General features: G+C 38.1%; 3 protein-coding genes, 1 non-coding gene and 2 pseudogenes across 4 annotated transcripts; 3 read left to right on the plus strand and 3 right to left on the minus strand.

Moving 5' to 3' along the window:
* Positions 1-6,603: 6,603 nt before the first annotated feature.
* On the minus strand, positions 6,604-7,416 carry LOC136222622 (protein CDC73 homolog; annotated as a pseudogene).
* A 7,975-nt stretch (positions 7,417-15,391) lies between these two features.
* On the plus strand, positions 15,392-20,023 carry LOC136223834 (uncharacterized). The gene is made up of 8 exons (XM_066012003.1): positions 15,392-15,698; positions 17,283-17,780; positions 18,051-18,210; positions 18,479-18,779; positions 18,878-18,950; positions 19,027-19,117; positions 19,342-19,421; positions 19,535-20,023. Exons 1-8 carry the CDS (start codon positions 15,645-15,647, stop codon positions 19,778-19,780), a joined length of 1,503 nt encoding a protein of 500 aa, XP_065868075.1. The 5' UTR covers positions 15,392-15,644; the 3' UTR covers positions 19,781-20,023.
* Positions 20,024-20,451: 428 nt separating this feature from the next.
* LOC136223160 (large ribosomal subunit protein eL30) lies at positions 20,452-22,402 on the minus strand. The gene is made up of 5 exons (XM_066011026.1): positions 22,251-22,402; positions 22,014-22,119; positions 21,268-21,369; positions 20,719-20,787; positions 20,452-20,632 (listed from the first exon to the last, which is right to left on the minus strand). The coding sequence occupies exons 1-5, from the start codon at positions 22,269-22,271 to the stop codon at positions 20,592-20,594; spliced, it is 339 nt and encodes a 112-aa protein (XP_065867098.1). The 5' UTR covers positions 22,272-22,402; the 3' UTR covers positions 20,452-20,591.
* Positions 22,403-33,969: 11,567 nt separating this feature from the next.
* LOC136225182 (small nucleolar RNA R71) lies at positions 33,970-34,076 on the plus strand. Its single transcript, XR_010686912.1, has one exon. It is a non-coding gene; the product is annotated as a small nucleolar RNA R71 (small nucleolar RNA).
* A 12,247-nt stretch (positions 34,077-46,323) lies between these two features.
* Positions 46,324-48,455, minus strand: LOC136223161 (large ribosomal subunit protein eL30). The gene is made up of 5 exons (XM_066011027.1): positions 48,290-48,455; positions 48,068-48,173; positions 47,286-47,387; positions 46,654-46,722; positions 46,324-46,567 (listed from the first exon to the last, which is right to left on the minus strand). The coding sequence occupies exons 1-5, from the start codon at positions 48,308-48,310 to the stop codon at positions 46,527-46,529; spliced, it is 339 nt and encodes a 112-aa protein (XP_065867099.1). The 5' UTR covers positions 48,311-48,455; the 3' UTR covers positions 46,324-46,526.
* A 19,947-nt stretch (positions 48,456-68,402) lies between these two features.
* Positions 68,403-72,089, plus strand: part of LOC136222623 (uncharacterized) — a 4,266-nt pseudogene continuing 579 nt past the window's right edge.

Genomic DNA, 72,089 nt, shown 5'->3' on the forward strand with positions numbered 1-72,089 from the left:
TGGCGACCTAATTGGGCCACTTGCTGTCCCAAGTCCCTGCAAAATGCTTCGTTGTTAGCAAGACGGGAAGATATTTCTTTAAGAAGATCAATTACCATTGCGTCTTGCGCATTGCAAGGAGGATGTGAATTTTTTTCTTCTTGGTCAAGAGGAGATTGGCCCAACCCTTGTCCCACAAATTTACCAAGGGGTTCGGACGGGGGCTTCAACACGTTCCGCCCGTTATCGTAAGATGACATGTGTTGAAGCCTCCTTCCGTTATTGTTATTGTTATGGTGGTGAAAAGCGTGCGTGTTAGAATAAGAGTTATGATGAGAATTATACCTTTGTTGCCCCCCTACATAACTTACGCTTTCGAAGTCACCGGCAAAAGGGCTACCGGCTTGACAATCCTTACCTTGGTGGCCACCACCACAGTGAGAGCACATTAAGATTTGTGCTGAGTTTTGGAGGCTCATTTGCGCCATTAAGGTGTCCAGTTTTTTGTTCATTTTGATCATGAAGGTGGTGGGAGCTTCGTCTTCTACGGTAAAGGTTTGGTGTTGCGAGGATCCGGCAAGCCGATCTTCTTGCCATTGGACGCTTTTCCTAGCTAATTCGTGAATGAGATCATATGCCTCGCTTGCCGATTTGCGAAACAAATCCCCACCTGCGGCGGAATCAACAGTTGCACGATTAGTCGGTGTTAGACCATGATAAAAAGTACTTACTAAATCATGCTTAGGGATGTCGTGATGGGGACAGTTTCGGAGCAGTTTTCGGAACCTAGCCCAAGCTGAGTGAAGGGCCTCGTATCTAAGTTGCCAAAAGGAAGTGATATCTTTTCTCAATTTAACCGTTTTAGAGGGTGGGAAATAGTAAGATAGGAATTCCTTTTCGAGTTCCTTCCATGATGTGATCGATCCCGCCTCTAATGAGCGCAACCATTCCAACGCTTGTCCTGTCAAGGAAAAAGGAAAAAGTTTTAGTTGGACGTCCTCTACCGGAACATTATTTTGCCGTGAAGTTTCGGCACACATAAGAAATTTATCAAGGTGTTCGTTAGGGTTTTCATGGGGTTCCCCTCCGAATTGACCGAATTGTTGGATTAATTGGATCATGCTAGGCTTTATTTCAAATGTGTCGGCCGGAATGGTGGGGGCAACGATTCCGTGGCGGATTTGAGGACGATGTGGAGCAAGAATCTCCAACATCGAACGCGTGTCGTTGCCTTCACCATTACGGTCGTTATTCACGGGTTGTTCCGGCCCCCGTTGGTTGAGCTCGGGCTGGTTAGCTTCATCGTTGAGATTTTCCATTCTCTCTCTACGTAACCTACAAAGAGTACGTTCAATTTCGAGATCAATAGGTACGAGAGAATCACTTTTAGATCGGGTGTGCATAAAGTAAACAAAAAGAATTATCAACAAAAAGAATAATGTTAGCAAACGTATATATAAACAATTTATACAAAAAGAATGCTTAAACTAACAATAAAACGTTTTTGTCCAATATTGTAGGAGATTATAAATCCCCGGCAACGGCGCCAAAAACTTGATGCGCGTAAAGTCTAGATGTAGAGCTTTTCTAATGACGATTAAATGTGTATTGCGGTGAATGTGCTATGTCTATGGATTTGGTCTTTATAAATTGCTCTTAACTCTACTAGACGCTGCGACTACTTAGGGGCAACTGTACCCCGTCGTATCAAGTAATAATCCGGTTAAGACCGGGTATCGAATCCACAGGATTTATAATTACAAGTATTAGACGACTCGGTTTCGTATGTTATTTAAGCGGTGATTACTTTGAGGTAAAGTAAGACACAATTACACACTATTCCTAACTATTGGCGACACAGATTTATGTAACTAAAACTCTATGAAGCGGGGCGTGTATGATAAGTTATAACCACGATAGATAACGACTCTAAATGTATACGGATAATGGTTTATTCTTGCAAAGATGACCAAATGTAGTAGGACCGACCCGTGAAGTACTTAGACTACGTGATTCCTAGTCAAGATGTGTCTAATGCGGGGGAACTAGAAATTAGGGCCCGTAAGTTCCGTGGCTTGTCAATTCCTACGGTTTCCGGTTTGTCACTTCCGGTACGGCAACACCTATATAATTCCCTAAAGATAGCCCGGATGGCGGCGGTAATCGCGTGCTCCTACACAATAGTCAATTATCAATATCAAAACAAGTAATAAACATTAATACGTAAAGGGAAATAGAGATTATGAATCATAAATTATAAATATGGAAAGTGTATAGATGAAATACAACCAAGCCTAGTACATAGGAAGAGTACAAGCTAATTAGCAAGTAAAAAGGGAGAATCCGCCCTTGGAACTAGCTAACCAGACTCAAAGCCGTCTCCTAGGTCGTGGAGGTGGAACTCTCGAGCTTGGTGATGAATGATGGAGCGGAACTTTGATGGAACGCCGGAACAACCGAACAAGCTCTCGAGGGGGAGAGTTTAGCTACAAAAATCTGAATCTAAAAGAAAAGAAAAGAGTATAGTATAGCTCTCTAGTATGCAATTCGTGTCTAATGAAGTTCAAAAGCTATCTATTTATAGACATCAAGCAAGGGCAAGTTGGTAATTTTACAAAGCACAAGCATGGAGCAACATTATTTGGTGCAGAAATCCCGTGATACGCCCCGCGTAAGGTGGTTTACGCCCCGCGTAGGTGCCCATTCCGTCAGAAATCTCCTGCATGTGGACCAATTCCGTGTCTAATTGTTCCCAAACACGCCCTGCGTAGCTGAAGTACGCCCCGCGTGTTTGAGTCTCTGAAGTTTTATTGCTAGAATTGGAGTATTTACGCCGTGCGTAGATGAAGTACGCCCCGCGCAAATGTGTCTCTGATCTTTTTACATTGAAGAACTGCCTTATACGCCCCGCGTATATAATGATACGCCCCGCGTATGGATAGTTGACTCTGAGAGACAATGCAGTCTGACTTTCAGGATTAGGCCGATTATTGCCGACATGTGTCATACGCCCCGCGTAAAATGGCATACGCCCCACGTATGCTGAGTCAGTTCCACATGGTGCCTGCGGATAGGGCAATTATTTCTGGCATCATGTTTCACGCCCCGCGTAAGGGTTACTACGCCCCGCGTATGAAGTGGGTTTTTGCTCCTTTCTTGTACCTGAAATACAACACTTGAGAGCCGAGTTAGCTTGACGTTTTTATTTCCTAAACTAATAAAAAACGAGGGAATTAAACTAAAAGTACGAGATTTATTTTTATTTCTTTATTTATTCAAAATACTTTATTTTTGCAATTAAACTTACTTATTTTATCCAAAATCATCCCGTAAATCACGCTAAAAGATAGGGGTAAAATACCCCTATCAGATGCAATAAGACCCGTATAGATGGGATTAATAGTATTAGAGTGATGAAACAGATAAGATTGAGGAGGTATATGGTTAGATTAGAATTAAGTAGGATGGATGGATAGAGGATTACTAACTGTATTTGAGAAAAAAGATGGTGGTGGACCAAAATTAGGTTTAACCTAATTGGGAAAGACAAATGGAGATGAGTTGGCGATAAAATAGGAAGCTGCGGCTGGTAAAGGGTGTTGATCTGCCCTATGGAATTGATGGTTGGTAAAGAGAAAGACTAAGCTAATTCCACGGTGGATAGTGGCATGATGTGCAGCCTAATATGCTCCATGCGCCACCCGAACAGAGGCAGCAAGCGACGACTCCTGCGGCTGCACTCGGGGATCAATCGCAGGTTGCGATTGAACCTGTTGGTCATCGGCAATTGTTTCAGGTTAGACTTACTGGTACGTGATAGGTCTGTTTTTGGACTAGATGGTTGTGGCTTACCGATCAGACTGGAGGATGTCAGGTTTGTTGTTGATGTTTGGATCGAAAGGAGAAGTAAATCGCCATCCAAAACTCGGTTGGAAGGAGGTTGTGGAGTCTGTGACATAAGTAACTGAAGGTGGTGCGATGGTGAAGGGAGGAGCAATTGATTGCAGATGATAAGAGGTGGACGTTGGTAAATTGGTTGATTCGGATGACGAGACTACTGATACCATATGGAATATGTGATAAGTATATGATAAGAATATGTGTATAGTGGAGATAAAGAGAGATGTATAGAAATATAATGAATTTCCTTGATTAGGGTTAGGCATAAAGCCTTCTATAAATAGTGGTAGATAGGAGAGTTAGTGTAGGACTATGATAAACAATAAATAGTATGGACAATTATAAACACTAACTAGATAAGAATCTAATTAAGAGATAATGTGTAATATTATCTCTAACAATTGGGCTATGATATATGATAAGTAGAGTGTTATGTATTTGATTAAGGACCAATTTTTGAAGTGCCACTTTATTTGAGATATTATTTTCGAAAGAAATATTGGTCTTAATAAAATTGGAATTCTCGAAAATTCAGCCGACATAATGATGAAGCCTCTTCTGGGTAAATTACATATGTGGTTGATAAGTGCATAATTCAACAATAAATAACCCCGCTTTTGTGCTTTATTATTGTCGTGTTTTGTTATTTTTGCGGGTTTTATTGTTTGTTTTTGGTATTTTCATCTCTACAGGCCAATGATGACTAAAGGGAGATAAATTGGGCTTAATTTGAGCCAAGCTGATGTCGGGTCGTGATCCGGAGCTGATCGGGCGAATATTGGTCTGAGTCAGAGTTAGTCTTGCACAAGACTAAGGCAGTTACGGGCTGACAGTTTTCTGGTTCGAATAGGATTGCTTTCCTGATCAGGATTGAACAATTTGAGAACAAGATTTCCACCAGAAGCACGAAATTGTAGGAGACAAATGAGGAAGCAATTAATTTCAAATTTAAAAAGAAGATTCTGAAGCAAAATTGAAGGGGATTTAGTTCCCTATTTTGAGGAGCGGTAATAGATATAAGAACGGCAGATTTTCCAAGCCCTGAACATCAGTTTTTTACATTTTCATTATTATTTCAGCAGAATTACACACACTTTTGATGGCTATTGATAGCTAACTTTTTAATTTCGGTTAAGGGATAGTTCAAGGGATTCTTCTCCGTTATCGTGAGATCGTTGTATTTCACTCTTCTCATTTATTAAGTCGTTTATTTGTTCATTGTGTTCAAAGTATTATTCTTAATTGATTATTTGTTCCATGAATGGTTACTGCAGGATCGTTTATTAGATTGAATAATCATAAGGCTGATTCGGTTTATTAGAGTTTCACCTAGGACAACCGAACTAAGTAGCTACTGACTATTTGAACCAAGCTGGGTTCGTGTTTGGAAAAACGGATCCAAGTCTGACAAACCAGAATTCGTATTCCACGTGACATTAACACGAATCAAGTTAGGCTTATCTAAGTCGAATGAACAGATAAGTTAGTTTACAATCGCCGACGCTGAGAGACGATTAACTAAGATCAGGTTCTTCTGTTTCTTAAAGCTGTCAGTAAATTAAATCCTAGGCGCTGAGATAGGACTGTTTATTGATTAGGAACAAGTTATTTGCAGTGCTTAATTAGTTCATTATTAAGGAAGAACGCTCAAACTGACCCGGCAAAAACATGAGAACATAACCTTGTCTACCAATGATCGTTAACGAATGAATTATCCTGCGATTCCCCTTAACCGAACTCGCCCAAATATTATTCACAAACCATTATAGATTCCTGTTTTTCTTTATTTGATCTTTTACTTGCTATCTTTAATTTAATAAACTCAACAATTTTAAACCCCATTTAATTATTTTGTTAGGTCGCTAGAAGCTTTAAATCAATATTATTCCCTTGGGTTCGACCTCTACTTGCTCTATTACAAATTATTCGTTTAGGGAAGTTGGGATTATTTTTGGTGGAATCGGCACTCATCAGTGGTGTACAACCTTTACCCCAAATCCCACTTCGGTGTACAACTAAAATTTTGTCACACTAAACTATACAAGCTTCAGGTGACCTCCCACTAAAGTGTACAACCGTTTTTTTAGACCAGTCAATGCTGGTCAACTATGCCACGTCAGTATTTTTCATTGTAAAATTAGAAAAAGTGGGACCCACTCTTTATGGAATGACTAATATAACCTCATTCCTTATAAAATTACTAAAATACCCTCATTTTCTTCCTCCAACCCCTATCTCCCATTTCTCTCCCTACATCTTCTCTCTCACTCCTCTCTCTACCATTTCTCTCTCTACAACTTCGGTTTAGAATCAACCGATGGGAATTTCCCAAATTTTGATCGAAAATTGGGGGGCAGGAATTGAGGTCCTTGGATGGTTTTTCTCCGAGTACAGAGCTTTGCTTATGGTTTCTATTTCCTTTAACAGTTTCTTATTGCCTGAATCCTCCTCAACCTTTTTCCTACCTTCAACTTTGGACATCATCACCTTTCATATACTCAAAAACTAAAACAAGAGAAGAAAACAAAACAGAAAGAATCAGCTTTTAGACACTAGAAATTCACAACTAAAAAAAACTAAAATTCATTTGCTCATATGATCAACCAAGTCACAAGCATTGTTTCATCGGGCAATTCGCAATATATCACAAAATTCACACCCATCACCAAATTAAAATAAACAAACAAAAAAAAACCAAAACAAAAAATGCAAAACATATTAAAGAAAAAACTGAATCCTTAAATTCGTTAGATGAAGCTTAAAAGAGCTTACCTGCAATAAAAAAAAAAAACCCTTTTCAACGCTAACCCTAAATCACTGCATCAAATACACCTCTCGCAATAAAAAAATTCCAATTTTCATATCAAACGATCGAGAAATTTAAGCGAGATAATCAATATCGTATTATTGAGAAAAAGAGTTACGGCGGCTGAACCTATTTATCACTCTATTTCTATCAGTACTGAACTTCTTATGCACAGTGACACAATCTGGCCTCGTCCCTTTCATCTGTTTGACCTTCACATCAGTTGGTATATAAATTCCATCCTCCAAAAACTGCTTAACGTTATAAATAGTAATCAATGTCTGAAATGCACTAGGCACTAAAAGTATGGGCACTCCCTCCCCAAATTTGCCTCCTTTCAAATGCAATTTGGGCTTAGAAGCCGCATCATAACCCATTTCATCACCATACCCAATCCCTCTCTCGTCACTACCCATCAATCTACTCTTAGCAACCAGCCCATCTTTCCACTACTGAGATTCAATTCTCTTTCTTTCCTCTTCACGGCGAGTAGATGCGACCATCACGGTATAAAAATCTTGATTTTTGCATTCCAACAACGATTCTCTATCCTTGAGAGGCCTTTCCAAAGAAGAAATGCATATAAATGGTAGAGAGAGGGGAGTGAGAGAGAAATGGTAGAGAGATGAGTGAGAGAGAAGATGTAGAGAGAGAAATCCGAGAGAGGGATTGAAGGAAGAAGACGAGGGTATTTTAGTAATTTTTATAAGGAATGAGGTTATATTAGTCATTCCATAAAGAGTGGGTCCCACTTTTTCTAATTCTACAATGAAAAATGCTGATGTGGTATAGCCAGCGTTGACCGGTCACAAAAACCGGCTGTACACTTTAATGGGAGGTCACTTGAAGCTTGTACAGTTTAGTGTGATAAAATTTTGGTTGTACACCAAAGTGTGATTTAGGGTAAAGGTTGTACACCACGTATGTAATTTACCCAGCCTCTTATAGTAAGTAAATTCAAGCATTTTTTGAACTTGATTGGTATTTTCCATGAGTGGATTATGGCGAAGGATTTTTTTTATTCTATTTCAAATCAAGGTTAAGATTTGTAATATGTGATTTACATTTAAAAAATCGATCATCACAATTGAAATTATTCTTTTTATCCATTTCTATTTTTTTTTCTTTTGTTCACATACAATTTTTTACTCTAACATCTAGCATTCACATAGAAAATTAAGCATTCTTCTTCCTATAAATTTCATACATTTTCATGCAGCGGCGAAACGAAAGGGAACTAGCCGTTGGAATATGGTTTGAGCCTACTATCAGAGAGTGAAAGAGAGGAAGGTTGTTACTAGTAAAAGGTGGAGGAATGGTAGGTAGAATTAAGGTTTGAAGTGTTAGCTATGCTAATTAAATCACTATTTAATAGGCTTAAAACATTTTTTTTTATTGGAACTAGGTGTGGAGATTCCAGAACAGAGAATCCCAACTAGGTTGGCACCCCCTACGACTCTGAGAACCTCAAACCTGCTTTATTAAAAAAGAAAAGAAAGAGTAAAACCGTATAAAGAGGAGTGAACAAGCAATTAGACAAACCGATAAACAGCACGGTCGTTTACATTCTCACAAGTAAATTCTAAACAAGCCGGGGGGGCAAGATCCCACCAATGAGCCTCTTAACTAACTCTACCCATATTTTCCAAACAGTCTGCCACCTTGTTTCCTTCACGAAAGATATGCGACACAACCACCTGCATTCGGTTCAAATTGTCCAAACAGTCCTCCCAATCTTCTCTTAGAATCCAAGGAACCGACTTAGCTCGATTTTGGAAAAGCATTACAATATATGTGGAGCCGCTTTCGAGCCAAAGATGACCAAATATTTTTTTCATCGCGAATTTGATGTCATGCGTTGCTGCTTTCAACTCCGCGAGGTGCGTAAAAAGGTAGATCTACCGGAGCAGCAAATGCACCGATCGGGTAGCCCGTGTCATTTCTGAAAATTCCGCCATATCCCGTTGTTCCATTCGCAACAGATGCGTCTGTGTTCGCCTTAGTCCATCCCGCAGGAGGGCGTTGCCATCTGACCGGTAATACTTTCGGAGCTCGAGGGGGTCTAGGTGTGATTGTCAGATTTGCTAAAATTGTGAGCTCAACATCGGAGTTCCAGACCGTACCTTTATTCAGCCCATTCGCTTGCTTGATGTGCGCCCAAAGGAACCTGGGAGCCATAAAAATTGACGGAGCTATGCCATCATGAATAATTGTGTTGCGCATTTTCTAGACCGTCCACACTACATGAATCACCGCACTCTGCCAAAGCGCCTTAACTTGGGAGCTCAAATTAATTTGCAATGCGTGAAGCAGCCGGTCCTCAATATTATCCGTATCCGGTAGTCGTCGGTCGAATAAACTTTCAATTGCCTGCCAAAGGGACCTAACAAAATCACAAGTGACAAATAAATGATTAGTTGTTTCGGTATTAGCAAAACAAAGACCACAACGCGAGGCCAACGTAACGCCCCTCCTCTGCATTACTTGTCCCTTAGCCTATATAAAATATTGGTGTTTGCACCGTGACGTATGATTTAGTAACATTTACCCCATCGCCTATCAATATCAATATATAGTGAACTAATTTAGACATCATCATCATAAAAAGTAAATTAAGCTTTTGATTATATACACTCAAGGTCGTAAAAACTCTAGGTAGTCAGACGGATAGGGGCCTCGGGGATTAATCGAGTTACTCGAGGATTAGTCAGATTTGTATTTTCTTGTTTGTGAATAAACAAATTATTATATAAATATAATTAAAATATGTATTATATTATCTAAAAATAATAATATAAAATCATTTAATAAAAAAAATATGTATATTTATAACATATATCCTTAACAATGTAACAGAAACAATATTTCAATAACAATATTATTGAGTGTCTTGTCTCCATGACAAGTTGAGTTTTGTCTTAGCTCTTTGATAAGTTTTGATTTTTGTCTTGTGTCTTCGTTTTTGTCTTAATTCCAAATGGCTTCTTCTAGTGATTTGAAATTCTCTTATGATAATCTAAGTATTGAAGATGAGAAAGGAGGTGGCGCTATGGTGGAGGATGCAAATCTGAGTAAGGTAGATGTGATGTCTTGTTGGAAGATTTTTAGCAGATAAGTCTGTGGATTTCCAGGTGATGAAGGATCTCCTTGCTTCATTGTGGAAACCAGGGAAGAGGGTCTATATTCGTTCGCTCAATTCCAATCTTTTCCTTTTTTCAAAATTTTCATGAGATTGACATTAGGATAACTATTGAGCGTGGCCCCTTGGAGTTTTGATAATAAGATTTTGATTGTTAAAAGGTTATCTGCAAATGATTTACCGGCACAAGTTCCTTTATTCCATATAGATATATGGATCCAGGCTTTCAATTTGCCTAGTGGATTCATGTCTGAGAAGGTGGCCTAAGCTATTAGCAACCCCATGAGGAAGTTCATCGACTCTGATCCCAATAATTATCAGGGAATATGGAGAGAATACATGAATACATGCGTATTCAAGTTTTTATGAATGTCAGGTGGCTATTAATGAGGAGAATGAAGCTTAAAAGACCCAATGGGGATTACTTCTGGGTTGATTTTAAATTTAAATATAAGCACATAAAGCGTTTTTGCTTTGTCTGTGGGATGCTTAATCACACGGAGATTGGTTGTGCTAAGATCTACGAGGCTATGAATGTAGAAGTGGTGAGACCCTGTGTAATTAGAATAATTGCTCAGACCGGCATGAAACAATTAGCGAAGGGTGCTCCTTGGTTGGTTAATGATGCTGGTGGAAGGAGCGGCGACGGAATCAGGCCAATGACAATGGATTCTCCGATCAGCCAATTAGTGATTCCAAAATTAGGAAATAGCAATGATGGGGGAGTGAATTCTGGTAATCAATGAGTAATTAGTGAGATTACCAATATGGTAGTTGGCGTTGAAAGTGGAGGGAATTTTGAAAATGTTATGGAATGTGAAAAAAGAAAGTCAACTGATTCTGTTTCCACTAATGAGGTGGTTCTTGTTGACTTTAAACGTAGAAGAATGGAAGACAATAATGAAGGAGGGCTAGTTTCAGAAGTTTCAATGGAAAATGCAGTGGGCTCAAAAAATGGGTCACATGCGGGTTCTGCTAGATAGGTCTGTCCATCATCATGAGTATCATGGCTTGGAACTGTCGTGGGCTGGGCAACCCATGGTCAGTTCGGGTTCTCTTGGATCTTGTCTGTATCAACAAACAAAGTATAATTTTTCTTTGCTTTAAAGATTGGTTGGAATATTCATTCTTGCAAATTTTAGTGCTAAGAGTTGATATTTGTGCGCTATGGTTGTGTGGAATATGTGGCTGAATGGAACCAATTATATTTGGAATAATTCAAGGAATTTTGCAGATGTTTGTTTTCGTATAGCGTGCATTGGGTTGAAGAAGTGACAGGATGCTCAATCAAATGGGATGAATGTTTGTGCCCAGGTGTTCCAGGTGGGGCAGGGTCTGCTCGGGGTGCGATTCGCTGGTTATGACCTCCTCCAGTTCGCTTTAAACTGAATGTAGATGCCTCTATTATCTCAAAGTCAGATCTGTTGGGTTTAGGGGCGGTGCTACTAGACTGCAACATCAAGTTTTGTGGAGCTTTTTCCAAACTTGTGCGGGGTGATTTCATGCATCGTGTAAGGGAAGCCATGGGTATTCAGAAAGCTCTAAGTTGGCTCAACAGAAAGGGTATGGACAGTTATCTTGTTAAAACCGATGCAGATGTGGTGGTTTTAGATCTTAATCAACATGCCTTCAGGTCTTATTACAGCCTTGTTCTTGATGACTGTAATATGTTGATTCATTCGTTTAATGATGTTAGTATCATTTTTTATAGTCGTTCTGCGAATAGTGTTGCTCATGAACTTGCAAGGGCATCCTATTCTATGCCAGAATTGATGGAGTGTCATACTAGTCCCCCAGATTTCATTGTTCAAGTCTTGTATTATGATTCTATTTAATGCATGGTTTTTTCTTTTAAAAAAAATAAAAATAAAAAATAACAATATTATTGAAACAACTAAAATAAGTAAAAAAAATAATATTCATAAATAATATAATTCATCGAAAACTATGAAATAATGTCTTTAAAATCTTAAATCATATTATGGAAACAAGTACATAACGCAATTAAACAAAAATATATAAAAGTAATGAACACGATTCATCACTAAGCATACCACAATATTCAAAAATGAATAATAATAAAATAAAGAAAATCAAAATAATAATAATAATATATCTTTTGTTCTGACTGTGGCCCAAGCAGTCCCTAGGACGCTTATAGGCAGCCAAAAAAATGCAAACAGAACCTCGATGAAAAATATCAGAATAGATCCTCGTTCGAAAGCCTAAACAATCCAAACGGCTTTGGGTTTAAACACCGTACGTATACAATAGAACTAAAAATTACAAAACAAGTGGAAAATAAAATTCGGATGTGTACAAACTAAGTTACAAATAAAATCTAAAATATGTGATAATTTCATGCACTAGTTAATATACAAGTGTTGTGAGTTTTTATAATTCTCAGTTTCACTTTATATATAATTAGTTGCGTTTAAATATGTTCACATGCTATTAATTTTAATAATAATGGGTAAATATTACCAAATCATAAGTGAGAGTATAAATACCAAATTAAAAAGTCAAATAATGTTTTAAGTATCATTTAATATAATTGATTGTTGTTATCCATTAAGGATATTTTCTTAATTACAGTACGAAGAGAATTTAAAGGAGGATGTTGATTGGGAATTTGAGATGAGAATAGGCTGCTAATTTGTGGTTTTGGAATGATGTCTAAAATTGATTCATCAATATATTAAGAGGTAAATTTGCTCTTGATTGTCAACAATAGGAATAAAATTGCACAATTTTAGAATAATTTTGGTATTGTTGTGGCTAACAAAACATGTTGTAGGAGAAGTGCGGTGAGAAAAGTGTTATGGAAAAACGATAATGAGTGTTTTATAAAAACACAATAAAAGTTATAAAAGCAAGAGATAAAAAAAATAAAAAATATATAATATTAAGTCATATTAGAGCATCTCTAATAATAAGGGGTGTTTGGAAGGTGCTTGATAAGGTGGATGGTATTTAGAAGGATGTATACCATTGGAGTAGCTAAGGTTGCTTAATTTTTTATAGCAATGTTGCAATTTTTTAGCACTCATTTTGCACGTCTACTTTATCAATTTTTAATGTAAAGAAATGAATAAGTTGTCTACTATTTGTGCATTTTTATGACTATATTTATAATTAAAATAAATTATACATAAAATAATGAACCATAGTGACAACTTTTGAAATTGCTTAGCATTGAGCATTTCTAAAAAAAAGTTGCCAAAACTGATGTGAATGAGAGATAAAATAAAATAATATATTTTAAGATGATGGGTTAAGTTTTGACAACTTTTGAAGTTTTTTGTATTGGAGATACTCTTACAAGTTTTGACTATTTTTGTCAACCAAAAGAGAATGGAGGACTGGGAATCAGACAAACAGAGGATCAGAATAGAGCCTTACTGATGAAAATAATTTGGAGAATTATTCGAGAACCAGATTCACTGTGGGTCAGAGTTTTAAAAGGAAAACACTACCCAAATTCAGATTTCTTCTCCTCCATGTAGTTGTCAAAATGGTGCTCTTATGTTTGGCGAAGCCTTCGAGCGGTAGCTGAAAACTTTCAGATGGGAACAAGCTGGAGCATAGGAAATGGAAAGCACGTCTCATTTTGGAATGACAAGTGGCTAGGAGATGTGGTACTGAAGGATCATTGCTCGAACATTCCGATCGATCAGTTGATGTTGCGAGTAGCTGACTATGTCAACGAAGAAGGTAACTGGGTTTGGAAAAAATTTGAAAACCTCATCCCTCTAGAAATGTGTCTGTATATTGCAGCTATCAAGGTAGATATATCAGGCAGCCAGACTGATGAATTAATGGGAACCCACTTCTGATGGGAAATTCTCTACGAAAACTGCATATTCAATTGTTGCAGGGGCGAACTGGCAGAGGAATACTTGGGCCTGGACCTTTATATGGAAAATCGATGTCCCCTATCGAATAAAATGCTTTCTATGGCTAGTGGTACACAATCGATTACTTACCCAATTGGAAAGACATAGAAGACATCTCAGCGATTCAGCGACTTGTAGTTGCTGTAAGCAGTGCGAGGAATCAACTCTTCATCTTTTTCGAGACTGCCCAAAGACTTATTCCTACTGGATAGCCATCAGCAGGTCTAATAGAAACCCAACATTCTTTAATCAAAACTGGTCAGATTGGTTACATACAAATTTGAGAAATTCAGATTCCCTCTTTTGGGAATCCAATTGGAACTCCATTTTTGCAGTGAGTCTTTGGAGTATCTGGAGGTGGAGAAACAAGTTGATATTTGGAAACGAGAGTGACATCCCACGAGACAAGGTGAATTTCATCAAAAATTATGTTATTAACTGTGTGAAGGCGAGGGTGGATAATGCCGATGTATCTAGAGCACCTAATCAAGAAATATGGGTTTGTTGGCAAAAACCAAACAATCCCTGGGTGAAATTAAACACGGATGGGTCGTGCAATTCGGGATCGAAAGCAATTGGAGCAGGGGGTCTACTAAGGGACTCAAACGGAAGGTGGATAATCGGGTTTACACACAACATAGGGAAATGAGACAGTTTTATAGCTGAGCTTTGGGGAATATACAGTGGCCTGAAGATCTCAGTCGAGCAAGGGTATGACTTTATAATTGTGGAATTAGATTGTCTAGAGGTTATACAATTTCTCAATGGCCGCTTTCAACAACACCAACTCCACCCACAAAGAGTTCTTATCCAGGACATCCTCTCTTTCAAGAGTAAGTGCACTGTTAATTTCAACCACATTTACAGGGAAGCGAACAAATGTGCAGATTGGCTTGCCAAATCGGCTCTAGATGCTAGCAAAGGAGTAACTTCCTTCAGATGCCCTCCAAGCGGGATTCAACAATTACTACAATTAGATTATAGGAGTTTAGGGGATTGCAGATTGATTTCTATAAATCCGCATTGATTTTTTGTTGTTTGCTTTTAGTAGCTTTCAATTCAAACCAAAAAAAAAAAAGACTATTTTTGTCTGAAAAAATTTAATATCAACTTTCTTGATAAGTTGTGACAACTACTTTCTCAAAAAGTTTCAAATTTTTGGTGAAGACAATTTTTCAAACTTTTAAAGAAGACCGTTTTCTATTTATCAAACGTAGTTTTTAATTGGAAAAACTGACAAATTGCTTCTAAGTTCGGGAAAGCAATATCAAATATCAAATGCGCCCAGAGATAAAATTGTTTACGACGGTTAAGGTTAGGTTTTACTTTATCACATTTATTTTGGGTGTGAAGGGTTAAATTGAACTTTAACCAAAAAAAAAGTTGGAAACAAATTTACACCTCAATCCTAATTGTTTTGTCACTAGATTGAGTGAAGTTAGAAATAGAAAAGGTTAAATTGAAAACAAAGCATATAGTTAAATGAAAAGGTAGTAAGATTTGGACAGAGCATCAAAGTATAAAATTCAAATTTTGATTTTGATTTTATGGAGGTGGATGATGATACTTAGGAAAAGAAAAAGTAAAGAACAAGTGTCAAAGTGTTTGAAGAATAAAAAAATAAAGCACACGACTTTCTACTACTGTTATAGACGGAGTGGCACTGCCAGTAGTAGTATAGCCCCACCACTTCTTCTCTCCTTTCTCACCTTCTTTTCTTTTAGCCATTAATGGGACGAATTCATAACACAATACCATCTCTCTCTCATTATTATTCCCTCCCTCCTCCCATCTTTCCCCCACACTTCTCAATAAATTAACCCCTTCCACCATTACTCTTTCTCTTCCTTTTCTTCACTCTTTCTTTCTTGAAAGCTCCTTCCTTTACACCTGGCTTTCTTCTTCTTCTTTCTGTTATGCTTCAATGGAGAACAAGGCTTTGAATACTCATGTGGGTTCACCCCAAATTTCACTTCAGGTATTCTTTCTTCCTCATCTTTCTACTCATCAAATATTCATACAAGTATTGGATTGGATTGCCTTCAAATTTTGCTTCTTTAGACTCCAAATTTAGTTTTTTGCTCTTTCTTCTTCTCAAATGTTACTAATTACAGTGACCTGCTCATTCATAATTCATTCGATTGCTATGATTAGGCATGATTTATAAGATTAAGTAGTTTTATATAGCATGCCTTGTTCTGTGCTCATGTCATGTGCCATCTTGATATGAGATTGATACAGTAGGCAGTATATTTTTTATTATCTGCAATTATGAGTTTCTGCTCCGAATTTAAAAAGCTATCTTTCTAATGATGAACTTGATGCATGATGAAAATCCTAAAGTTTATGCCTTTCTCTCAACATTTTTAACTTCTGACACAAGAGTGAGATGATTAATTTCATGTGTATGTGCACTCAATTCCTCATATGATGGCTTTTTGCGTGCTAAAAGGATGATTGTGAAATTCTGCACTAAATCAATGGATTAAGTTAGAATTTAGCCAATGAAACACTCTTTCATCATCATTTTCCACAACTGCTGGTCAACTGTAAAATATTATTAAATTAATATAGAAGAATTGGACCTAGGTTTAAATATTACCAATTTTGAGGGTTTCAATGAAGTATTTGTTAATAGCTGGGAAAAAACTTGCTCATCTTAATGAAATTGAATTGAGATGAATAAACAGAATCTTTGTCAAGGGAAGGGAAGGGAAAGCAGCATAATGTTTGCTAGGGGTGTCGAATTGGACTATCCTAATATAATCGTGTTACATGATCTATATATTTCACATGATTCTATATGATATAAATGACACAAAAGTGATAATCATGTCAAATAGTTTGTCCCTCTAAATCATGTTTCATGTCAGAAATTGTCAGTCCTTTGTTTCGCTAAATGACTTTCTATTTCTTTTATGATCAGTGATTCCGATATGAAGTGTGGATTTATTTCAATGATATAGAGAAAAGTGATTTGAGGGCGAGCCTTGGCGCAACGGTAAACATTGTTTTCATGTGGGGTTCGAGTCTTAGGAGCAGCCTCTTGCCACAAAATTGGTAGGGGAAGGCTTGCCTAGTACACCCTTGTGGTGGGACCCCTCCCTGGATCCTCGCTTAGGGGGGACGCATTGTGCATCGGGCCGCCCTTATATAGAGAAAAGTGATTTGTTCATTTATATGTAATTGAGGTTCAATCTCTCTTGAGTCTTTTCTTAGCCTTACTTTTATATGATGCAGTTGCAGATTTTTCACTTCCATTTTAGTTTATTTATATAAACGTTGTTGTCGTGTGACTGAGAGGTCACAAGTTCGAGTCTTAGGAGCGGCCTCTTGCCAAAAAATTGGCAGGGGAAGGCTCGCTCCCAGTACACCCTTATGGTGGGACCCCTCCCTAGACCCTCGCTTAAGCGGGGACGCGTAGTGCACCGGGCCGCCCTTTATATGAATGAAAACTAATAGTCTTCCTGACTCGTCTGATTACGAGAATAAAATGAAGTATATTGTCTGACTAATTTGCTTATTCTGCAACTCAATATCCTATCCCCATTCTCTTTTCCAGGTTGATGAGCTGACAGGAACAGTTGAAGAAGCTAATCAATCTCAACAATGGAAGAAGACGAATCTCTTTCTCGAGATACCCTCAAGAAAATTAGAAGATTCTTCAGAGGAATGTGTTGTAATAAAGATGCCTCCAACACCTAGTCCCACTCCAAGAAAAGTAAATTTTCTCTTGACACCTACTTCTAGTGATGCAAAAGCTTGTACATCCCCAGGCCCTTCCTCATCTAGAGGCAAATCGTCCCTAAGAAGCCTTTTACCGAAACTAAGCTTGAAGTCTCGGACGTCTTCATTAGATGTCGAGAAGGCTGGCAATCCGGCTACAGATTCTTCGTCTTCTGCACCAAAAGAGAAACCCTCCATCTCAAGGTCATTATCGCTTTCGAAGTTATTCACCCCTAGAATCAAGAGAACATCATCCCTGCCTGTAACTCCAATTTCACATTCTAATCCAGAATCTCTGCGTGGCGGAAGCATCAGTGGTGCACTGAATTCAAATGTGAGTTGATTTTTAGCACACGGATAATCTGATGATCTAGCTGAATATCTAAAAAAATCTATGTAAATAAACGTTTTTGAAAATGTTTTTTGCTATATTAATAGTTTTGTTCCTTCACACCTCGGACATTAGTTAATTTCTTTCGTAAGCCATAGCACACTGGTCACATCAACTTTTCTACTCTATCAACCTTGGGTTTTAATGCTATTCAATTTTTTGGGAAGTTTTCAATTATGATCTACTGTTTGAAACCTCATAGTGCTTTTCCAGGTAAAAGGAGCTCAGAAACCGATAGCTCGGTCTCTTTCAGTCCCTGTCCACAACAAGGATGGAAGTATAAGGAGGATGGATTCCTTTTTCCGTGTCATTCCTTCAACGCCTCGAGTGAAGGAAGATGTAACTGTAACTGCTTCTCCAGGGATAGATACTGGTATTATTTGTTGTCTTAATTGTTTTTCATTACTTTTTCATTGGTAAAACACATTTCACAGTTCACTTGGCTCTTGAAAAGTTGAGACTGAGAAAGTTATTTATTTATGCAACTGGCCTTCAAAATTCTTGAGTATCATTACTTGTTAGAGTTCCCCTTATAAATTCTTTGGTTTCTTAAAAACAAAATGGAGACTTCTGTTTGCTTTTCTAGTTTATGAATAACCTGCTGCTTGCTGTTACCAACTAAACTCAGTGAAATGTTTCAGATTCTGATGATAGTGATGATGGTGAAGACATACCTGAAGAAGAGGCAGTTTGTAGAATTTGTCTAGTTGAACTGTGTGAAGGAGGCGAGACACTGAAGATGGAATGCAGCTGCAAAGGCGAACTTGCTTTGGCCCATCAAGAATGCGCTATAAAATGGTTTAGCATCAAAGGTAACAAGACGTGTGATGTGTGCAAGCAAGAGGTTACAAACCTGCCTGTCACTCTGCTAAGAATCCAGAGCATACGTACTCGGAGTAATGCAGTGAGTAGAGCTTTTCAGATGGATGCTACTGGAAACAGGCAAGTATTGCAACTCTTGTATCTTTAAGAATTGAATTTTGCTACTCTTGATATGGTGAAACGCAAACAAGACTTACTGGTCCGTCCTTATTTAACAGGGTTTGGCAGGAACTTCCGATATTAGTCATCATTAGCATGCTGGCCTACTTTTGTTTTCTTGAGCAGCTCCTGGTAAGATAACATATTGCCAAATCCAAATTCCCGGGATTTGAAATCTTGGTTCTTCTTAACATCTTTGTTTGTGCAGGTTGGAAATATGGGTACAGGTGCAATTGCTATATCACTTCCCTTTTCTTGTGTACTGGGTCTCCTCTCATCCATGATTTCATCAACCATGGGTAAGGAAACCACTTGCACATGACATGAAGCAAACTTAATTTCAAAATTAAAATTTGGATCGGCAGGTTGAACTTCGCCATAAACAATTGCATTTATAAGTCGGATCAATAAAAAGATTTATGTCAGAGAGTAACTATTGTCTACAAATTATTCTGAAACACAATAAATGTTCATGTTCATCTTGTAGTTTTGATTTTCTTACGTTTGAAAGTTTTGTGTGCAGTGAAGAGAAGATTTGTCTGGGTTTATGCATCAATTCAATTTGCTTTGCTAGTTATGTTTGCACATATTTTTTACTCATTGGTAAGTAGAACTGCACTTGTTTTAGTACCCAAAACCTTGTATAAATTTGAAGTTCAATGGTCCTATAGGTGCTTTCAACATTTCTGATCCTAAAATTGCTGGATGGTGTGCAGATAAACTTGCAGCCGGTTCTATCGATCCTGCTAGCGACATTTGCAGGGTTTGGTGTAGCAATGAGTGGGAGTTCTATATTGGTTGAGATTTTAAGATGGAGAAGAGTATGGATATCTCAATCAGAGCAGCAGAATGATTCGTATGTGATGACAGGACCTGGTCAATTTCCAAGAACTACTGTAAATTCATCTCAAACAGGATCACGGCACCGACACGGAAATGAAGTGGAAAACCCACCAAACTAAAGTTTGAAGTTAGATTTTGTTTATGATATAGTAGGTTATTGCAATGACAAGAATTGGCTTTGTAATATAGGTAAAATAGGATAATGTTTTGAAGCTAGAAACCAATCCTCAATCATCAGAGGATGTAATAGCAAATATATGTGTTGTTTTAGTGAGATTTGGGCATGGTTTAGAATAACATTGATTGGATTTTAACAGGAATGGATAAAGATTAAGAATGAATACGTTTGGTTGTGTTAGCAATGTCCTTTCCTATATTATCTTACTGTTATACTCCACCGGTCTAGGTGCCCTTAGTATTTACTTTTTTATTTGCTTCTTTTCTTGCTTCAAATCATTTGATAAATCATTTGATAAACATTTGGAATTGGAAATTGATATTGCACCGCTAAATTAATTCAAAAATAAGCTAAATTAACTCAAACATCTACTCTATTGGATCATTAACTGTGTTGCCAAAAACCACAAGTAAAATTTTGTTACGAAAAAATTTCAGTCTTCAAAGGGTTAAAGTACGAAACAACGAAAGCAATTCTATAACCAAATAATGTAGTGTTCTTATCCAATTCTATGTGTTTGATTTAAAGTCGATGACATATACTGCTATTCACCACTTGCAGTACCCAACAAATGGTAAAAGCCATTTAGAATCAGGAAACTCTGGAATAAAATAGTCTTACAATTTAACTTCATTCATTACTTGAACACAAAAATGTCTAACAATATTAAAGGTCCATAAACAAGACCCTATTCTAGCAAGCAAAATAAAACATCCAAAACTTGAGGAGAAATGCTATTCCTTTTGGCCAAATCAATGGTCACCTGGTATGCTCTTGATGATATCAGAATCACCTGTAGACAAATCAATAAATAACATCAAGAAAATCGAAAGAAATTAGAAAATAAGAACCAAATTCTATAATCAAATCCTTAATTACCTGCATCAATAATGCTGAGGCAACACACTCTGAAATATTTCCCACAAGCAGTGCCCAAGTCTACATTGTCTGAAATAATAACAAACTCACATAATCAGCCAACAAACAAGTTCCATTAAAATTTGAATTCATCAATCCCTCAAAGCTATAATGTAAATTCATCAAGTAACAGGACACACCAAGCAATAACAATAGATTGTGTTTCAAATTACTAACTACAGCTTTGGGATTAATATAATGCTGTGAATATACAATCCACAATCATTTACAATCATAAACTGCAGCTAGCACAAGATCACAAAACTTGACATATCATAAATCCAATCAATTGAATGTTACGCGTTACTCTTTGGCATGTTTGCAATTTAGAATAATCAAACTAAGCAAGCTCTTGTATTACAATAGCACATATACCTTGTAAATGAAATGAACACTAAAAAACGATCAGAATTAAATTCCTCGGTACTTAAAACTACATTAGCAAATAAGGTGATCTTCTTAAGGGTTGTGCTTATCATGAAACACAAAGGTATAAGCCCAGAAACTTACTGCCGTTGTAGTGGTGCACTCCAACTTTTGCCAACATAGCATAGTACTCGATCTCAGACTTCCTAAGTGGAGGACAGTTATTGGCAATAATAATCAGCTTCCCTGCAAACATCAACAATGGCGTATTGGTTAATTAACAAGAGGAACTGAAATTACAGTCTAATTACAAAGGGAAATAACACAACTAAATATCTCTACATAAAGCCATATAACCACTCAACATCATATTACAAACATGTGATACACTAATCATAATGTAAGAGTAAGTGGACAATGGAAAACTTAAGAACTTGCAGAAGATGGAAAGCAAATGAGATTTAAAAAGTTTCCATTAACCCCCAATTTGGAGGTTAAAGATTAGAGTTAATGGGAGTAAAATGTTAAATCTCATTAACCTTTATTTACTCCTAGGTTAATCTAACATTTTAGATTCCATTACTTCCATTAGGGCTAAACTAATCTATAAGAAAAGGCTAATGTTCCCAACTTTCACGTCACCTAACATCACTTTATCATTAACAATGGTTTGCAAGTTTCATCAAATACTCATTCAAACTTAATAAACTAAAAAAACAAACATAAACTCTAACAGTTAACAAATAATTAAACATGAATACTTCACGAATGGGGGATCTAAAAGCACATCCAGTATGCCAGCGGAACATAGATAGCTATATTCGATAAAATGACAACATCCAGCAATCAGATCGATACCAAAATACAAATCAGAAACTGAAATATAATACCTTTATTGCTTCTAAGGGATTCCAGGACAGTCTTATAACCCAAGGTGAACTTTCCACTCTTCATAACCAGAGCCAACCTGCTGTTGATGCTTTCATGAGTCTTCTTCTGCAATGCATCAATTCAAATAAAAACCGTTAAAAAAGCTTAATCTTCCATTCGCAGATTTTCAAGAAGGTGAAACTTGACTGAAAATTCAAAAGCTGTGAAGAATCAAAAGCTAGGGAGAGAAAATTTACGGTCTTCTTGGCTGCCACCATGGTTGCCGGTCGATTAGTGTCCAGCACAGAATGGGAGAAACCCTAATGCCGACTAAAGATGAGACTTTATAAAGTATAGTGTTTGGGTTGTGTTTGGGTATCGGATTACCGTACTCCACTCCCAATAAACTATTCTTATACTCGATATCTATATTTCAAATTGATTTAGAAACTCACTCCGTTTCTCTTTTTAATGTTACGGTTGTTCTTTTATAGAACCAATGATCATATTTATTAAATTATTAAAATGAATAATTTATTCTCAATATTTATTTTTAAAAATTCTATTTTTTAGGGTAAAGTTCAAATAAAACCCCTGTGGTTTCACTAATTTTCAGATAAAGGACTGTGGTTTACTTTTTGTCAAAACGATGATTGAGGTTTTTAACTTTAACTAAATAAGGATTTTTTCGATTGATACTATTAAAATCACCTTTGACGACTTCAAAAATGATATATTTTAAGAACTACTAATATTCTAAACAACTTTAATTCTTCAAATTTTTTATTTTGAGATTGTTTAGATGATGTTTGGTAAAGAGAGAGAAAGTTAGTGTTTAGAGAGAGAAAGTTGCAAAAAAGATGATTTTCGAAAATCGAAAATGTAGTTCCATAGAAAATATGAAATTGAACAACTTTAATTCTTGAAAATTTTCATTTTCAGGTCGTTAAAGATGGTTTTAATAACATTAATCCAAGTTTAAAACCTTAATCCTTGTTTTGACAAAAATAAACTACAATCCTTTATCTAAAAATTAGTGAAATCACAGGGGTTTTATTTGAACTTTACCCTATTTTTTATGTCGAAAATTATCTTTTTCTTTTTCTTTAATATTATAGCTTAATTATAAAATCATTTTTTTCCAAAAAAAATCATAAAATCATTTCAATTACTTTGAAACTTCTCTTCTAATATAAATAAATATAAATATCAATCTTATTTTATCATTTAATTATATAAAACATAGTATAAAAATGAACGAATCAATCGATAATCTAAAAAGTCATGTAATAGAAAAAACATAGAAAGAATTTATTCTAGAGATGTATTTTTTTTTTTGGTAGGAAATGAAAGAAAAACAAACAAAGCCGCTTAACCCGGGATCAGCCTAGGAAAATTGACCCCGGCCAAATCCTCCAAGATCAGAGATGAAATGAACAACGGAGGAGAAGAAAAGGTTGAGAGACCCAACATCCTTGAATGACCTTCAGCCGCAAGACGGTCCGCTACATGATTTTTCTCCCTATAAATATGAGCGAAGCTAAGAAAATCAAAGGAGGAACCAATCCTTCTAATGCCTTTGATTAAATTTTGGCTATTCAGGCAAATAACATTGTTTTCTGATATCATTTTGACCGCTTCAAGGTTATCAGACTCCACCAGAAGCTTCTTCACCCCCAGATTTTTTGCTAGCTTAAGGCCAGAAAAAATCCTCCAAAGCTCTGCAGAGAAAGACGAACCTATTCCCAAATTCTGAGAGAAACCAGAAACCCAACCGCCACCATCATTTCTTAGAAGCCCTCCTGCGGCAATTCTCCCGTCCTTTAGACAAGAGCCATCAGTGTTAAGCTTAACCACACATTCACTAGGCTTACACCAGCCTAAGAGATGGACCTCCTTCCTCTGAATAGCCCTAGCCAAGGGATCCTCAACGAAGCTATCAACCAAGGTGCAAATCATTTTGGAAAAGAAATCCAAGACATTAGGCAAAACAACCGTTTCTCCTCCAAAAATCTCCTCATTTCTCCATCTCCAAATCTGATGGCATACCACCACAAATAAGAGAGCACCATGATTCAACTCAGCCAAAAGTTTCACATTAATCCCATCCACAAACCAATCATGCTCAGAGTGGGCTAAAAAAAGAAGATAACACCTTTAAAGGGAGAACTTTCCTCCAAACCTTTTTACTTTTCTCACAGTCTCTGAGAGCATGGCACAAAGTTTCTTCATGACCTCTACATCTTCCACAAGCTCCAGACTCCACCAAATGCCTCCTTTTCTGTTGTCCTCAGAATAGACTCTAGCAAGTGCACTAGATACAAGTAATAAAGTGATAAGTCAAGTATCGTCTCCACAGGGATTGAGGACAAAAGTTTACTAGAAAAACGTTGCAGAACAAGGTGTTCGTTATATGTGACTTCTTTATATTGATGTTTGTTGAGATTTGTTGGTAACAGCACTACATACTAATTCTAGGTGTATATAAAAAATGACTACTTGATGATGATAAACAGGTAGAACAGGCTAAGCACAACGGAATGGGTTACCTTAAGTTCCTAAACAGTCTAACCAGTCATGAATGATGCAAATGAAGTCAAGGTTTCTGCTTTAATGCTCACTTAAGTCAACTCTCGTGTGTTCTTAAGATTCTAAGACTTACTAAAACCAACAGCATCCTAAAGGTTTGTTCTTTCTTGCATTAAGATCGAAGCAACATTTCAAATGAGAAAACCCTTGATACAACCACCTAACATGTCTGCTTCGGGGTTGGATGTTTGATAGAGAGTTCGATGAAGATGAAAGCAGTGTCCTATCATTCATCTAGCACAAGCATATATGCATAAGCACTGAAATATAAAGCCTCATCAAACACTTCATAAATTAACACCATTCATTCATTAATAAACTTAAGAAACTTACATCACCGGCCCCAACTGGCCAAGCCTATTCAAAAGGACTACTCACTCATACAGGCGAGTGAGCAATCTGCTGGTTCAAAGCTGTGAAACTCCATCTATGGAGCTTTCTTTCTGCCGGCCTTTCCTCTCGGTTAAATAGTCTATATTTTTGTTTCACAAAAGATGCGATGCCTTTTCTTTCCTTACTATATCTATTTAAAGGAAAGGCCAGGGTCAATACAGTACCAAAAGTATCCGATCAAAATATTACAATCCCAAGTCAATTGTTCGTAAATCGAAAATGCTAAAAGTAGTGAAGATCCTTTTGACCCTTGAACACTCAAGGGTCGAACTTTCATGTCATCTTGTTTCTTCTAGACTGCTCTTATCCGCCTTTCTGCATGCTGCTACTGCCACACCTACTTCCCGTCCTGTCGTTGTCCGTCATCAGAGGTTCCGGCGTTTGACCGCTGGATCAAAGAATGGCTCAACTCCTCAAGGCATGTGCGAAACAGGCTGCTTCCAAACTGTTCGACTTAATCTTTCCTTATCTGTACAAAAGCACCTATAAGACCTTCTTTCTTGTAATAAAGCACAAAACACCCTTAATTTATTATAATTAATACGTTAAAATGTAGTCAATTTCATGCCTAAAAAATACCCCCAAATTGAATCTTTGCTTGTCCTCAAGTAAACAACAGGTAGAAACAAGTTAATCCAAAGGAAAAAGAGTTAGGAATGAAAGAATACGGAAACAAGATTTTTGAGTGTTTCAGAAAAGAGAGGATGATACAAATCGTTTTGTCCTGAAGAGATATCAACAGAATATTTGCAAGTCATGAACTTTTGATGAGGTTATGCCAGTGTTAGATTTTGTACCCTACTCGAGAAATTCCTTAAAGCTTAAAATTAGACCTCAATTTTCACAAGGAACAACCTGTTTACCTGTCATGCCTCACCAAGGAATGAAATTTTTCACTCGCTCACTTATGGCACTTATTTGTCATAGGGAATGGAATGCAACTTCACTCCTCTGCTCAGTAAATACACCATTAGGGTGTGAGTTTGCTTTTTGGTCCTATGTCTATGGATCAAAATTTTTCCAAACATAGTCCAAAGGTCTTGAACATAGGTTGTAATGTTAGGCTAAGGCTAAGGTATGGAAGTGAGTAGCTTTTTAAGTGTCAGAATTCTGTCTTCATGCAACTTTATTTAAATATACCCAGTTCTTAACACATGAGCAATTCTGTTCTTAACCTAAACACTATACACGGCCTGTTTCATAACATTGGCCAGACTATTCTTTACACACACAAAAGACAACCATCCAAACATTTCATTTGAGGCTCAAGATATGAACATGTGTCCTGAAAATGAAAAGACTTTATTCAAAGATTTTTATCTTTCCTCACTTCCAGCATCATCCCTCAAATGTCATTATTTTAGCAATTTTATCTTCATACACTCATATTTTCTCGAAAATGTATTTTTTTTAACTAGAGCAGCTTGTTTTGAGGCATGAGACAGATTCAAGGTGTTTTGGGATAACAATGAAGGGAATGGGTTTCTTTGAGTGGTGTGTGTTTAAGAAAGAACAGGCTAAAGCACAAGTTGATTATCCTAAAAGTGTGAGTGCAATGCACAGGTAGGCTTTTTGTGTAGTGAATTTGGTATCTAAATGCCTTTTTCCTCCTATGTTTGTCAAAAAGAATTTCCATTTCAACAGGGCATACCCAAGCAAATTCTCCCTAAAGATAGTAAGTGCTGGGCCACTCATAAAAAGAATCAATGCATATTTAAATGCAATTGCAGGCTCAAGTTCTCATTATTTTTGGGGACTATGCATTAAGGCAAAGGGTTCCTCTTGTGAAAGTTGATTTAAAACTTCAAAAATTTTGGAACTTCAAGACTCGGGAAGATAAAAATCAAACACTAGGCTATCACCATACATTTCACTCATAACAAGCACAGCCTGTTCAGTGATTACTGCGGAAACAAAACAATCGAAACGCAAGAATATGTACCAGGAAATGAATATAATGAAGAATATTTACGAAGAATATTTACTAAGGACAGTATTAATCAAAGATCACATGGGGATACTTGTTATTTATAAGATTATACTACACTAACAACTTGTTCAGGCTTTTATCATGTTTATGTATACATATATTGTAATTTGTAATTCCCCACCCCCAAATTAGAATGGACATTGTCCTCAATGTTAGTATGAAGGCAAGCATAGGATAAACAATATCGGCATGATAAAGAACTAAATGCACTAAAATTTAAAAGAAGGGTGATAAATGTTACTAGATGTTAGGACATCGACACATTTGAAGGATCAGACGGGCGAGGAAAGAGAGGAATCAACCTCTCTATCCGCAGCAGCAGTAGCGCCATCCCCTTTCGAGGAGGCAGCAGCGTTGGCAGTTGTTTCAAGTTTAGTTCTTACCGGACTTTTGATCGAAAAACCAGATGGACTCTCCTTCCCATGTTCCTCTACACAGAGATTTTTGAGCATGTCAATATCTCCCTGCTGCACGTCATACTGTCACTCTAGAGCGAATATCTATTCTCTGCAGGCTTGGTTTTGAGCAAACAAGGCGTGGAACTTAGAAAGGATGTCTTCGTTGGAGAGCTTGGCACATTTCTGATAAAAGCCCAAATCTTTGGCTGGCTCGATTTGTTCCGACTCGGATGATACTGACACAGTGGGCTCATTTTTCCTCTTTCTACTTTCAACCCTTTTTGCTTCCACAAAATCCGGCATCCAGACCCACTTCCCGTTTACCATTCTTCCGAACAACATGCTCTGAAGGCTCTTCAAATCTATTTAGTCGGTGGTTAACCACCATGAGCCGGTTCCTATCTTCTGGCTTGAACACCCCAATGGCCTCCGCTATACGAGTCACAATGCTACCACAGCATATGACCGATGAGTTCTTCCTGCCAAACGCATTAATATATTCCCCGAACCAAAAACCCAGGTTCATCCTGCGCCCTTGCACCATACTCCGCAGAGCGGTAAGGTCGGCATGAGGGATAGTGGCATGATTCTTACGGGCGAAGATGGTGCCTGAGACCAGTTTATGAAGATACCTAATAGCGTAGTCCTCAATACCTGACGCATTGGATGCACTACCGTCATAACTTGGCTGGCCCGAGATTGAATGCCAGAAAGTCGATGGGTTGAACTCATCAAGGGTTTCCGTGAACGCCCCTTTGTACCCTTCAGACTCCAAGTCGTCGTCATCCGTCGCTCCTAGGAGATTGTTGAATGTGTTCAAGGATGGTCGTTGAGTGTGGGTCATGAGCCAGAAACTAAATTTTCCCTATTCATCAGGGTCGGTGATCTCGGGATTATGTTTGAAAGTTGCAAGAAACTCCAAGGTGAGTTCTTTATACGTTGGTTCTTTCATCTCAAAGAAGCACCCGAAATGCCCCGCTTCCATGGGTTTCCTCACTCGTTCAGTAAGCTTAAGTTTTTTCAATGTATCCCAGCACACAGTTCGTATCGGCCCAAACTCAAGCTGAGCCAGATCATCATAGTATTGTTGTATGGCGGCGTCCTTGAACTGGGATAGTTTCTTTACCAATTTCTCATCGGGGACAAATGCAACCGTGCTTGTGCCTGCCATTTTGCTCTTCCCCTTGTCTTTCTTTGTGCCTTTGATTTTAACCTGCTTTCCAGATCCTCGAGTGCTCATCATATGCTAGCGTCTAAATAGGGTTTCCCAAAGATAACTATCACATAATATATGGGGAACAGTGTGAAAAAGATGTGTGTGAAGCGAATTTGAATAAGGGTCTATAATGCGGTCGATCTCTTTAAGTAGGGAGAAGAGTGAAACGGCCTGCTGCCAAACTGTCATTATGACAGCGTTCCAATGAACGCCACCTGTACGAGTGGTTGGCAACAGGCGTGTCCAGTTGAAGAGACTCCTGGTGTGGCAAACGGTTACTTTTCTAATTTTGAATGGACTATTCCCCTACCGACTTTGGTTTTACCGAGAAAGGGTGCATTAGTAGGATATCATAAGTACCAAGCGACAGATGATTTGATGTTCACTTTTTCTGTCCACAGTTCGCCTCCCGTTTCCCAAGGATTGCTCTTCAACAAAAATTTATTTATTTCTCCTACTTCGAACAAGTAAAAATGTAAAACTGGACCCATAAGGCAGGGTAAAAGTTTTATGTCTTTGCTTGCACAGGAATCACCGACATTACGGACCATAATATGACACAAAATTGATCTTAACTTGACTAAACTACGCTAAATATTATTTGACAAAACTGGAAAGTAAACTATTAAAATGCAATGTTACTTGTGCTACAATTGGTGTTTGTAACGAACACACTGTTTTTTATTCTATTGGCTTGGTGGATCTTGGAAGTGGACTGTGTCAATCTTCCTTGTGTGATCATTCTCGAGATAGGGTTTTAATTTTTTCCCGTTCACCTTGAAAGGTTCATGACCCTCTTTGCCAATTTCGACTGCTCCATGACCAAACACCTTGTTTACCAGATACGGCCCTGACCATCTTGATTTCAGCTTTCTAAGGAACAGCCTGAGTCTTGAATTGTACAAAAGAACTCTCTGTCCTTCGTGAAATGTCTTCGTCTGGATTTTTCTATCGTGCCACATCTTGGTCTTGTCCTTGTAATTTACTGCGTTTTCATACGAAAACAGCATGAATTCTTCCATGTCACAGAGTTGCAGTTTTCTTTGATCGCCCACAGCCTGTTGCTCAAAATTCAAGAAAGTTAATGCCCAAAAGGCCTTATGTTCCATTTCAACCGGCAAATGACAGGACTTGCCGTACAATAATCTAAACGGGGACATTCCAATATGTGTCTTATATGCGGTCCTATACGCCCAAAGAGCATCGTCAAGCTTGTTTGCCCAGTCTCTCCTAGAATTGCCAACGGTTTTCTCTAAAATTCTTTTGATTTCTCGATTCGAAATCTCAACCTGTCCACTAGTTTGTGGATGGTAAGGCGTGGCAATTCTATGAGAGACTCCAAGCTTGCCCATCAGTTTCTCAAATTTGGCATTGCAAAAGTGGGTTCCTTGATCACTAATGATCGCTCGTGGGACACCGAATCGGGCAAACAGCCTTTTTAGGAATTTTACAACCACGCGGGCGTCATTGGTGGGACTAGCCATCGCTTCAACCCACTTGCTTACATAATCGACAGCTACTAAGATATATTTATGCCCAAAAGATATAGGGAATGGTCCCATGAAATATATTCCCCATATATCAAAAATTTCACAAACAACTATGTTATTGAGGGGCATGGCATTTCTAGCTGAAATATTGCCTGTTCGTTGGCACTCATTGCAAGTGCGAACAAACAAGTTGGTATCTTTAAAAAGTGTTGGCCAGAAAAAACCTGATTGAAGTACTTTGGATGCAGTTCTGCTGGCGCTATGATGTCCTCCTCCTTCTCTGTCATGACAATGGCTCAAAAAAGCCTGTCCTTCCTTATGAGATATGCACCTGCGAATAATTTGATCGACGCATAGCCTGAAAAGATAGGGTTCTTCCCAAAAGTAATATTTAATTTCTGCATAGAACTTCCTCCTTTGGTTAGTGGACAGGTTATGAGGTTTAAGTGAACTGGCCAGATAATTGGCGATGTCTGCAAACCATGGAGCAGGCTGTATGGTATACTGATGCTCGTCTGGAAAATTCTCCAAAATCTCTGGTTGTTCCTGGCTGCTTTGGTGAGAAATTCTTGATAAATGATCAGCTGCTACATTTTTCGTTCCCTTCTTATCCTTAATTTTGAGATCGAACTCTTGAAGCAAGAGTAGCCACCGTATCAATCTTGGTTTCACATCCTTCTTTGCGAACAAATAGCGTAGCGCAGCGTGGTCTGTGTGAACAATGACTTTTGACAGAACCAAATAAGGGCGAAACTTGTCGAAAGCATACACTACTGTAAGGAGCTCCTTCTCGGTAGTGGTATAGTTCTGTTGGGTCTCAGTTAATGTTTTGCTTGCATAATAGATAGGCCTGAACTTCTTCTCAATCCTCTGCCCAGGAACAACTCCCACACATGTATCGCTAGCATCACACATCATCTCAAATGGCTATTCCTAGTCGGGTCCTGCCAGTATGGGCGAGTTGATCAACTTGCCTTTTAACAGTTCAAAAGCTTTTAGACAGCTTGTATCAAATGAGAATTCTACATCTTTATGTAGCAAAGCTGACAAAGGTAGCGCGATCTTTGAGAAAGCTTTGATAAATCTCCGGTAGAACCCGGCGTGTCCAAGGAAACTTCTCACATCCCTTACATTAGTTGGAACAGCCAGTTTCTCTATCACTTCTACCTTAGCTTTGTCTACTTCCATCCCCCTTTCAAAAAATTTATGCCCGAGAACGATTCCACCAGTAACCCTGAAGTGGCATTTTTCCCAATTCAAGACTAAGTAGGTCAACTTGCATCGCACAAGCACAGCCTCGAGGTTGTTTAGACAGTTCCCAAAAGAGTTTCCATAAACAGAGAAGTCGTCCATGAAGATCTCCACAGTCCGCTCCACCATATCATGAAATATAGACATTATGCATCTTTGAAACGTAGCTGGGGCATTGCATAATCCAAATGGCATGCGCTTGTAGGCATATGTCCCATAAGGACACGTGAAAGTTGTCTTCTCTTGATCTTCACTGTGGATTGCAATCTGATTGTACCCCGAATATCCATCAAGGAAGCAATAAAATGCATACCCTACTAACCGTTCTAGCATCTGATCAATGAAGGGCAAAGGGAAGTGATCCTTCCTTGTGGCTTCGTTGAGCTTCCGGTAATCCACACAAACACGCCATCCTGTTATGGTTCTCGTGGGGACCAACTCATCTTTCTTGTTGAGAACCACTGTGGTTCCTCCTTTCTTTGGCACAACATGAACAGGGCTTGTCCATACGCTATCAGAAATGGGGTAAATAATTCCAGCATCTAGCAGCTTGATCACCTCTTTTCGCACGACCTCCTTCATGTGGGGGTTCAGTCTGCATTGTGGCTGGATAGATGGCTTGTGATCCTTCTCCAGCAAAATTCTATGAACACAGACTGTTGGGCTAATACCCTTGATATCATCAATTTTCCATTCAATTGCATCATGGTTTCTTCGCAGTACCTCCATGAGTTGAGCTTTCTGATCAAGAGTTAACTTTGAAGATATGATCACTGGGCTTCCGCTGGGTGGTTCCAGGAATGCATACTCGAGGTGTGAGGATAAAGGTTTTAGTTCGGGTTTAGACAATGGCACAGTGGGTATTTCAGGTGGTTCTTGATGAGTGGGAACAGTAGGATCTAGAGGAGGTGTAGGCAAGTTGGATTCAATGGAACAGCCTGTTCCTTCACATAAATTCGCCTCTTCTCCCAAGAGAGTCTCCAGAGTGTCCTGCCCCTGTTCCTGCAAAGTGGAAAGACTTTGAAAATCATCTAAGAAATAGCATGTGTCATCACTAGTGTCAGCTCGTCTCATCGCCTCATTCATTTTGAAAATGATTTCATCCCCACTAATTCTCAAAAATAGTTGTCCCTCTCCCACATCTATCAATGCTTTACCCATTGCTAAGAACGGTCTACCTATGATAATAGGAATATGCAGGTCCTCATCTATGTCCATTATGATGAAATCAACTGGCAAAATGAATTTTCCTACTTTGACCAGTACATCTTCCACAACTCCCCTAGGGTAACATACTGACCGGTCGGCCAACTGAATAGACATTCTGGTCGGTCGTGGTTCTCCTAGTCCTAGTTTAGCATACACAGAATATGGTATAAGGTTTATGCTAGCTCCTAGGTCACATAGTGCATTTTCAATATTTAACTTGCCAATCGAACAGGGGATAGAAAAACTCCCTAGATCTTTTAGCTTTTTCGGAAGCTGCTGCTTGTTCTGGAGTAGTCCCTGTTTAGTTGGATCATCGAGATGTTTTCCAACTTTTTCTTGTTTGACAAGAAATCTTTTAGGAATTTTGCATATGACGGCATCTGGGCAAGTGCTTCCACGAAGGGAATGTTGATATGCAACTTTCTCAAGGTGTCTAGCACCTTAGAATTTTGTTCTTCCAGCTTCTTGTTTATTAACCTCGTCGGATATGGTACAGGTGGAACATAGGGTGGAGGTGGCTTATACTTATTTCCTTGTTCCTCCTGGTCTTGATCACTGGTTAATTCTACCCCGACGGGTTCTTCTTGACTAGGAACAGTTTGTTCTTGCTCACCTTCAGCATTTTCGGAGGTTCCTGCACACTCAACATTTTCATTAGTAGATACAGTTGGTTGAGTTTGCTTACCAGATCTCAGAGTGATGGCCATGACATCGCCTTTGGGGTTTGGCTTTATGTTACTTAGCATTATCCCTTTTCCTTTTGACGTAGATGCAGCGAGTTGATGGACATATGTCTCCAGATTTTTAATTGACGCTTGTGTCTGCTTTATGAACTGCATCATCATTGTCTTCATGTCTGGTTCTATTTCTTCCTTGGGTGGAACAGGTTGTTTATAATGCTGTTGAGGTTGCCTCTGGTAGTGTCCTCCCTATTGTTGCTGATACCTTGGTTGTTCCTGCTGATTAGGCTGCCCTGTCCATCCGAAATTCGGATGATTTCTTGTGGCTGGGTTATAGGTGTTTGAGTATGGGTTTGGTGGATTTCGTTGATTATACCCTGCATAATCACATTCTCCCTGTTCACCTTTCCCTTGTTTAACTCTAGGGCAGTTGATGTTGAAATGACGCCCTCCACAAAAATCGCATATATCATTGAACGGGGGCTCGTTGTGAATTGATGATACATTTATCTTGCCGAGCTGTCTTGCAAGTTGTTCCACCTGGCTGGTTAGTTTTGACACAACATCATCGTTCCCCGGTCTTTTTCCTTCACTCCTGGCGGAGTGCCAATTATAGCTCGTGCTCACTACTCTCTCAATAAGGTCATACAAGGCTTGTGGTTCAAGATCTTCAGGGTTACCATTGGCAATGGATTCGATCTGGATTTTATAAATGTTGGTGACTCCATTGTAAAAGTTTTGCACTTGCATCCACATGGGGATGCCATGATTGGGTACCCTTCTTAGTAGTTCCTTGTACCTTTCCCATGCATCGGCTAAGGATTCATCCTCTTCTTGCACGAAATGGGACACCTTGTTTCTGAGTTTAATGGCCTTTCTAGGTGGAAAGTATTTCATCAGAAACACGCTGGCCATTTCTTCCCAAGTGGTGATCGTCCCCGGCTGCAAGTTTTTCAACCAGTTCTTTGCTTTGTCCATGAGAGAAAAAGGAAACAGCTTTAGCCTGATCACATCATCGGAAACTCCTCGGTTTGATCTGAAAGTGTTGCACAGTGTGATGAACTCCTGGATATGCCTGTTTGGATCTTCTGACTGGTATCCATTGAATTGTACTGCTGCCTGCAACATTTGTATCATAGATGCTTTCACCTCAAACATGTTATTTCCTTCGTTGGGCAACACGATGCACGACGAATGTCCTTCCGTGGTCGGTCTCGAATAGTCTCTAATTCTCATCACTGGAGGGTTGTTATTTTCTCCTTCTTCTTCCTGATTTGGTTGGACTGGTTGTTCGGGTGGTACCCTTCCAGCCATCCTTCTTTCTCTTTGTCGCTCTCTTTGTCTTGCACGTCGAGCTCCCGCTCGGTTTCGTCTACACATTCTCTCTAGTTCGAGATCGATAGGAAAAACAGGAGGTCCAGCTCTGCGCATAAACAGATAGAGAACTCCTTCTGGCTGCACAATTTAGCAAACAGATTAAAAACACCTTGTTTCACAGAAAATTTCATATAAACTTGTTGCTTTCAATCCCCGGCAACGGCGCCAAAAACTTGTTGTCCTCAGAATAGACTCTAGCAAGTGCACTAGATACAAGTAATAAAGTGATAAGTCAAGTATCATCTCCACAAGGATTGAGGACCAAAGTTTACTAGAAAAACGTTGCAGAACAAGGTGTTCATTATATGTGACTTCTTTATATTGATGTTTGTTGAGATTTGTTGGTAACAGCACTACGTACTAATTCTAGGTGTATATAAAAAATGACTACTTGATGATGATAAACAGGTAGAACAGGCTAAGCACAGCGGAACATGTTACTTTAAGTTCCTAAACAGTCTAACCAGTCATGAATGATGCAAATGAAGTCAAGGTTTCTGCTTTAATGCTCACTTAAGTCAACTCTCGTGTGTTCTTAAGATTCTAAGACTTACTAAAACCAACAGCGTCCTAAAGGTTTGTTCTTTCTTGCATTAAGATTGAAGCAGCATTTCAAATGAGAAAACCCTTGATACAACCACCTAACATGTCTGCTTCGGGGTTGGATGTTTGATAGAGAGTTCGGTGAAGATGAAAGCAGTGTCCTATCATTCATCTAGCACAAGCATATATGCATAAGCACTGAAATATAAAGCTTTATCAAACACTTCATAAATTAACACCATTCATTCATTAATAGACTTAAGAAACTTACATCACCGGCCCCAACTGGCCAAGCCTATTCAAAAGGACTACTCACTCATACAGGCGAGTGAGCAATCTGCTGGTTCAAAGCTGTGAAACTCCATCTATGGAGCTTTCTTTATGCCGGCCTTTCCTCTCGGTTAAAGAGTCTATATTTTTGTTTCACAAAAGATGCGATGCCTTTTCTTTCCTTACTATATCTATTTAAAGGAAAGGCCATGGTTAATACGGTACCAAAAGTATCCGATCAAAATATTACAATCCCAAGTCAATTGTTCATAAATCGAAAATGCTAAAAGTAGTGAAGATCCTTTTGACCCTTGAACACTCAAGGGTCGAACTTTCATGTCATCTTGTTGCTTCTGGACTGCTCTTATCTGCCTTTCTGCCTGCTGCTACTGCCATACCTACTTCCTGTCCTGTCGATGTCCGTCATCAGAGGTTCCGACGTTTGACCGCTGGATCAAAGAATGGCTCAACTCCTCAAGGCATGTGCGAAACAAGCTGCTTCCAGACTGTTCGGCTTAATCTTTCCTTATCTGTACAAAAGCACCTATAAGACCTTCTTTCTTGTAATAAAGCACAAAAACACCATTAATTTATTATAATTAATACGTTAAAATGTAGTCAATTTCATGCCTAACATTTTTCTATCAGAATTAGCAAGCAACCTATTTTTAGCCCCTAGCCACAGAAAGCTTCTAATACGGTACGGAATTTTTAAAGCCCAAATCGTCTTCCACACCCCTGGGTGCGAAGTATCCAACTCCTGATAGAAAGCCTGAAAAGCCGATTTACAAGAATAGGCCCCGTTGTTCATCAAAGACCAACAGTAACTATCCATGTCTTCCATTTTACTACTAATCTGAACTCCTCTAATTCTCAGGAGTGATTCCAGACTGAGGTAAGAATCAAATTTAGACCAAATCCAATCACTCTCAGAATCCACCACATCTGCAATCCTCCAGTTCTGAATTTCTAAAGGCGGTAAAGACTCACAAACTTCAAATAATGGCTTTTTACCAATCCAAATATCATTCCAGAAGCTGATGGATCTACCATTCCCCACATTCCACCCAATCCCTGAACAAAACTTAGCAAAAACCGCACTAATGCCTTTCCAAAGAAAGGAACAATTAACCACTCTATCCTTAGAACCCCCAAAGACCTTATCCTTTCGATATTTCCCGCATAATAGTTGAACCCAAAGAGCTGAAGGAAGTTGCCACATTCGCCACAGAAGTTCTATTAATAAAACTTTATTATTATCTCTGGCTTTCCTAATGCCCAGACCTCCCATATCCTTAGGTTGACAAACCTCATTCCAAGGAACAAGGTGAATCTTCCTCCCCTCCTCAGCTTCTCCCCACATGAACCGACGATTAATTTTATCAAGATCCTTGAGAACAGGCTCAGGAAGATGGCAAGCCTGCATAACGTGATTGGGAGTCGCACAATTGACAGATTGAACCAAAGTAAGGCGGCCAGTGAGAGAGAGAGAGTCTTAGCTTTCCAAGTGGCACACTTCTTATTGGCTTTATCCAAAGTATCCTTAAAATACACTTTCGACACTCTCTCACTATGGAGGGGGATACCCAGATACTTCCCAAGAGAAATAGTCAGAGGAATTCCAGACAAATCACTCAACCTTTTGCAGGCTCTCTGGTTCATATTCTTATAGCACATCATCCTGGATTTTCTGGATATTGAATTTCTGACCAGAGGCAGAACAGAAACACTCAAGAATATCCATAATCACACTTAACTGCTCCTCATTACCTTCTAGAAAGATCAAAACGTCATCTGCAAAGAACAAATGAGTAACCTGGGGGACAGAACTTATTGATGGCCACCGGGTGGAATTTCCCATTATCAACAGCATCTTGGATTAGGTGAGACAATCTTTCCATTGCAATAACAAATAAGAAAGGGCTCATTGGGTCCCCTTGACGGATACCCCGGTAAGGAGAAAATTCCTCCGACATATCCCCATTGATCAAAACTTGAAAAACAGGAGAAGAGATACAAACCTTAATTAACTTCCTCCAATTGTCAGGGATCCTTGCTCTCTCTAGACTCTCAAGAAGGAAACTCCAGTTAATGTGATCATAGGCTTTCTCCAGATCCAACTTAAGAGCCACAATACCTCTCTTCCCCTTTTTGATTTTCATAGTGTGGACCATCTCTTGGGAAATAACCACATTATCCATCATTTGTCTACCAGGCACAAAGCTTCCCTGATTCTGACTAATGATCTCAGGAAGAATGCAACAGAGTCTATTTGCCACAATCTTTGTAATAGTCTTATAGAGAACATTACAAAGACTAATAGGCCTCATATATAAGAAAGAAGAAGGCTTCTCAACTTTAGGAATCAGAACTAGAAGAGTTCTGTTCACAAGCCCAATATCCTTAGAGCCATTAAAAACCTTTGATAAAGTTATAAATGCATTCCTTCACAACCTCCCAGTGTTTATGGTAAAAACCAGTAGGCAGACCATCAACCCCGAGAGCTTTAGTAGCCCCAATATTAAAAATGGCTTGATCAATTTCATTTAGGGAAATAGGGTGGAAGGCTTCCAGAATTCTATCCTCTCCCACCATGGGAAAGGTAGCAACAGTTTGAGCCTTATCCAGATCAACATGTTCCTCTTTAAAAAGGTCTTTATAGAAGTCAAGGGCCAAGTGACGAATATCATCATCCTCATAGACCCAATCACCATTAGAGTCTTTAATAGCATCAATCATATTGCTCTATCTTCTAATGACGGTAGAGAGATGAAAATACCTGGTATTCCGATCCCCATATTTGATCCAGGATTTCCTATATTTCTGAAACCAAAGAAGTTCTTCCTATCTAAGCACAGCTTCCAACTCCTTCTGAAGGGTTCTGAGGAGACCATCCAAACTGTGATCGAAATTAACCTCCAACCTACGATGAATGCCCTCAATTCTACTCAATAATTTATTCTTTCTCCTAATAATATGCCCAAAGACATTTCTATTCCATCCCAGCACATTCTTTCTGAAACCCTCAGCAGCTTGAAGGACATTAGAGTGAGGCTTCCAATTGTCTTGAACGAAGTCATTAAACTTAGGGTGAGACTCCCAAGCCACCTAATACCTAAACGGTCTCCCCCCTAGGTCGAATGCCTCTCACCAGCTTGACTAATATAGGACAGTGATCCGAATGACGGAAGGGAAGATTTAACACAGATACTTCAGGAAATCTAGTTTGAGCTGAAACATTAGCATAAACTTTGTCCAAACGAACAAAGGTACTGTTGCGCTTTCAAGTGAACTTATGACCAGCGGCACTCAGATCAGAAAGCCCATATAAATTCATACTATTCTTATGATTGAGGCAATGATTAACATAGTGATGCGTGCCCCCTCTCTGATCACTCATAAGAGCAATATCATTAAAGTCACCACCAGCCACAAAGCAAGAATCAGTCATGTTAACACTCATAGAGTAAAGAACCTCCCAAAGCCGTTTTCGATTAGCCAGGACAGGATCAACATACACCAGGGTAATAAAGAAGGGTTTGTTACCAGAAAAGCTCACTTTACTATGAATAAATTGTTTATCCATACTAACGATATCGAAATGAACCCGATCTGGCTTCCAGAAAAGCCAAATCCCGCCAGCTCGGCCAATAGCCTCCGATCTAACACAATTCCAGTTCCTAAACTTTTTAACCACCTCATCTGCTTTAACTCCACTAATCTTAGTTTCCATTAAAACAAAACAAGAAGGATTAAATTGTTTAATTAAATCTTTAACATGGATACGGGTAGCCTTGCTAGCTGCTCCTCTAACATTCCAAACCAACAAATCCATAGACGGGAGGACAAACTGACCGCACCCACAACCCTAAACCAGGTATTTATTAGGGGCTCCTGAGAGCCTTGCCGAGGTACCAGCAAGTCCCCTCTTATCCGACAAAACCATAGAATTATGGACACTTTTTTGCTTACCCTTAGGCTTTTTCATACTAATTTTGTTAACACCCATAGCCTTCCCAATACTAGGTTCACCACAATGATTAGGAATACTAACCTCATTTAACTTCTCCTTCCCTTGAGAAGCCTGAGCTTGGGACCCAAACTGGGATTCACCTTTGGAAACAAAAAGGGGGTTAACAGTTTCAACCATATTATTTGAAGGTTCAGTAGATTCTAAGCCTGGCATGCTTTGCTCAATGTGATTGTTAGCCTGGTCAGAATTTTAGACTTCCTCAATAGTCAGGGCTCCAAATCTGGACCCTGAAGTGATGCCTGAAGCAACCCTAGAATCCACCCTAATTTTAGGGTGGGTCAGGGTAGACTCTATATTAATGTTAATGTCAGGGGGACGATTTTGTACAACCGATGGACGTGTCCTTCGTCTAGCCGACCTCTTAGCCACCATCCAGGGTCCAAAATTCCCCCCATCTCCTTGGATCCCTTCCTCTCTTCCACTACCGCCCTCAATTACCTCCTCTAACACCTTCTCCCTTTTGGGGCAACCCTCGTGAGTATGACCATATATACCACATTCAAAACAAATATTATGTAAACCTTCATACTCAATAAAGTATACCTTGTTATGAACACATAATTTTGACAAAAGAGGTTTGGCAAGATCAATATCAATACAAACTCTTGCAAACTTACCTCTAATAGCCCCAATTGTAGTTTTGTCCACATGGTGAACCTTCCCAACAAAAACTCCTATCTTATTAAGAAAACTTTCACTATAATATTCGATGGGTAGTCCCGGAAACCTAACCCATGTCAACATCCTGTTTACCAAGCAATCATGAGGATTAAAATTAGGAACCCAAGGCCTTAAGGCCATAACATGATTAGAAATAATATACGGACCCCCATTGATCACAGCGTTATAATCCTCAACCCGAGTAAATTTAATGACATAGTAGTCATTTTCTAAGTCAGTAATGCTGACTTTCCCTTTCTTAACCCACTGAGCTTGGATCCTCTGAGCGAAATAGTTAAAACTAATTCTTTTCCCAAATACCGTTACTATTAATGAAATCCTCCACTTATCCCTAAGCGCCCGCTTATCCGCTGAGGAAAGCCGAATCACAGGACAAAGCGGATCATCTTGATCACCGTCCTCTTCGTCAGAATCAGAATACACTTCTTCCGACTCCCCCTCCATCAAAACTTCCTCCATACAAGGCTCCTCCTCGACCACACCCATCACCGTATCTTTCCATGAAGTTTTCCCTATTCCAGGATTAGAATTGAATTTATTTGCCGATTCTCCAATAGGTTTGAGAGATCCATTCATACCAACCCGAGATTTGGGGGAAACCGCGTTCCCCTGAGCCTGACCCCCACAAACATCACCTAACCTACCCAAATCCCCTTCCCTTGTCTGGATCCGACCCGCGGCTGCCTTCTCAATCGTCGTAGGCTCAACCCGAGCCAAATCATCCCTGCCCGCCCAATCCCTGCCCACTTGGACCTCACCAGCGCCCGAACCCCTCCCCACACCCTCGCAGGCTACTGCCGCACCTCCCACCAGCGGCGACCCCTTGCCACCTACATCAGACAACAGACCCTCCCCCATCGCACGACCCTCAGCCCCTTGCCATGTCGATCGGACGCCCAGTGCCCCCCTAGCCGCCTGCGCCCCACCACGCCCCACGCCCTCCATTCTCCCCTCTCCTCTAACGCCATCATCCTCCAATCCGCCCTTCCCAACCACGCCGAGGCCCCCCATCCTGCTCCGCCCTAGCTGCCGCAACCTCCTCCCCCCACCCCGCCGCCCCCTTTCCCTAGATCTATCCCTTTTCCTTTTCACCATAAAACCTTAGCTTTAGGGATGTATTAATAACATTGGAATTGAATTTTCTATAATTTCTAAAATAAAATTAAAGTAATAATTTATCTAAATATAACATTGGAATTGGTGGTGGATATGTCCACTCACGCAGAACAATCAGTCCGTTATTTTATTCTTATAATATGTACATCTAATTGAATTGCAACAATCAAAATACAAATAAATTAACAAATTAATTATGTGTTGAATTGCATTCAAAGTAGAATTAATATAATTAATTCAGTGGTTACGAATTCAAATTGAACTGCATTCAAATTACAATTAATATAATTATTAAATGGTTACAAATTCAAATTGAATTACATTCAAATTAGAATTAATATTAATTCAGTGGTTACAAATTCAAATTGAATTGCATTCAATTTGTGGGATCCGACAACTCTATAATGTTACGAGTCTGTGTTCTTTTATCCATTACACAGCACAAGCATATTTTTCTAAAAATTTTCTTTTAAGCAATCTGTTTTTTTGCTATTGTTCTTTTGCTTCTGGTGATACATTCGCACACAGTCAGAGTTCGCCTTAGTTACCCTGGGAGACGGTCACCAAATTGGTGCAATCTGTCTTAAAGGAACCGGTAGTTCAGGCATCGGGTTAACCTTCGATTTACGGTTTGATTTCGCTTATATGTTTCCTTTATTTATTTTGTTGTTGTGTTTTCTATTTCTAATTTAGTTCTCTAAATAGATAATTATATTCTGTAATCGTTTATACTGTTAATAAAATTATCTATTTTATCCTACTCGCGGTTTATTAGTTTCTACAATCTTAAGACAAGCCACTACTAATTTACCTTTTATATTTACAGATACCTTGACTCGATTTTTGAATTAATTATTTGATGTGTTGTTTTGGAGAGAATTGAGCATGGTTTAGAAAAACGGATTGTAACGGGAACAACAAAAGCACAGTTTATTTGTTAACTTTTTCCCATAATTTTATAACCAAATAAAATAAAATATAGAACCATTTCAATTAATTTGAAACTTCTACCCTTCTAATATAAATAAATATAAGTATCAAGTATATTTTATCATTATAAAATAACATCATTTGATTATACAAAACATAGTATAAAAATAAACGAATCCATAATCTAAAAAATCATGTAATTGAAAAAAAAACATAGAAATTAGAATTTGATTTTATTCTAGGCATCTATTAATAACATTGGAATTGATTTTTCTATAATTTTTAAAATAAAATTAGTAATAACTTATCTAAATATCACCACATTAAAATTCACTAGTTTTATTTTTATTTTTTTGGTAAAATATAAAAACTACATTAGGATGCGATATCTGTTGATCAATATAGGCCTATTGCAATGAGCAACTTTAGTTATAAAATAATTGCAAAAATTTTGGCTGATAGACTCGCTTCTATTGCATCTCGCATTGTTTCTCAGAATCAATTTGGATTTATTCCTGGACGAAGTATTCACCAATGCATTTCGCTTGCTTCTCAAGGCACTAATATGCTTCGTAAAAAGTGTTTTGGAGGGAACTTAGCCTTGAAGGTTGACACCAGGAAAGCTTTTGACACTTTAAATTGGAATTTTTTACTTGCCGTGATGGACGCTTTTGGTTTCTCTATTCAATTCAGAGACTAGATTATGAATGTTTTATCTGCATCTCAGATTTCAATTTTGAACAATGGAGCCATTAGTGGATATTTCAGATGTTCAAGAGGGGTTCGACAAGGCGATCCGCTGTCTCCTATATTGTTTGGTATTGCCGAGGACTTTCTTAGCCGTTGGTTGCTTCACCTCGTGGATACTGGGCGACTTGCTCCAATGCAATATACTTCTGCAAAGATGTTTCCGACTCATTTATTTTATGCTGATGACATTCTTCTCTTCTACAGGGCCTCTTCGGGTAATAGCTGTTATTAAGGCTGTATTTGAGTTGTATGTATCTATCTCGGGTCAGTGTGTTAGTTGGAACAAATCTGAATTATTTCTGGGCTCCTTTGTTTCTTCTGGACGTGGCAATCATCTTGCTGATATTATTGGTATTCGTCAAAGGTCTATTCCATTTCGCTATCTTGGAGTCCCTTTGTTTTTTGGTTTACCAAAGACACGACATCTGACTAGTTTGATGGATAGGGTGCTTGCTCACTTTGCTAAATGGAAAGGGCATTGTTTGTCTATGGCTGGGAGAGTGGCTCTGGTAAATTCTGTAATTACTGGTAGCTTCATTCACTCTTTTAGCATTTATAAGTGGCCCTCTGCGCTACTTACACGTATGACTAGGCATATAAGGAATTTTATTTGGTCTGGGTCCATTAATTGCAAGAAGCTTGTCACTGTCCCTTGGAAAATTTGTTGTCAAAACTTCAAGGATGGAGGTCTTAGAATCAAGAATATGTCTATTCTAAACAAGGCATTGAATGGAAAGATGGCTTGGGGTCTTCTTCAAGAAAAGTCTCTCTGCTTTAACTTACTTAGAACTCGTTTTCTCAATAAAGCAGGACAGTCACGATATTATATCATGAATTCTTCTATTTGGGGCTCGATAAAATCCATTTATTGTAAAGTTGAGCATCACTGTTTTTGGTGGATTGGTCAGCACTCTGAACTTAATTTTTGGAATGGGGCCTGGATGTGTCCTTCACTGGCTGCACAAGTTGGCCTATCTGCTAGTCAACAGCATCGTTGTTTTGATTTGGTGGAGGATTATTTGGATGGTAATAATTGGCATAATCTGCCCGTGTTACATGCGAATGTGGAGAATAGATTGCGGAATATTAGGCGGGGTAGGGACGATGTTGATATTTGTGTTTGGAAGCCTGCTACGAGTGGGGTTTTAACTGTTAAGCTCCTGTACACTTGGCTTAGATCTCCTCATACTCAACAGCCTTGGAGTCGTTTTTTAAGGTGTTAGAGTGTTCCTCCTGCACACTCGCTTATTGGATGGCGGGCTTATCTTGGGTATTTGCCAACACATGATCAGCTTTAGTTGCGCGGCTGTCAAGTTGTTTCTTGTTGCAGTTTGTGCTTGTTAGATTTTGAAACGTTGGACCACCTTTTTTTTTCTCCTGTCGGTTTTCCAAATTTATTTGGCATGGTGTTAGCTCATTGTTTGGAAGACGAATTAACACAGACTCGACTCTTAAGAATCTGGTTGATCATGCTGTTATTCAACGTTTCAGTACTCAAATCGCTGATTTGTGGGCGGCAGCAATTGTTAATACAATTTGGGCTCTATGGCTTGCTCGTAATAGGTCCATTTTTTAGGATGGGAGGGTTGATACTTCCGTCACGCTGAGACGGATTTGGGGAGCTGTTCGTGAATCTGCTCACACTGGATGGGGCTCCGTTTGGAATTCGCTAGTTGAACTTCAAATCTTAGGTGAGCTCGGGATTGAAAAGCGTCTTGCTAAGGCTCCGCACATTACTCCGATTTTTTGGCAACCACCTCCGAGGGATTGGATTAAGATCAATACTGATGCGTCTGTCACGGGTGCTCCTGGTCCTGCGGGTTGCGGAGGTATTTATCGCTCGCATACTGGCATGTGCCTTGGTGCGTTTGCCTTTCCGATTGAAAGTTCCTTTGCTTATCTTGCTCAACTATCTGCTGCTATTTACGACATTGACATGGCTATCAGCAAAGGTTGCCGGAAAATTTGGCTTGAAAGCGACTCAATGTATGTTGTGCAGATGTTCAAATCTAAGTCTTGTTCGGTTCGTTGGTTGCTTAGACAAAAATGGTTCAATTGTTTAAATCAGATCGATTCTGTGGCTTTTGTGGTGTCTCATATTTTTCGTGACGGAAATCATGTTGCGGATTCGCTTGCAAATTATGGACGGACAGCAACAGCTTCGACTTGGTGGGATGTTGTCCCGGATTTTTGTGGATCGGTCTTTTTTCATGATCGTGTAGGACGTTGCGTTTATCGCTTTTCCTAATTCTTTGGCTTCTCTTTTTGTATTATGACATTTATTTACTCTTTTAATAAATTTGGTTCGGTGCTTTTTTGGGTCTGTGGTGGGGGTGCCAGCATAGCTGGAATGTCCACCGCTTACCCTTACTCGCTAACCAATCTTTAATTAAAAAAAATATAAAAACTACATTAACACATAAAAACAAAACAACAAAAAGGACCCCTAGGAGTTGAATTTGTTGGAAATTTTAGAGAAAATAACATTTTATTTTACATGTTGATTTTTTTTATCATTTTTTGAGGCTTATACATACAAGGTTAAAATGGTAATTTAAATGATGTTTTTCCATAAACATATTCTATTACATGTGAGTTTTTTAACGGTATATTACATGCTCAAAAATATTGAGTATTGAATTAGATATTCATACTCAAAGGCACTATGTAAAACTTGTGTTGAAACTAAGTTAGCCAAATCTTCATTTCATTCGGTTGAAATAAATAATGAACCACTTGATCTACTACATAGTGATATTTATGATTTGAAATTTGTTCAAACACATGGAGGTAGCAAATGTTTTATTACTTTTATTCATGATAGCGTCAAATATTGCTATGTATATTTGCTTAAAAGCAAAGATGAGGCTACAGTGAAATTTAAACTTTATAAGCTAGTAAAACAATTAAAGTGGTTAGAAGTGATCGAGGTGGTGAATATGTAGAACCATTTGGTAAATTTTGCTCTCCGCATGATATTATTCATGAAGTTACACCACCTTATTCACCTCAATCAAATGGAGTAGCTAAATGTAAAAATCGTACCTTAAAGAAGATAATGAACGCTATGCTAAAAGTTCAGGGTTGCCACAAAACATGTGGGAGGAAAGTCGTTTTATTAGCTAATTACCTTTTAAATAAAGTACCCCGGAATGCTATGCTAAATATATGTGTTGTTTTGGTGAGAATTGGGCAATGATTTAGAAAACCAGTAATTGGATTGTAACAGGAACAACGAAAGCACAGTTTATTTGTTAACTTTTCCCCATAATTTTGTAACAGGAACAACGAAAGCACAGTTTATTTCCTACGCAATTCTATATGTTTGATTTGAAGTCGATGACATATACTGCTATTCACCACTTGCAGTACCCAACAAATGGTAAAAGCCATTTAGAATCAGGAAACTCTATAGGCTTACAATTTAACTTCATAAATCTTGAACTCTGTATTTTAAAATCATCATTCATTACTTAAAAGTTACTAAAAGGAGTGAATACCACGAATTAAACACAAAAATGTCTATCGATAACAAAGATCCATAAACAAGAACCTATTCTATCTAGCAAAATAAAACATCCGAAACTTGAGGAGAAACGCTATTCCTTTTGGCCAAATCAATGGTCACCTGGTATGCTCTTGATGATATCAGAATCACCTGTAAACAAATCAATAAACAACATCAAGAAAATTGAAAGAAATTAGAAAATAAGAACCAAATTCTATAATAAAATCCTTAATTACCTGCATCAATAATGCTGAGGCAACACACTCTGAAATATTTCCCACAAGCAGTACCCAAGTCTACATTGTCTGAAATAATAACAAACTCACATAATCAGCCAACAAACAAGTTCCATTAAAATTTGAATTCATCAATCCCTCAAATTTACTAACTACAGCTTTGAGATTAATATAATGCTGTGAATATACAATCCACAATCATTTACAATCATAAACTGCAGCTAGGACAAGATCACAAAACTTGAGATATCATAAATCCAATCAATTGAATGTTATGCGTTACTCTTTGACATGTTTGCAATTTAGAATAATCAAAGTAAGCAGGTTCTTGTATTAGAATAGCACATGTACCTCGTAAACGAAATGAACACTGAGATAACGATCAGAAATAAGGCAAAATAAAAACTCAAAACTACATCCATACCATTTAAATTCCTCGGTACAAGGGCAGTTTTAAAACTAAATTAGCAAACAAGGAGATCAGAAATAAGGCAAAAAAAAAAAAACTCAACTACATCCATACCATTTAAATTCCTGGGTTCAAGGCCAGTTTTAAAACTAAATTAGCAAATAAGGTGATCTTAAGGGTTGTGCTTATCATGAAACACAAAGGATTAAGCCCAGAAACTTACTGCCGTTGTAGTGGTGCACTCCAACTTTTGCCAACATAGCATAGTACTCGATCTCAGACTTCCTAAGTGGAGGACAGTTATTGGCAATAATAATCAGCTTCCCTGCAAACATCAACAATGGCGTTTATTGGTTAATTAACAAAAGGAACTGAAATTACAGTCTAAGTACAAAGGGAAATAACACAATTAAATATCTCTACATAAAGCCATATAACCACTCAACATCATATTAGGAACATATGATACACTAATCGTAATGTAAGAGTAAGTGGACAATGTAAACCTTAAGAACTTGCAGACGATGGAATGCAAATGAGATTTAAAAGGTCATCTACAATTAAAAAGTTTCCATTAACCCCCAATTTGGAGCTTAAAGATTAGAGTTAATGGGAGTAAACTCTTAGGTTAATCTAACATTTTAGATTCCATTACTTCCATTAGGGATAAACTAACATTTCCAAGCAGGTAATCTATAAGAAAAAGCTAATGTTCCCAACTTTGACGTCATCTAACATCACTTTCTCATTAACTGAGGCTATAGATGTTATAAAAATAACAATTGTTTGCAAGTTTCACCAAATACTCATTCAAACTTAATAAACTAAAAAATAAACATAAACTCTAACAGTTAACAAATAATTTAACACGAATACTTCATGAATGGGGGATCTGAAAGCACATCCAGTATGCCAGCGGAAGATGTATAGCTATATTCGATAAAATGACAACATCCAGCAATCAGATCGATACCAAAATACAAATAAGAAACTGAAATATAATACCTTTATTGCTTCTAAGGGATTCCAGGACAGTCTTATAACCCAAGGTGAACTTTCCACTCTTCATAACCAGAGCCAACCTGCTGTTGATGCTTTCATGAGTCTTCTTCTGCAACGCATCAATTCAAATAAAAACCGTTAAAAAATCTTAATCTTCCAAGAAGGTGAAACTTGACTGAAAATTCCAAGGCTACCAAGAATTAAAAACAGGGAGAGAAAATTTACCGTCTTCTTGGCGGCCACCATGGTTGCTCGTCGATTACTGCCTAACACAGAGAAAGAAACCCTAGTTCTGAGTTGGGATGCCGCCTGAACTAAACTAGAAAGGACCGATCCGACTTCAGACGGAAACAGAGAAACTGTTAGGTAAGAGAGAAACCCTAGTAAAGATATATATTTATCAAAAAAAAAAGAAAAGAAAAAGAAAGATAGACATTATAAAATACGCAAAAAGCATCTTAAGGTCCCCGATCTTTTATTGTTTGGTGCATTAAGCCCCCGATCTTTCATTTAGGCACATTGAGTCCCTGATCTTTTATTGTTTGATGCATTAAGCTCTTGATCTTTCATTTAGACACATTGAGCCTTTATCTTTCATATATGGGTTTATTAGGTCCTTCCATAAATCAATTTATATATCAGTATATTAAGGGTCTGTTTTGTTAGGTTTATATAACTGCACCGTTTAACATTTTCTCTGGACACTACATCATTTTGGGTATTTAATTTTCTTCATTTTCTCTGGAAGTACCTGTGTTCGAAACCCAATAGCAGCATTTAACATTATGGCCACTGAACTTCAATTCTTAACCGTATGACCATTGAACTTTACACTTTTTAACACTGGTGGCCACTCAACGCCTCAAAACGATCGTTGACGGCCTAAAAATAAAAAATCCAAAGTGTAATGATAGTCTAAGTAACTTTATCTCTTGAAAATGTTCATTTTGAGATCATTTAGGTGGTGTTTTGTTAGGAGAGAGAGAGTGAATTTTTAGAGAAAGAAAGCTCCAAAAAATGTGATTTTGGAAAATAAATATATGGTTTCATGGTAAATGTTGTTTTGAACAATTTTAATTTTTCAATATTTTCATTTTGAGGTCGTTAACGGTCACTTTGAAGAGTTAGTTAAAATAGAGTGGCAATCAGTGTTAAAAAGTGTAAAATTCAATGACCATACAGTTAAGAATTGAAATTCAATGATCACAATATTAAAATTGGTAAAATTGAGTTGCCACCGGGTGTAATTTACCCTATTTTCTTTAATATACTAGTAAGTTTTTTTTAGTACTTATTTTTTTAAGCAATGACAATATTTATTAAATTATTAAAATGAATGACTTATTCTTAATATTTATTTTTTAAAACTCTATTTTTTATATCAAAAATTATCTTTCTCTTTTTTTGGTAGAGAAAAGAAAAATTAAAACAAAACACCACAACACAACACACTAGTCCGGGATTAGCCGATGAAAGCTCACTCCCATATTATCTTCAAAAAGCAAAGACAACAGGAACTGAGGGGGAGAAGAGAAAATAGACACGCACAAGGTCCTCTCATGGCCCTTCGCAACAAGACGATCCGTCACCCGATTTTGCTCTCTGAAAACATGGAAAAAGTTGACAGTATCGAAAGAGGAGCAAATCCTTCTAAGTGTTTTAACTAAATTATGGCACCCCAAACACAAAGACCTTTTATCCGAAATCATATTAACTGCTTCGAGATTTTCTGACTCCACGAGCAGCTTTCTAATTCCCAGATCCTCCGTCATCCTAAGCCCTGAAAAGATACCTCAGAGTTCTGCAATAAACGAAGAACCCAAGTCCAGATTCTGAGAAAAACTCGACAACCAAGCACCTCCCGCATCTCTCAAAACACCACCGGCAGAAGATGGTATGATTGATTTTTATTTTTTTATTTTGAAGTTTGTTTGTGATAATTAAATATTAAGGGGTTTTAATTTACAAAATAAATAAATATAATGATTAAATTAACTCTTTTCCCTTTGACTTTTAACACCGTCAGTCAATTTGGTATGTGTTTGCTAACGGAATGAACCGCAAGGTACCATTTTATAAATTTTTAAACCACAGGGCTGCAATTGAAAATAGATGTAACCACAATGTTTATTTTTATACTTTTCCCTAGAAAATACTCACTCCCTTTTTTAGGTAAACTACACCCATGGCCACTGAACCTTTCTCATTTAACATTATGACCACTGAATTTCAATTCTTAACAGTATGACCATTGAATTTTAGACTTTTAACACCGGTGGCCACTCAATGCCTTAAAACGATCGTTGACGGCCTAAAAATAAAAAATCCAAAGCGTAATGATAGTCTAAGTAACTTTAACTCTTGAAAATTTTCATTTTGAGGTCATTTAGGTGGTGTTTTGTTAGGAGAGAGACTGGATTTTTAGAGAAAGAAAACTCCAAAAAATGTGGTTTCATGGTAAATGTCGTTATGAACAATTTTAATTCTTCAATATTTTCATTTTGAGGTCGTTAACGGTCGTTAATGGTCATTAACGGTCACTTTGAGGAGTTAGTTAAAAAAGGCTATGAATATAATATGATATAAATAGTCATATTAATTTGCTGGTCGATTACTGCCTAACACAGAAAACAAAGAGCGAAGAGAGAAACCCTAGTTCTGAGTTGGGATGCCGCTTGAACTAAACTAAAGAAAGAACCGATCAGACTTCATGCAGAAAATAGAGAAGCTAAGACAGAAACCCTAGTACTGACTAAAGACAAGACCTTATAAAATATCTTGTTCGGGTTGCGTTTGGGTATCAGTCAAATACACTGGTTACGAATTGCAAATTAATTACAAATTAAACCGTAGTACAGTCAAGTATAGATTAATTACCAAATTAATTGTGTGTTGAATTGCATTTAAAGTAGAATTAATATGATTAATTCAGTGGTTACGAATTCAAATTGAATTGCATTCAAATTTGAATTAATATAATTAATTAAGTGGTTGCGAATTGAAATTGAATTACATCCAAATTAGAATTAATATAATTAATTCAGTGGTTAAAAATTCAATTGCATTCAATTTGTGGAATCCGAAAACCATATATGTTATGAGTCAGTGTTCTTTTATCCATTACACAGCACAAACAGACTTCTCAGAAAATTTTCTTTTAAGCAGTCCGTTTTTTGCTGTTATTCTTTTGCTTCTGATGATACCTTCGCACACGGTCAGAGTTCCACTTAGTTAGCCTGGGAGACGGTCACCAAATTGGTGCAATCTGTCTTAAGGGAACTGGTAGTTCAGGCCTCGGGTTAACCTTCGATTTACAGTTTGATTTCATTTATGTTTCCTTTGTTTATTTTGTTGTTGTGTTTTCTATTTCCAGTTTAGTTCTCTAAATAGATAATGTAATCGTTTATACTGTTAATAAAATTATTTATTTTATCCTACTCGTGGTTTATTAGTTTCTACAATCTTAAGGTATTTCTTTTTAAAAATAGAATATTATAACTAAGATCCACTAATTTTTATGGAATTGTAATTGATAATAGATTAAATCAATTTTGATTGATTGTAATTAAGATGAAACAAAAAGAAGCGTAAAACTGTTAATGACAAAAGAACGCGAGAAAGGGCGACTTAGGGCGAAGGAGTTGGTGGGCATGGGAGCGAGCGGCCGGATGTCGCAGGGGCTGGGGATGCGGGCAGTAGGGACGACACAGGGTGCCGATCTTGGGCATGGTGGGGGTTTGACGGGGGGCGATAGAAGTTTGGGGGAGCCAGGCGGTGAGAGACGGAGGGATCGGTCTCGGGATCGTGGGCGGCCGGCGATTATGGAAGGGAAGGGGCCGGATCCGGCTCCTGGTTCGGATATCGCAGGTGAGGGGAGGGTGGAGAAAACGAGGGAGTGGTGGGATCTAGATGACGAGATTCGATCGGCAGGGGAAGGGAAGGAGATGGCGCGCGGGATGCCGGGGAGCGTCGAGGAAAGATTGGCAAGGGGATTGGGCGATGGGGGTGAGCAGCGCCCAGATGCGGAGGGAGACGCGGCCCGCGCCGTGCAGGGTTGTGGGCAGGAGGGCATTGCGGCGATGGGCTGTCCTGCCGCGGTTGTGCACTCTATGGGGGCTGCTGCTCAGGCAGAGATTTTGGCAGTGGCCCCTGGCTCTAGGGAAGAATTTGAGGCGGAGGCTGTACCGGGGGCCGGACCGCTGGCCTAGGGGGCGGCGGGCCAAAACACCACATACCCTAATACTAATCCGGGTTCATGGAAACCGGTGGATAAGGTGAATAATCTCACTGTGGAAAACGATATGGGGAAAGTTTCCTGGAGAGATAATGTGTTAGGGGTAGTCGAGGAGGAACCCATGTTGGAGGATGACATTATCGAGGATGAATCTGAGGAATTCTTCTCCGACTCTGATATTGAAGATGGAGATCAAGAGGACCCGCTGTGCCCGATGATCCGTCTTTCCTCTGAAGATAAACGGATCCTTAGATCGAAGTGGAAGTTATCCTTAATTGTCACGGTCCTTGGGAAAAGGATTAGCTTCAATTACTTTGCCCAGAGGATCCAGGCACAATGGGCGAAGAAAGGAAAGGTTACCATTACAAACCTTGAAAATGATTATTATGTCATTAAATTTACAAGGGCTGAAGATTTCAATGCTGTTGTTAATGGTGGACCTTATATTATCTCCAATCATGTTTTGGCGCTGAGACCATGGGTCCCAAATTTCAATCCTCATGATTGCTCTGTAAACAGGATCCTTACTTGGGTTAGATTCCCAGTCTTCCTATTGAATACTACAATGAAAGATTCTTGAATAAGATTGGTGGCCTTGTTGGGAAAGTTCACCATGTTGATAAGACTACCGTTGGGGCAGTGAGGGGCAAGTTTGCCAGGGTTTGTAATGACATTGATCTCGCTAAGCCTCTTCTGTCCAAATTATGTGTTCAAAATAAGGTCTTTCATATTGAATATGAAGGTATACACAATATCTGCTATGAGTGTGGCATGTTTGGCCATACCTATGATGGATGTCCTAAAAAGAGGAAGGTGGTGGAGGAGATGGTGGCACCTATCATAGGTAGAGCTGAGGAGAGTCAAGGTGAAGGAAGGAATTTTGGCCCATGGATGCTTGCCAAAAGGTCGGTTAGAAGGAAGCCACGAGCTAATGCTGCTAGGAGTCATTCTCCAGATATCAGTAAAGAGATGACCTCTCTCCATATTGCTCCTGAGATCAAGGTTAGGCCCCCTGACATTAAGAGGGGTGGTGATGCTGGTGTGGACTCAGCATCCGGTTCGGGGTCAAGGTTCGGTGTCTTGTCTATTAAGGAGGGACATGACTCGGACCCTTCTAATGAGCATATGGAGTTAAGAATGTCAGGCCTTGAATCGGCCGAGCCAGCCTCCATCCTAGGTGAATCTATTAATCCTCTTTTTGTCTCTAAAGCTGATGCCAAAGGGAGTTCCCAGACCTTTCTCTCTACAGGAAAAGTGTTGATTAATGAGGTTAGTAATTTGAATCCTCTTGTTGATGTTCCAATTGGAAAATCTATGGGAGTTAATAAGTTGAATATGAAGAAACCCAAAGCTAACCCTAAAAAGAACCATAGTGTGTTGGATTCTTGGGATAAAAGGGGACCTTCTAGCACCTCTTCTAGGCTCTCCGGAGCCCCGAATAAATACCTGATCTAGGGTATGGGCTTGTGTCAGTAGTCTTCCTTTCTGATGGACTTTTTTGTTTGGAATGTTAGAGGTGCGGCGAGCAAGGCAACCCGCATCCATGTTAATGATCTTATTAAGAAATTTAATCCTTCTTATTTTGCTCTTCTGGAGACCAAGGTTAGTGGTTCCAAAGCAGATGAAGTGGTTAGAAAGTTTAAGAATTGGAGTTGTGTCAGATCGGAGGCTACTGGTCGGGCAGGGGGGATTTGGCTCTTTTGGAAGCCAGGTCAAGTTAATATTGACATTATTAGCATAGACAGTCAATTCATCCATAGTAAGGTGTGTTACCCTGGTAATAAACCTTTCTTTGTCACCTTTGTTTATGCCGATCCTGTTTTGACTAACCGGAGAAGGCTGTGGGAGATCCTGTACTCTATTAGTAGTAGCATGGTGGATGCTTGGTTGGTGGCTGGGGACTTTAATGACATTGCCCTTATGAGTGATCAGAGAGGAGGGGGTAATCATTATGTGAACAGGTGCCTTAATCACAAGCAAAGTATGGATTTATGCGGGCTGTCGGACCTGGGAGCCGCTGGTCACAAGTTTACCTGGAAAAGGAATAGTGTGTTTGTTCGGTTAGACAAAGTTTACGCTAATGTTGCTGCAATTTATAGATTTCCCGAGGTCAATGTGCTTAATCTCCCTTTCCGTCATTCTGACCATTGCCCTATCCTCATTAAGCTGGTTAATTGTAATCGGCTTAAAGGGAATAGACCTTTCAGGTATCTTGTTGCTTGGGACTCACATCCTGAGTTTAAGAATTTTGTTAAAAACAATTGGCAACCTCACTCTGATGTTCTCCTTGCCACTGAGGGGTTCAGGAGGAATGTGGTGGGATGGAATAAAAACATCTTTGGCCACATTATCAGAAGGAAAAACAAACTTAAGAAGGATGGAAGGCATTCAACGTTGTTTGGAGATCCGCTTCGATCACAGTCTGAATTGTCATCTTAGATCTCTCCAAAATGAGTTGGAAGCAGTGCTTAGACAGGAAGAGCTTCTTTGGTTCCAGAAATCTAGGAAGGCTTGGATTAAGGACGGGGACTAGAATACCAGGTTTTTCCACCTTTCAACGATTATTAGGAGGCAGAGGAATAGGATCGATGCTATCAAAGACTCCAATGGTGATTGGGCCTTTGAGGAGGAAGATATTCGACGCCTTGCCCTTGATTTCTATAAAGACCTTTTTAAAGAGGAAGCGGTGGACTTGAATAGTGCCAACTCTGGGATCTCCTTTCCTAGGTTGGGGGAGGATGCTATTAAGGAAGCTTTCCATCCTATTGACTAGAAAGAAATTGATCTAGCTTTCTCCAGTATCGGAGCTACTAAGGCTCCGGGGATCGATGGTATTCCTGCTAGTTTCTACCATAAACACTGGGATACTGTGAAGGAGGGCATTTACAATTTTGTTTTAGTTGTTTTTGGTGGTTCCGACGATATTAGGCTGGTTAATAAAACCCTCCTGGTTCTGATCCCAAAAGTTGATAAACCTTCCTCCTTTCTTCAGATGAGGCCAATCAGTCTTTGCAATGTGTTATATAAAGCTATCACTAAAATTGTGGCTAATAGAATCCGGCGGATCCTTCCGGAGATTATAAGCCAGAATCAAGGGAGTTTTGTTCCTGGCAGGCAAATGATGGATAATGTTGTTATTGCCCAGGAGGTGGTCCATTCCATGAAGATGAAGAAAGGTAGGAAAGGGATCGTGGCTCTCAAACTGGATCTGGAGAAAGCTTATGATCGATTAAACTGGAGCTTTCTTCTGGATAGTTTGATGAAAGCTGGTATCCCGGAGAGCTGGAGGAAATTGATTGAGGATTGCATTTCCTCTCCTGTTTTCCAGGTTATGATCAATGGAGATATGTCTGATGAGTTCTCTCCATCCAAGGGAATTCGTCAAGGAGATCCTATGAGCCCCTTCCTTTTTGTTATTGCTATGGAAAGATTGTCGCACCTGATCCAAGAGGCTGTGAGCAAGGGGATTCTCCACCCTGTATCCATCAACAAACATTGCCCTCCTATTACCCATTTGTTCTTCGCTGATGATGTGATGCTCTTCGTGGAAGGGAATGAGGAGCAAATTAGTGTGGTGATGGGTATCCTTAATTGCTTCTGTGCTGCTTCTGGCCAGAAGATTAATATCCAAAAATCTCGTATGCTTTGCTCTAAGAACATGGACAAAGGCATGTGCAGAAGGCTGAGTGATCTTTCCGGCATTCCCCTGACTCACTCTTTGGGGAAGTATCTTGGGGTCCCTCTTCACAGCGACAGAGTCTCCAAAGCCTCTTTTAAAGATACATTGGACAAAACTAACGGTTTGTGTGCTAGTTGGAAAGCTAATTCTCTTTCCCTAGCAGGCCATCTTACTTTAATCCAGTCTGTTAATTGCGCGGCTCCAAACCATATCATGCAAGCCTGTAGACTCCCTGAGCCGGTCCTCAATGAGCTTGACAAGATTAATCGGCGTTTCCTTTGGGAAGAGTCTGGAGAAGGGAGAAAGATTCACCTGGTCCCTTGGAAGGAGGTCTGCCAGCCGAAAAGCAAGGGGGGTCTTGGCATCAGACAAGCTAAGGACAATAACAAAGTCCTTTTAATGAAGCTACTCTGGAGAATGTGGCAATGCCCATCCTCTCTTTGGGTTCGTCTTCTCTGTGGCAAGTATCGGAAAGATAAAATCTTTGGTGGCCCTAAGGAGAGAGTTGTCAGTTGTTCCTTCCTCTGGAAAGGGCTTAGCGCTGTGTTTGCTGAGTTCTGCTCGGGGGTTGGCCTAGAGGTGGGTAATGGTAAGTCCATCAGTTTCTGGTATGATACATGGATTGGTGACAAACTTCTTATAGAAGTGTGTAGCTCCCCCCCCCCCCCCCCCCGCCTAGTAACATCCGTAACTGGAGAGTTGCCGATGTGGTGGACTCAGAGGGAGACTGGATCTGGTCAAAGTTTGATACCTTCTTTAGCCTGGAGACCCTCCTTAGAATTAGAGGAGTTAAGATTAGTAATCATGAGGAAGACAAGGACAGGCATTGCTGGGCCCTGACTAATAATAGCGCTTATTCTTGCAAGTCAGCCTTTCAAGCTTTTACCCCTAACAGGGCCGATCCTGTCTCGAATACTTGGAAATCCATTTGGGCCCTTAAAATCCCTTACCGTATTAGGAGTTTCCTGTGGCTGGGAGTCAAGAACAGGTTGCTTACTAATTCGGATAGGCACAGACGGCACTTGTCGGATTCAGGTGCTTACAGTAGATGCAAAGGCCATGATGAAACTTTGTGCCATGCTCTGAGGGATTGCCCTGAGAGTAAAGAGGTTTGGAAGAAGATTCTCCCTCACCACATTCTTCCTTCCTTCATGGCCCATTCTGAGTATGACTGGTTCTCTGATGGTGCTAGTGGGAAATTAATGGCTAACATGGAGCATGGTGACATTTTCTTTGCTATCATCTGTCACCAAATTTGGAAGTGGAGGAACGAGGAGATTTTTGCTGATAAAACTGTCCTTATTCCTGACTTATTTGATTTCTTCTCGAAAAAACTCTCTATTATTACTGAGAGCTTCAAAGGGGATCCCCTTGTCAGGTCTACCCAGAATAGAGAGGTCCACCTCGTTGGTTGGTGCAAGCCGAGAGAAGGGGTAGTGAAGCTGAATACGGATGGCTCCTGCCTTAGCAATGGAAAGATTGCTGCCGGAGGAGTTCTTCGTGATGCGGGTGGCGCCTGGCTGGCTGGGTTTACCCAGAACCTGGAGATGGGTTCTTCCTTTTCGGTGGAACTTTGGGATATTCTCTCGGGTATCAAGCTTGCCATTAGCCTGGGTGTTAAGAGGTTATCTGTGGAATCTGATAACATGGAGGCAATCAACAGGATTTCTGATAACCAGACTATTTGTCTTAACAGCCAAAATCTTATCAAAGCTATTTTAAGGCTTCGCCCTTCCTTTGAGTTCTTAAAGTTCAGCCACATTTACAGGGAACAGAACCGGGTTGCGGATCGCTTGGCGGCAGCTGGGCTTGAGGGGATGTTAGGTGTTTCTACCCTTTCTGATCCTCCCATATTTCTTTCGTCTCTTCTTTTAGAGGATAGGATTGGGGTTAGCCTTCCTAGGCTGATCCCGGGTTAGTTTTCTTTGTTTGTTTGTTTTCCTTTCCTGTTTCTACCAAAAAAAAAGTTTCTACAATCTTAAGACAAGCAACTACTAATTTACCTTTGAGATTTATAGATACCTTGACTGGATTTTTGGATTCATTCTTTGATTAATCTGAATTTGTTAAACATAATTTGTATATTTTGTTTTGGACCAATATTTGAATAAAATATATTTTACAAACAAAAACTTTAAGAAATTGGAAATTCAATTCTAAGTTTCAATTTGTGATTAAATATAAACATTTTGTGTTTGTATTTGTGATTTGTTTCTTTGAATTGTTGAATTTTGTTGCTAACTTAATTTGTTTTCTATTTCAGAAACAATGACTAATGGAGCTTAAAACCCTATTATTTGAGAGAATTCTGGTTTTAAGAATGATTTAGGAAACAAGGGAAGAACACGTAAACTCTGATTAATGGAGATGGTTCCGGTTCTAACAGTGGTTTTCGAATCAAGCATACGGGAATTAGTGTTTCAACATCCGTAAACAGTGATAGACCTAAGAAATTCACAGGTGTTCATTTCAAAACATGGAAACAGAAGATGATATTCTTCTTAACCATGCTTGGATTAGCTAACTTTGTCAAAGATAATCCACCTACTTTGAATCAGGAAGTTCTTGACAATGTTAATGCAATTGAAGTATGGACGCACTCTGATTTCATTTACTATAACTATATTTTAAATGGTTTAACTGATACACTTTACGGTGTTTTTCAAGTTAAGAAAACAACAAAAGAATTATGGATGTCTTTGGATCACAAATATAGGACAGAAGATGTCGGGACTAAGAAAATCTTAGTGAGGCAGTTTATGAACTATATTATGGTGGATTCAAAAACTGTTGTAAGTCAAGTGCAAGATCTTCAAATTATTATCCATGAAATTCATGCGGAAAGAATGGTAATAATCTTTCCAAGTGGCTACAATTATTGAAAAATAGCCACCTAGTTGGAAAGACTTCAAAAATTACCTTCAACATAGACGCAAGGAAATGACGGTTGAAGATCTAATATTAAGGTTGAGAATTGAAGAAGGTAATAAGGACATTTCGAAGAAAGTCTCTAAAACTTCTATTGCTAGTCAGTTTGTGGCTAGTCAATCCATGGCTAAAGCCAATATGGTGGATGTGAATAATACCTTCAAAAATAAGGGTAAGAAACCTTTAGGCCCAAAAGGAGGCATTTCCAAAAAACCTAAGTTCATAGGAAAATGTCACATATATGAAAGATCAAGGGCTCAATGTGTCTAAATGAAAGATCGAGAGCTTATTGCACCAAACAATGAAAGATCGGAGGCTCAATGTGTCTAAATAAAAGATCGAGGGATTAATGCATCAAATAATGAAAGATCAGGGGTATTAGGATGCTTTTTGCCTATAAAATATCGTGTTTGGGTTGCGTTTGGGTATCGGATTACCGTACTCCTCTCCCTATAAGCTATTCTTGAACTCGATATCTATATTTCAAATTGGTTTAGAGAATACTCACTCCTTTTTTTTTTGGTAAATTACACCCATGACCACTAAACTTTACCCATTTAACATTATGGCCACTGAACTTCGATCCTTAACAGTATGACCATTTAACTTCACACTTTTTAACACTGGTGGCCACCCAACGCCTCAAAACGATCGTTGACGGCCTAAAAATAAAAAATCCATAGCGTAATGATAGTCTAAGTAATTTTAACTCTTGAAAATTTTCATTTTGAGGTCATTTAGGTGGTGTTTTGTTAGGAGAGAAAGTGAATTTTTAGAGAAAGAAAGCTCCACAAATGTGATTTTGGAAAATAAAAATATGGTTTCATGATAAATGTCGTTCTAAACAATTTTAATTTTCATTTTGAGGTCGTTAACGGTCATTAACGGTCACTTTGAGGAGTTAGTTAAAAAAGGCTATGAAGAATCAAAAACTTGACTGAAAATTCGAAGGCTATGAAGAATAAAAAACTAGGGAGAGAAAATTTACGGTCTTTTTGGCGGCCACCATGGTTGCTGGTCGATTACTGCCTAACACTGACAACATAGAAGCTAAAAGAAACCCTGGTTCTGACTAAAGATGAGAGTTTATAAATACGTGTTCGGGTTTGGGGTTGCGTTTGCGTTTGGGTTGCGTTTGGTTTCTTTTTTTTCTTTTTTCTTATTAAGTTATTAAAATGAATCTTAATATTTATTTTTTAAAACTCTATATTTTATATCAAAAATTATCTTTCTCTTTTTTTTGTAGGGAAAAATTATCTTTCTCTTTTTTTGGTAGGGATTCTTCTACTATAAATAAATATAAGAGAAAGTAGAATACAAATTAATTACCAAATTAATTTTGTGTTGAATTGCATTCAAAGTAGAGTTCAAATTGAATTGTGTTTAAATTAGAATTAATATAATTAATTAAGTGGTTACGAGTTCAAATTGAATTAGATTAAAATTAGAATTAATTAGAATTAATATAATTAATTCACTGGTTACAAATTCAAATTGAATTGCATTCAATTTGTGGAATCTAACAACCCTATATGTTATGAGTCCATGTTCTTTTGTCCATTAATCAGCACAAGCATATTTCTCTGAAAATTTTCTTTTAAAGCAGTCTTTGTTTTGCTATTGTTCTTTTGCTTCTGGTGATACCTTTGCACACGGCCAGAGTTCCCATTAGTTCCTTGGGAGATGGTCACCAAATCAATGCAATCTATCTCAAGGGAACTGGTAATTTAGGCATCGGGTTAACCTTCGGTTTACAGTTTGATTTCGTTCATGTTTCCTTTATTTATTTTGTTGTTGTGTTTTCTATTTCCGGTTTAGTTCTCTAAATAGATAATATAATCGTTTGTACTGTTAACAAAATTATCTATTTTATCTTACCCGTGGTTTATTAGTTTTTACAATCTTAAGACCGACCACTACTAATTTACCTTTGAGATCTACAGATACCTTGACTGGATTTTTGGATTAATTCTTTGATTAATTTGAATTTGTTAAACATAATATATTCTGTTTTGGATCAACATTTTAATTAATTCATTGGTTATAAATTCAAATTAAATTGCATTCAATTTGTGGAATCTGACAACCCTATATGTTATGAGTCTGTGTTCTTTTGTCAATTACACAGCACAATCAGATTTCTCAAAAAAAAAAAAAATCTTTTAAGCAGTCCATTTTTTACTGTTGTTCTTTTGCTTCTGGTGATACCTTCGCACATGGTTAAAGTTCGCCTTAGTTACCCTGGGAGACGGTTACTAAATCGGTGCAATCTATCTTAATAGGGAGCTGGTAGTTCAGGTCTCGGGTTAACCTTTGATTTACAGTTTGATTTCGTTTATGTTTCCTTTATTTATTTTGTTGTTGTGTTTTCTATTTCCAGTTTAGTTCTCTAAATAGATAATTATATTCTGTAATCGTTTATATTGTTAATAAAATTATCTATTTTATCCTACTCGTGGTTTATTAGTTTCTACAATTTTAAAAGGGATCACTATTAAATACTGACGGTTCCTGTCTCTCGGATGGAAGGATCACAACTGGTGGAGTCTTGAGAGACGCTGGCGGTACTTGGGTGTCTGGCTTTGCTCAGAACCTAGGAGTGGGTTCCTCTTTCTCTGCTGAGCTCTGGGGTATTTTCTCAGGGTTTAGGCTCGCTAAGAACCTGGGTTTAAAAAGGTTGAGTGTGGAATCCGACAACCTTGAAGCTGTAAAAATTATCTCTGATAATAGATCCTTTTGTCTAGGCAGCCGTAATTTACTTAAAGGCATCAGAAGGTTGTGTTCTTCTTTTGATACTATCAGCTTTGGGCATATGTTCAGAGAGCAAAACAAGGTTGCCGACCGCCTTGCGGTTGAGGGCCAGGATAGGGTGATTGGGTTATCTACCTTCGCGTCGCCTTCAGACTTCCTCTTGTCCCTTCTCACTGCGGATCAAGTTGGGGTTACCTTTCCTAGGCTAATCCTGGGTTGATTTTTTGCTGGTTTTGTTTTTCTTCCTTTGCCTACCAAAAAAAAAAGACCACTATTAATTTACCTTTGAGATTTACAGATACTTTGACTGGATTTTTGGATTAATTCTTTGATTAATCTGAATTTGTTAAACATAATTTGTATATTCTGTTTTGGACCAACATTTGAATAAAAAATATTTTACAAACAGAAACTTTAAGAAATTGGAAATTCAATTCTAAGTTTCCATTTGTGATTAAATATAAACATTTTGTGTTTGTAGTTGTGATTTGTTTCTTTGAAATTGTTGAATTTTTTTGCTAACTTAATTTATTTTTTGTTTCAGAAACAATGGCTAATGGAGCTTAAAACCCTATTATTTGAGAGAATTCTGGTTTTAAAAATGATTCAGGAAATAATAGGAAGAACACTTAAACTCCGATTAATGGAGATGGTTCTGGTTCTAACAGTGGTTTTCGAATCAAGAATACAGGAATTAATGTTTCAACATACGTAACAAACAGTGACAGACCTAAGCAATTCATGGGTGTGCATTTCAAAATGCGGAAATAGAAGATGTTATTTTTCTTAACCATGCTTGGGTTAGCTAACTTTGTCAAGGATAATCCACATGCTTTGAATCAGGATGATCTTGACAATGTTAATGCAATTGAAGCATGGACGGACTCTGATTTCATTTGTTGTAACTATATTTTAAATGGTTTAACTAATACACTTTACAGTGTTTTTCAAGTTAAGAAAACGACAAACAAAATATGGATGTCTTTATCACAAATATAGGACAGAAGATGTCGGGGCTAAGAAAATCTTAGTGAGGCAGTTTCTGAACTATATTATGGTGGATTCAAAAACTGTTGTAAGTCAAGTGCAAGATCTTCAAATTATTATCCATGAAATGCATGCGGAAAGAATGGTAATTAATGAATATTTTCAAGTGGTTGTAATTATTGAAAAATTTCCACCTGGTTGGAAAGACTTCAAAAATTACCTTCAACATAAATGCAAAAAAATGACTGTTGAAGATCTAATATTAAGGTTGAGAATTGAAGAAGGTAACAGAGACATTTCGAAGAAAGTCTCTAATACTTCTGTTGCTAGTCAGTTTGTGGCTAGTCAATCTATGGCTAAAGCCAATATGGTGGATGTGAATAATAACTTCAAAAATAAGGGTAAGAAACCTCTAGGCCCAAAAGGAGGCATTTCCAAGAAACCCAAGTTCATGGGAAAATGTCACAATTGCAACAAAGTTGGCCACAAGCTTACTGATTGTAGATTGCCCAAAAGGGCTAAGAAAGATGAGGCTAATATGATGGAAACCATCACTCAAGATGTTTCTGACATTGATTTGGCAGCTGTGGTCTTGGAAGTCAACATGGTTTATTCGGATCCAAGGGCAAGGGAATTGTGGCTTGATACTGGTGCCACTCGTCATGTTTCTTGTGACAATGAGTCCTTTGCTGAATTGACTCCTCAAAGTGGAGAAAAGCTTTATATGGGAAATGATGCTACTTCAAATATCAAGGGAGTTGGCACTGTGATATTGAAGATGACCTTGGGGAAGAATGTGACTATGAAGAATATGCTTTATGTGCCTGACATCCGCAAGAATCGGGTTTCTGGAAGTCTTTTGAGCACTCATGGCTTCAAGATAGTTTCTAGTCTGACAAACTTGTGTTGTCCAAATCTGGAATATATGTAGGAAAGGGCTATATGGCCAATGTTATGGTTAAGTTTAATGTTATGACTTGTAAGTCCAATGTAGTTGTCAATAAAAACAAGAATGATTCTGTTTATATTGTTGAGCCTTTTTAGTTTATGGCATAATAAACTTGGACATGTTAATTATGATGCATTAAGAAGGTCGATAAAACTTGACCACATTCCTTCATTCCAAATTGATCAAAAACAAAAGTGTAAAACTTGTGTCGAAACTAAGTTAGCCAGATCTTCATTTCATTCAGTTGAAATAAATAATTAACCACTTGATCTACTACATAGTGATATTTGTGATTTGAAATTTGTTCAAACTCGTGGAGGTAACAAGTATTTTATTACTTTTATTGATGATAGCGCTAAATATTGCTATGTATATATGCTTAAAAGCAAAGATGAGGCTACAGAGAAATTCAAACTCTATAAGCGAGAAGTAGAAAACCAACTTAATAAAATAATTAAAGTGGTTAGAAGTGATCGAGGTGGTGAATATGTAGAACCATTTGGTGATTTTTGCTCTTAACATGGTATTATTCATGAAGTACACCACCTTATTCACCTCAATCAAATGGAGTAGTTGAGCGTAAAAATCATACCTTAAAGGAGATGACGAACGCTATGCTAAATAGTTCAGGGTTTCCACATAACATGTGGGGAAGTCGTTTTATCAGCTAATTATCTTTTAAATAAAGTACACTGGGAGAAGTTAGATAAAACTCCACATGAATTATGGAAACATTATGTCATTTTCCATTTCACATGACATAAGATACATGATAGACATTTGTTTTCGTGTCGTCTAAATTTTTTTCGTGATAGTATTTTAAAATTATATCATCTGAAGGTATAATTAAAAATGTGCTCGATTCACACATGTGCTCGATTCACACGTGGCCTTCCGATGACAGAATCCTGTCATCCAAAGAAAACGCGCGTTTTTGTTAAATTTCACTTGTTCATCAGATGACACCTGTAATAAATAACTGTCATTGTATGAGGAAAACAAAAAAAGCGGTAAATGAAATTTCACTTACGCGGCCATATACCAAATTTAGGCACTCAATCATTTGACTGAAATTTCAGCTCATATATAAACCCTTTCTCTCATCCAAAACCCCATTTTAGGTTACGCAATTTTCATCCCTCTCTATCTCCATGGTTGATTTCTACATGCAATAAGTGAGCTCAAAACACGGTACTAGTAAGCCATATTTTCTTCGGTCCTGGATAGTTTCATTGTTCCTTGCTCTATCTTTTCCTCATCCATTTACTTTTGTGTATGTCGATTTCAGCAGCTGGAATAAGGATCTATTGATTTTCATACCTATCATTGAAAGGGTTAGAACTCTCGCTTAGATACACTGATTTTATTGTATTCATTGTTAGATTCATTGCTGAAAAGCTTGGGTCTTTATCTTTTTTAACATAGGGCAATACAGTGTCTGCTGCTCAAGATGTTCCGATTCTTTTTTATTTGAACATAATATTTGCAGGGATAGTAAGAATGCTACATGGGAAGGCTGGCTGAAGAGATTGTCAATCAGTTTTTGCGTTTAGCATATGGGAAGATTTCTTTAACTTATTGAGTATATATTATTGTTATGTTGGTTTGAACTGATTAGTTGCATGTATGATGTTGTTGTGGGTGGTGTTGCTTGATGCTCGTAAAATATATAGCAGTTAATAGGACAAGTGTATCCTATCGCAACAAGTAGTAATATGCTAAGCATGAGATCGAACCACAAAGACTATTATCCTAATTAGTCAATTCGAAGGGTAAATCTATCTATTTAGCGGAGTTGATAATAAATTGGTTGTGAAACAAATAAAATAAATAACTATCTTAAGAAAGCAATAAACAAAACAAGTCACAGGGTGGATTGAAATTCAGCGTAGGTTACAACCTAGGATATGGAATTCATTGGTTAACTCCTAAGTATGGGTTTAAGGACTTCAGGTTTATGTTCTACTAGTGATTGTTGGTAATTGTCCTGACAAGGAAGATAAACGTGATCAAGATTCATCTAACCTATTCACATGCATTCGGGTGACGGCTTGATTAGGCATATACCCTAGGTCATGCAAAGCATTAGGTTCTTTGACAATTAAGACTAAAGACGTGGCCCAGTCACGTAGCCACACTCCTAGTGGTCTCTAGCAAGGTCAGATTAACACAGATTCCGTATAGACAATTCCATGGTCAGGTTCTCATCTATCTATAATCCTATCTATGTCAGGTTTATAGGCATTAGGAGCAATTATATACATTAAGTAGGCTAGTTGATCGTCATCGAGTCTCATTCTAGCAATAATCCTATTCCTGACATTATCTAGGCATTAAGCATGCATAATCTGATCAATCAAGGGCGAATACATAAACCCTAAGTCCTAATCATACATATTCATATAACCAATTTCATCCCCATCTTAGATTAGATGGGGATTAGCTCATAGACAAACTAATCATATCAAATATGTAATTAAGAACAATGGAAGACATTCTTGATTAAAAGTAAATAAAGATAAAAGAGAAGGAGAAAGGAATTCTAAAACCTGTTTGTCTTATTACAATAAAACAAGGTAGATCATCCACCCGTTGAGTTTGTTCTTCAATTAAATAAAGCTAAGCTACAACTAAACTGAAATATAAAGCTGGAAAAGTAAACTAAAAATAGCTAAGAATAATTAATCGTCTCATCCTCTCCCGAAGAACTGAGAGTAGCTCCCTATTTATAGAGATAGGGCGAAACCCTAGTGTCTCTGGGGGTACAATGGACATTTCGTATATTAAAAACAGGCTTCCAGGGCTAATAATTCGAGATTTCAGCAAGGGAAAGGCGTTGGTGCGTCTTTCCCCGCCTCGTCTCGTCGAGACAGGGAGTGTCTCGACGAGACGAGTGCCTGTCTCGACAAGACAAGTGCCAAAATGGGGCAGAACTTTCAGTTTTTGTCCGTTTTGGTCCCCGGGCTTCCGTAATATGCTTTAATGGTCCTTGATGAATCCCAAAAGTGCTCTAATGGTCCCTAAATAGTCCGGAAATGCTCCAATAGGCTTGGGTCTGGTTCGGAAATGCTCAAATAGTCCTAAAAATACCGAAAATGCCATAAATAATAGAAAATGCTGAATTTAACTAAAAACTAACAAAATGATACTAGAATCGAATGGAAACAAAGTGAAAACAATTTAAAACAACAGTAAAAACTCTATAAAATAAAGAGCTATCACTACTGAGATAGGTTTACAATATATCTTCTAATTGGCTTGTTATCTGATTGTGTATGTGTATGTGTATGAAGCATGTTGGCTTGTTTATGCTTGATGTTCTGTTTAGGAAGCTAGAACTGATTGTGTATGTGTAAGAAGCATGTTTATGTTTGATGTTCTGTTTAATAAACTGGAACTCATTGAGTATATGTATGATATTGTGGGTGATGCTAAAATAGGTTTACTATATTCCACTTGGCTTGTTATCTGATTGAAACCGTCCAGAATGGTGATGGGTTTTCGATGCTATCAACATAAGTTATCCACTTGTGGTTAGAGCATCACAAACTTCATCACCGTGCTCACTTTTCAACGAGTAGAATCCAAGTGGCAAGTATATTGTAAAGGGTGTGCATTGCTATTAACTGATTGGTTGAATACTTTAACCATGCATGAAGTGATTGGTATGTGAGTTATATTGCTATGAAATGATTGGTATGAACTGATTGGTTAGATAGAACTGTTTAGGAAGCTAGAACTCGTTGAGTTTGTGTATGAATGATCATTGAGCATGTGGCTGATTAGGCATACTCTGAAGCTTTGAATGTTCATTGTGATTGGCAATACTCTTAAACCTATGAGTTATACTGCTAGAACTGATTGTGTATGTGTATGAAGCATGTTGGCTTGTTTTATGTTCTGTTTAGGAAGTTAGAACTGATTGAGTTTGTGTATGAATGTTCATTGGGCATGTAGCTGATTAGTTATAGTCTAAAGCTATGAATGTTCTTAAATGATATGGGAATACTCTTATACATATGAGCTATACTGCTAGAACTGATTGAGTATGTGTATGTGTATGAAGCATGTTGGCTTGTTTTATGTTCTATTTAGGAAGCTAGAATGATTGAGTATGTGTATGAATGTTCATTGGGCATGTAGCTGATTAGGCATAGTCTAACAATATAAATGTTCATTTTATAAAAAAAAACAATATAAATGTTCATTGTGATATGGTAATACTCTTATAATGTTCCTTTTCACTTGGTTTGTTAACGTACAAAAAAAATTCAGCATGGTGATAGGTTTATGATGCATTCAGCACAAAGAGAGTCCCTTGTGGTGACAGCATCATAAACCTCATTACCAAGTTCATTGTTCAACGAGTACAATCCAAGTGGGAGGAACATTGTAAAAGGGTCAATTTAGGATACTTGCATGTTCTAATATGCCTTGTAAATGATAAGATGTCTTTTGATATGACTTGAATATACATAATACATATACATACGAACTGAATAGCAAGCTCTATGTTATATTACAAAAGGGGGGATGAGTATTGCCTTTCGGTTATAATTGAAGTGAAATTTGGAATTTGAAGGAGATCCACATTTGGAGCTCATATCCACATTGCCTTTCGATTCTCCTTCAAATTCGAAATCTCCTTTCTCTTAGTCAAGATAGTTTAGGAAATTTGGAATTTAAAGGAGAACCACATTTGGAGCCCCTCATATCCACATTGCATACTCCTCAGTCCATCTCCAGGCGAGCATATCATACTCTTCCCTATTGCTGAGGTATTGCTCAGCAACTGCTTCTTGCCCAGGAAATGGCGCCTCAATGTGGGGCTATAATAGTAGATCATATATGTGGTAGTGGGAAAGGGAGGGTGAGTAACGAGATAGATAAATGATTAAGTGTTTATCAAATGAAATAGATAAATGGTGGCATATCTATACTGTGGTAGTGGGAAAGGGAGGGTGAGTAAGGAGATGGGGAAGATAAATCATCCCCTGAGGAGCCACGTTAAGATGATAGATCTTATTTTAGAAGCGAAACTGAGAATAAGAAGAGACATTGATTAGTGTATACAATGTCATGTAGGTTCATATATCTTAATGAGATAAGTTAATATTACTGTTGGATGTCTGTTTGGGAAATTTGGAGGGTAGCTGATTCTGATTTCAAATACACCCCTTTCATATGGGGTGTATTGTGGGCCTTTTATTATGATCGACCATTTGAAGAAGTTATCATCCAGAGGACTTGTTATCATCCAAGATAAGAAGAATCATTACAAGTAGACAGAAGAAACCAGGAAGAGTTGAAGAACAACATATGGATTGACATATCATCGATGGCCATAAGCTACCTTGGGCTCTCCATGTACAGTTTCTCCATCTCAGCAATTACCTGTTGTTGAACAAGTGCAAGGTGATACATTGTACAATATAAGTTTTCTGGGTTGAATGTATAGACACTGAAAGATTGTGATTCTTATTATTTATAGTGATATGATAGTGGTGGCTAAGTGAAAGGTCGTGAAAGGAGAAAGGTCTTTAATTAGTGCGTTTAGGGTATGTGTAATGATGTTAGTGTATTAATGATATGCATTGATTTTTGCAGATATCAAGACTTTGGGATTATAGGTCTAATAATGACTCCAAGATATGGAGATACATCAAGATCGATTTGTTTCAGAATTTGGATATGTATTGGTTATTTTTTTAAGTTTTAATCCAGAAATGTATGTGTAAAAATGTAAACAGATTATGAGTATTGGTCTCCAATAAAATTAAAACCATTGATTTACAGAATTTATACGAAGAAGAAGGCAAAAAGTGACATTTTAATTTTAAACAATGTCATCTAAAAAACAATAAAGAGACATTAAAATAAATGAATCTGTCATCTGAAAATAAATCCTTTGACATGATTGATTAAGACCTATCCATCTAAAACAAGCTATAATGGCATAAATTATTATACGAACTGTCATCGCAAATTCAATATGTCAATTTCCCACACGTCAACTTGATGGTTTTAATTATTAGTATGTCATGTGATGACATTAAAGGTGACAGTAATAATAAATAAGCTGCATCGTAAATATGACAATACGTAAATAGGATAATGTCATGTGTCGTATCTTCACATGACAAAACCTAACCGTCATCTGAAGGTGCAACAGACGGCAACGAGCCCCATGACAAATTTATATCCCGCGGGAAGACGGTTTTTAACCGTCGTTTGAAGGGGGTTTTGGCGTAGTGAAAGGCCGAAAACCTTCCTATAATTATTTGAAAGTGCGGGGGTATCTAGTCAAAGTATTGGCCTCATTACTTAAGAACATGAAAATAGGTCTAAACATAGTTATTAAAAGGGTTGAGGGTATTTTAGGGTTTTTTAAGTTCAAAAAATAAAAGAAAAACAGAGAGAGACAAAGATCAGAAGTTTTTACTACACATATCGCAGCAGACATTATGCCTTACTAGTTAACTAGAACTTAAATCATGCATTTTATGGTTTTATTGTTGGTATTTGACTATTTATGACTAGTATTATAAATTTATGATTTTTTTTTTTGTGCCTCGAGTCGCTCGGGCGCGCGCCTTAAGTTGCGCCTTGCGCTAAGGCTCTAGGACCCCCTTGCGCCTTAGTGCGCCTTGCGCCTTTAATAACTATGAGTCCAAAGGCAGTGGATTGTATTTTCATTGGTTATGCTCTTCATAGTAATGCATATCATTTCCCAGTATATGAATCTAAAAATCCCGAAATTCATAAAAACATCATCATGGAATAAAGAATGCTTTTCTCCATGTAATGAAAAGAAAGATGAATCTTCATCTAGCAAATGACCTTTTGAAATTGTTGATGAAAACAATGAGGGACTTAAACAAAGTAATGAAGTTGAGACGGTAGTTGAGGACAGTGAAGAGGAAGAAGTTGAGCCACGAAGGAGCAAACAAGATAGGGTAGAAAAATCTTTTGCACCAGATTTTCTAACTTAATTGGTAGTCCTTTGTTTCGCTAAATGAGTTTCTATTTCTTTATGATCGGTAATTCCGATATGAAGTGTGGATTTATTTCAATGATATAGAGAAAAGTGATTTGTCCATTTATATGTAATTGAGGCTCAATCTCTTTTTGAGTCTTTTCTTAGCCTTACTTTTATCTGATGCAGTTGCAGATTTTTCACTTGAATTTTAGTTTCTTTATATGAATGAAAACTATAGTCTTCCTGACTTGTCTGATTACGAGAATAAAATGAAGTATATTGTCTGACTAAATTGCTTATTCTGCAACTCAATATCCTATCTTCATTCTCTTTTCCAGGTTGATGAGCTGACAGGAACAGCTGAAGAAGCTAATCAATCTCAACAATGGAAGAAGACGAATCTCTTTCTCGAGATACCCTCAAGAAAATTAGCAGATTCTTCAGAGTAATAAAGATGCCTCCAACACCTAGTCCCACTCCAAGAAAAGTAAATTTTCTCTTGACACCTACTTCTAGTGATGCAAAAGCTTGTACATCCCCAGGTCCTTCTTCATCTACAGGCAAATCGTCCCTAAGAAGTCTCTTACCGAAATAAGCTTGAAGTCTCGGATCTTCATTAGATGTCGAGAAGGCTGGCAATCCGGCTACGGATTCTTCATCTTCTGCACCAAAAGAGAAACCCTCCATCTCAAGGTCATTATCGCTTTCGAAGTTATTCACCCCTAGAATCAAGAGAACATCATCCCTGCCTGGAACTCCAATTTCACATTCTAATCCAGAATCTCTGCGTGGCGGAAGCATCAGTGGTGCGCACAATTCAAATGTGAGTCAATTTTTAGCACACGGATAATCTGATCTAGCTGAATATCTATAGTTTTGTTCCTTCACATCTACAGACATTAGTTAATTTCTTTAGTAAGCCATAGTACACTGGTCTCATCAATTTTTTTACTCTATCAACCTCATGTTTTGCTTATTTAATGCTATGCAATTTTTTTGGAAGTTTTCAATTATGATCTACTGTTTGAAACTCATAGTGGCTTTTCCAGGTAAAAGAAGCTCAGAAACCGATAGCTCGGTCTCTTTCAGTCCCTGTCCACAACAAGGATGGAAGTATAAGGAAGATGGATTCCTTTTTCCGAGTCATTCCTTCAACGCCTCGAGTGAAGGAAGAAGTAACTATAACTGCTTCTCCAGGGATAGATACCGGTATTATTTGTTGTCTTAATTGTTTTTCATTACTTTTTCATTGGTAAAACACATTTCACAGTTCACTTGGCTCTTGAAAAGTTGAAACTGAGAAATAAAAGTTATTTATTTCCGCAACTGGCCTTCAAAATTCTTGAGTATCATTACTTGTTAGAGTTCTCCTTATAAATTCTTCAGTTCTTAAAAACAAAATGGAGACTTCTGTAATTTTCTAGTTTATGAAGAACTTGTTGTTTGCTGTTACCAACTGAACTCAGTGAAATGTTTCAGATTTCCGATGATAGTGATGATGGTGAAGACATACCTGAA

The sequence above is a fragment of the Euphorbia lathyris genome, chromosome 3 (assembly GCF_963576675.1).
Source record: "Euphorbia lathyris chromosome 3, ddEupLath1.1, whole genome shotgun sequence".
NCBI lineage: Eukaryota > Viridiplantae > Streptophyta > Magnoliopsida > Malpighiales > Euphorbiaceae > Euphorbia > Euphorbia lathyris.

Bases quoted from the DNA above. Each gene is read 5' to 3' on its own strand.
- LOC136223834 (XM_066012003.1), top strand. From the start codon at position 15,645: ATGGAGAACAAGGCTTTGAATACTCATGTGGGTTCACCCCAAATTTCA. The intron at 18,211-18,478 runs GTATTATTTGTT...GAAATGTTTCAG, and splicing joins TTCTCCAGGGATAGATACTG to ATTCTGATGATAGTGATGAT. The intron at 18,951-19,026 runs GTAAGATAACAT...TTGTTTGTGCAG, and splicing joins GTTTTCTTGAGCAGCTCCTG to GTTGGAAATATGGGTACAGG.
- LOC136223160 (XM_066011026.1), bottom strand. From the start codon at position 22,271: ATGGTGGCAGCCAAGAAGACC. The intron at 22,120-22,250 runs GTAAATTTTCTC...GATGCATTGCAG, and splicing joins TGGTGGCAGCCAAGAAGACC to AAGAAGACTCATGAAAGCAT. The intron at 21,370-22,013 runs GTATTATATTTC...TGATGTTTGCAG, and splicing joins ATCCCTTAGAAGCAATAAAG to GGAAGCTGATTATTATTGCC.
- LOC136223161 (XM_066011027.1), bottom strand. From the start codon at position 48,310: ATGGTGGCCGCCAAGAAGACG. The intron at 48,174-48,289 runs GTAAATTTTCTC...GATGCGTTGCAG, and splicing joins TGGTGGCCGCCAAGAAGACG to AAGAAGACTCATGAAAGCAT. The intron at 47,388-48,067 runs GTATTATATTTC...TGATGTTTGCAG, and splicing joins ATCCCTTAGAAGCAATAAAG to GGAAGCTGATTATTATTGCC.